This window comes from Arachis stenosperma, chromosome 3 (assembly GCF_014773155.1).
Source record: "Arachis stenosperma cultivar V10309 chromosome 3, arast.V10309.gnm1.PFL2, whole genome shotgun sequence".
NCBI lineage: Eukaryota > Viridiplantae > Streptophyta > Magnoliopsida > Fabales > Fabaceae > Arachis > Arachis stenosperma.
The window spans coordinates 136480146-136552234 of NC_080379.1; the positions used below are offsets into that span (position 1 = coordinate 136480146).

General features: G+C 35.9%; 2 protein-coding genes and 1 pseudogene across 2 annotated transcripts; 2 read left to right on the forward strand and 1 right to left on the reverse strand.

Moving 5' to 3' along the window:
* Positions 1-20804: 20804 nt before the first annotated feature.
* LOC130968492 (uncharacterized) lies at positions 20805-26711 on the reverse strand. The gene is made up of 9 exons (XM_057893789.1): positions 26229-26711; positions 25938-26138; positions 25713-25835; positions 25565-25602; positions 25352-25472; positions 22111-25080; positions 21830-21967; positions 21518-21615; positions 20805-21404 (listed from the first exon to the last, which is right to left on the reverse strand). Exons 1-9 carry the CDS (start codon positions 26304-26306, stop codon positions 21155-21157), a joined length of 4017 nt encoding a protein of 1338 aa, XP_057749772.1. The 5' UTR covers positions 26307-26711; the 3' UTR covers positions 20805-21154.
* Positions 26712-36588: 9877 nt separating this feature from the next.
* On the forward strand, positions 36589-39103 carry LOC130970439 (remorin-like). Its single transcript, XM_057896522.1, has 4 exons — positions 36589-36794; positions 38338-38467; positions 38578-38659; positions 38767-39103. Exons 1-4 carry the CDS (start codon positions 36692-36694, stop codon positions 38965-38967), a joined length of 516 nt encoding a protein of 171 aa, XP_057752505.1. The 5' UTR covers positions 36589-36691; the 3' UTR covers positions 38968-39103.
* Positions 39104-54367: 15264 nt separating this feature from the next.
* Positions 54368-72089, forward strand: part of LOC130966737 (phytochrome E-like) — a 19337-nt pseudogene continuing 1615 nt past the window's right edge.

Consider the following 72089-nt stretch of genomic DNA (forward strand, 5'->3'; position numbering starts at 1 on the left):
CTAGTCAACTCCTAAGGAAAGACTAGAGTTATAGGAATCTAAATCAATCAGCAAAGATAACAATTATCAATCACGATGAGTTTGACAACTCAAGAGTTACCAATTAATCAACCAAAGCCAAAAGGGAAATATCTAAATTATGTATATAAATAGGAGAAAGAAATCATGAGTCTGAAATACCTCAATTTATATCAAATAAAGAAAATCCTAACATGAATGGTTCATAGGCCAAATAGGCAACATAAGTAATACAAGTATTAAAGTATCTGAAAGTAAAAGAGAAATATAAAGTAAAAGGAATATTGAACCTGATGAAGAGTTGAAATCCTAAATCCTTTAAGAGGAATCCTTATCCTCGAACCTAAGAGAGAGGAGAGAACCTCCCTCTCTAAAAGCTACATCTAAAACCTAAAATTGTGAGTAATGAATGAATGATTGAATGAATGATCTGATTCTGTTCTACTCCAAGCCTCTAATTTGTGTTTCTGGGCCGAAAACTAGGTTGAAATGCGGCTCAGAATCTGCGCCAGTGACTTCTGAAATTCTGCAGATCGCGCACGTCACGCGGCCGCGTCGTCCACGCGTTCACGTCACTCAGCGTTTCTCGTACCACGCATGCGCGTTGTCCACGCATTCGCGTCGTTCGCGCAGCTTCCAATCCGTGCGGTCACGTCAGGCACGCGAGCGCGTCACTGTGATTTCTTCCATTTTGCGCGGTCGCGTGAGCCATGCGACCGCATGACTTCTCGCTGGTCATCTCCTCAATTCCTTGTATTCCTTCCACTTTTGCACACTTCCTCTTCATTCCTTACGCCATTCCTGCCTTATGAAGCCTGAAACACTTAACACACAGATCACGGCATCGAATGGTACAAAGGAAGATAAAAATATACAACTAAAAGGTCTTTAGGAAGCAAGTTATCAATCATAGAATATTTTTAGGAAGGAATTGTAAATACATGCAAATCATATGAATAAGTGGGTGAAGACTTGATAAAACCACACAATTAAATACAATATAAATCATAAAATAGCGATTTATCAACCTCCCCACACTTAAACATTAACATGTCCTCATGCTAAGTTCAAGAGAAGCTATAAAGGAATGAAGACAGAATGGTAGGATGTATGAAATGCAACCTATCAATATGAATGCAACTAAATGCAAAATGTTTCTACTTGCATGGTCAAGGTAAATAAATCTTTCAAGAATAGACATGAACTGGATTTCACTAATTCAAATCATAAAAATGAAGTACAAATTAATTGCAAGAAGAAGATAGCTCATGAAAGCAGGGAACATAGAATTAAGCACTGAACCCTTAATGGTAGTGTATATCATTCTAACTCTCAAGTGTCTAGGGTCAATTCTCTCAATTCTCTACTAATCTTGCTTTCCTTGGGATAGGTGTTTCCAGTGGTTCTGCAAGCTCTACTCCCTTGTGGTCTTCAGTGAATTCCTCCACTTCTTTGCAAATTTCTTCCATTTCAACCATGTCTTGATCAAAGTCATCGATATCTTCCTCATTACTTGAGTCATAATTGGGAGGTTGAGAAAAGTCTACCTCTACATCATCCTCGTATTCGCTTGGAGAAGATTCTTCTATCTCAAAGACTTCACTTGCGGATGCAAGTTCATTACTAAGAGGACTTGACTTGGGATTATCATCATCAAGGAGACATGCGTCTTGGGTTATTCCGTCAAATTCCTCATAAGATACATGCCTTGGGGGTTGTGCACTATCCTCCTTAGCATCAACAGTAACGTCTTCGACGAAATTCTCCACAACTTTGGATTCTGGCGGAGGTTCGGCATCTCCTAAATCTTCAACCAACTTTTCCTTTTCTATAGTGACAGCTTCCTCTACTTGTTCTAGTACGGGGTTATGCTCTATACTGTCCACTAGAGTTTCTAGTGTTTCCTTCATGCTACGTTCTTCATTAGATTCTCCATATAAAGCCATGGGATTTGTTGAGTGTCCGAACGTCTGGAAGATAATTCATCTATTGCTTGCTCCAGTTGATGAAGGGTTGCATTAAATTGGTCTACTGATTCTTCGAAGTGAACTTGTGATTCTTGGCTTGATGGGTATGGACATGGTGCATAGGGGAGTGGTGGTTCTTGGGAGTAATTGGATTGGCGTTGGGGTGAATAAGGATCATGCGGTGGCAAATGGTGAAAAGAAGCTTATGAGTATGGTGGTTCGAAGCTATGTTGAGAGGATAGTCTCTGAGCATAGGGTGGGGCTTGTTGGTAGCTACAAGGGGGTCCACCATATCTATCAGTTTGGCATGCATTATAGAATGGTCTCTATCTATGATATCTTGAAGGGTGTTGTTGCCTCAAGGGTTGATCATATCCTCATGGCTCCATCCATCTTTCATTACTTAGACCGTGATGCATATTCCTATTATAGCTTCCATTCCTTTCAACAAAATTTGAACCAAACTCAAAGCAAGAGGGGTGAGAATTCATAGTAGTTATCAGAAATAAGAAGGGAAAACAAAAACAAATAAACAAGTAAAAGAAAAATATTTACAATAACCAATAATAAGGCACACGTTTGCAATTCCCCAGCAACGGCGCCATTTTGAAGAACTGAAGATTGATGGTTTAGAAGTTATAATAAATTCTCGTTGCAAGTATAGTTTCTAAACCAAGCAATCAACCTTTCTTACAAACGTTTTGGTTGTCACAAGTAACAAACCCAATAAAATTTATAAACCGAAGTATTCAAACCTCGGGTCGTCTTCTCAAGGAATTGCAAGGAGGTGTATTTTATTATTGGTTATGGAAAACAGTGTTTTGGGTTTTGAAAAGGGTTTTGAGCAAGAGAAATGGTTTGCAGAAATTAATAAATTAATGATGAAGAAATCTCTTAGCAAGGTATGAAAACTGGAAGTCCTATCCTAGTTATCCTTATCAATGGTGATGAGAATTATATTTTTGCTACCACTCAGTCAACCTCTAACTATGAATGTAAGTTAAGTGGACAAATCAATTTAACACCTAAAGTCCTAGTCAACTCCTAAGGAAAGACTAGAGTTATAGGAATCTAAATCAATCAGCAAAGATAACAATTATCAATCACGATGAGTTTGACAATTCAAGAGTTATCAATTAATCAACCAAAGCCAAAAGGGAAATATCTAAATTATGTATATAAATAAGAGAAAACAATCATGAGTCTGAAATACCTCAATTTATATCAAATAAAGAAAATCCTAACATGAATGGTTCATAGGCCAAATAGGCAACATAAGTAATACAAGCATTAAAGTATCTGAAAGTAAAAGAGAAATATAAAGTAAAAGGAATATTGAACCTGATGAAGAGTTGAAATCCTAAATCATTTAAGAGGAATCCTAATCCTCGAACCTAAGAGAGAGGAGAGAACCTCTCTCTCTAAAAGCTACATCTAAAACCTAAAATTGTGAGTAATGAATGAATGATTGAATGAATGATCTGATTCTGCTCCACTTCCAGCCTCTAATCTATGTTTCTGGGCAAAAAACTGGGTTAAAATGCGGCCTAGAATCTGCGCCAGTGACTTCTGAAAATCTGCAAATCGCGCACGTCACGCGGCCGCGTCGTCCACGCATTCGCATCACTCAGCGTTTCTCGTACCACGCGTGCGCATCATCCACGCATTCGCGTCGTTCACGCAGCTTCCAATCCGCGCGGTCGCATCAGGCACGCGAGCGCGTCAGGCACGCGAGCGCGTCACTGTGATTTCTTTCATTTCGCGCGGTCGCGTGAGCCATGCGACCGCGTGACTTCTCGCTGGTCATCTCCTCAATTCCTTATATTCCTTCCACTTTTGCACGCTTTCTCTTCATTCCTTACGCCATTCCTGCCCTATGAAGCCTGAAACACTTAACACACAAATCACGGCATCGAATGGTACAAAGGAAGATAAAAATATACAACTAAAAGGTCTTTAGGAAGCAAGTTATCCATCATAGAATATTTTTAGGAAGAAATTGTAAATACATGCAAATCATATGAATAAGTGGGTGAAGACTTGATAAAACCACACAATTAAATACAATATGAATCATAAAATAGCGGTTTATCAGTCATCAGGTAAGCCAGTCTTTCAAATGCAATGGGAGCATCAGGACCAACAAGCATGGCAATAGCAGCAACTCCTCCAGTAGGCCTAGCAGATCCTTCGGCATAGACTTGAAAAACAGAAACATCCATTTCAGATGTCAGAGAATAACCCCCAACAATATAAAAGATGTTCATTTTTTTATGAAATAAGCATACAGAAAAAATGTTTATGCTGCTGTTAGGCTCTAATTCCACCTTCTATGGATTAATTCTAGTTCAGATTTTGGTTGGATTTTTATGATTTAGGAAAATTTGAAGTGGTTTATGAGTTGGAAAAAGAAAAGATTATGTCAACAAAAAAAAGAATAGGAAATTCATAGATCAGATCAAGCTATCACAGATCAGAAAACCTAACTAGGAATATATGTCACAGAAAACATGGATACTTGAATACATGGATACAATAGTTGTTGAAAAGATAACTTGTGTGGCGGAGAGAGCACTGCGATGACAGCGATGAAGGGAGCAGACGTGCGACCAGAGCGACGGAGAGGACTCTACGATGATGGTGACGAAGGGAGCAACGCGATGCGAGTGGTGCCGGTGGGGCTCGTGCGATGCGAGTGGCGACGACAGCGGTAGCGGCGGAGAAAAGAAGTAGCTCGTTGACGCCTTGACGGAGAGAGGAGAAGCTCGTTTGATAATGTGCGGTGTGAATGGAGCTCAATAAGGTGGGGACGTTTCACTCAATAATTTCGACGGAAAATTTTAAATTACAGATAAATTTTTTGTCTATAATAATTTAATAAAACACAACATTTTGTCCATTTAATTACAGACGAATTTTCCGTCGATAAACAATTTCCCTAAAAAAAAATTAATTTTTCCGACAGAATTATCGACGGATTCTCTTTTTCGTCTGTAATTTATGCTAATTCATTTTTTTGTTTTCGACAAAAAATTCCTCGCAAATTTCGTCTGTATTTTCATGGGATAAAATCCGTCGGAAATATCCGTCTATAATAACTAGTTTTCTAGTAGTGGATGGTTTGGTAAAATCCAAGTGGTTTTGTCTTGGTTAATTAAGTACTTTGGAATTCAAATGGGTATACAGTTTCTTGCTTGTTATTAAAAGGCGTCTAGAAAGAGAAAATGAGTATGAGAGGTATGTTTCCTGTTCTATCTCTGTTAGCTTTTTTAGTTTCTTCTTCTTCTGTGGATTTTCCTGGGTCATTGGTAATGGGTTTTGAGAAATAAGGAAAAAGGGAGATTGACTGGCGGACGGATGATTGGGTGAATGAGGATGTTCGAAAATGGGTTTCTTTGTTTGTTAATGAAGAAGCTATCAAAGAGATTGATGTGAATAGGATAATTAGAAAAGGCTCTAGTGTGCATGTAGAGTTACTGCCATGTTCTGCATGAGTGAGTGTTTCATAAGGGGGAGGGTTTTGAGTTTTTCTATATGTACAGTGTGTGTTGGAAGAGTTGAGGGTGAAGCTTCCGTTTATAAATTTTCAATGTCAGGTGTTTTTGAACTGCGCTCCCTCTCAACTTCACCCTAATGGTTGGGCTTTTCTGCGAGGTTTTGAGGTGTTGATGGAGTTTCTAGAGGAAAATATATCATTGGAGTTGTTCTTCTCATGTTTCAAGCCAAGGGTGTTTGGAAAGGTGGTTGGGTGAACTTGAATAGCTCCCCAGGTTTTGCAATTTTTAAGCTGTACAAGTCCTTTTTCAAGGATTTTAAAAAGATGTTTTTGAAGGTTAGATATGCTGATAGTGACTTTCCATTTTATTTGGATGAAAAGCTTGGGGAAAAGTTTCCCTTGTGGTGGTGCTTGGAGCCCTAAAATATTTTGGGTTTTGAGACCATTAGTCCGAGGAGTGAATGCATTATTGAGTTTTTTGTAGAGTTTGTTAACTGAAAAGAGTTGATCTCGGTTTTTGATATACTTTAGTGGGATGACAATAGGCAAGCCGTTGTAGATTATTTAGGTGAGGTGCTGAAATATAGCTTTGTAGGTATTGATTTAGTCTATTAATAACTGTGTGTTGTGTTTTTGTTCCAGGTGGGAAGTATCCTGGGGTTTCTGCTGCTACATTGAGAGCTCAAGTAAAGAGCAAAAATCTCAAAAAGGAAGGGTTGACCTCAAAACTAGATAAGGGCGTCGGTGTGGGTGAGGTTAATCAACCTCGCTCAAAGAGGAAGAAGGTGATACTGAAGAAAAGGAAATCGGATGTTGTTGACCTGTCTGAGTACTCTGGTGAAGATGGTGGGGAGGTTCCTATTGAGGAAATCCACTCATTTGTGGATAATTAGAAAAAGCTGCATGATGTTGTCCATCATAGTGACGGGTCATCTGTTTGGGGTAAGGACTTCCCTTACATGGTCGTTGCCGACGAGGTTTGTCAGTCATCGGCAGATGTGGCATTGGCCAATGAGGTCGGGGATGTTGCCATTGGCTAGTATATGCAGGTATGAATGTGTGTTTTTTTTTATAATGTGGTTGCCATTGACTGTGTTATTTTTTGTGTAAGGTTATTGGGTTGCAGTTGGCTAGCTTGGGTCGTAGTCAGGAGGTTAAGCATAAGAAGCTAGTTGGTCAAAAGGAAGATTCGAGTTTGTTAAAGGAAGAGTTGGCTTCAAAAGAGAATACTATCGCTAATCTGGAGGGTAAGTTGTCTAATAACGATAAAGAACTGCAGTTAATGAAGGAGAATTATGCAAAGGAGATTGAAGATTTGAAGTAGAAAGAAGCCGACCTTTCCAATTTGAGGAGTAAAGTGATCGAAGTTACTGCTAAATTGAAAGAGATGGAGAAGAATAAAGAAACTAAAATATTAGATTCAGTTGTGGAGGGCTTTGAGCATGCTTCGCTTCAGGCGAAGTTTCAGGTTCGTGATTTTGACTTCTCCGAAATGGAACTGGGCAAGATTATTCGTGATGGAGTAATGGTTGATGATGACGGAGCAGCCGAGGATGAAGATGAAAATACTTAAGAGGCTGTATAATAAACTTTATTTTGTGCATATTAGTTTTATTCTGGTTTAATTTGTTTGCTCGTACAAGGAGCTTTGTGTTTGACTATTGATACTTTTTGGTTATTTTGTGCTCATTATGGAGCATTTGAATTCGTCTGTATGTTTTGGTATGTGAATCAAATAAGTTGTTTTTGTATGCAATTTGCTGCATGGTATGTGTTAAAATGTTGCGTTGTTTGTCTGATAGGATTACACTTAAGGTATTTAGTAATGTTTGGCTTCTAGCCATTAGGTTGATTGATCGTTATATCTGATAGTATTAGAATTCGGTTTGGCAAGCATGGATCGTAATTGTTCGTTGTTAGTTGCTCGGAGATCCAATTTGTCACGTTTGTGAATCATAATTAGGCAATGTTAGGATGTTAGCTATGTAGAAAGACAGAACAAAAAGATAATATAAATTATATATTGATATGACCTTTGATTCCAAAGGCGCAAGTAGGCATGCCTCGTTAAAACCTCTCCAAGCAAAATCCGTTTTGGAAAAAATCTTGTGAGTAGGGAAAAGAGTACAAGCTTGGCCCTGTCTTTTAACTGTAATAATGCTTTAAAGAGGAAACATTCCAAGTATTGGGTAAATTTGTACCATCTAGAAATTATAGTCGATAAGATCTGTTTCCGAGTACTATAATAACTCGAAAAGGGCCTTCCCAGTTTGTAGCGAGCTTTCCATGTGAAGGTGGTTTCCTTGCTTGCTCGGTTTTCTGAAGAACCAAGTCGTGCTTTTGAAATGATCGCAGGTGAACCTTGGCATTGTAGTGCCGAGCTATTATCTGTTGTGCTGCTCGGTGCCAAAGAGTAGCGATATCCCTGATTTCTGCGATTGTTTCGAGGTCTATCTACCGAGCTTCGTGTTGGTCTTCTATCTGATTTCTGATTAAGGATTGAGATACTTCTAAGGGTATCATAGCTTCGGATCCGTATACCCACCAAAAGGGTATTTTTTGTTGTGGAGTGGATTGTGGTGTTGTATCCGCAGACCACTTTAGGGATTAATTCGGCCCACAGTCCTTTTGCATCATCAAGCTTCTTTCGTAGAGCATGTAAGATGACTTTGTTGGTGGCTTCTGCTAAGCCTTTTGTTTCTGGATGTTCTACCGATGAGAAGTGATGCTTGATTTTGAGATTCTACAAAAAAAAGGTGAACTTGTGAACGGCGAACTGGCAACCATTATTAGTGATAATGTGTCGAGGTATGCCAAATCTGCAGATAATATTCTTCCATACAAAGGATATTATTTGTTCCGATGTTATTTTGGCTAAGGTTGGACCTTTATCCATTTTGAAAAGTAGTCAATGGCAACTATTAAAAATTTTACTTGTCCCTTTGCTAAAGGGAATGGGCCGAGGATATCGAGCCCCCATTGATTGAAAGGCCAACTTTTCTCGGAGCTATGAAGGTCCTCGGCCGGAAGGTGTGTGATGGGGTTGTGCTTCTGGCAATTGTCGCAATGTTTGAATTTGTTGTTACAATCTTGTTGCAAAGTTATCCAAAAGAAGCCAGCGCGTAGTATTTTGGATGACAAGCTTCGTGCTCCAACATGAGTACGACATGTACCTTCACGTGCTTCGGCAAGCGCAAGCTCGGCCTCTGACTTAGACAGACACTTAAGAAGTGGACGAGAAAAACCTCGTCTATATAGAGAATTGTTATGTATGGTAAAGAAAGATGCCTGCCGGTGAAATTGCTGAGTGTTAGTAATTTTGTCTGGAATTACTCCAGTCTTGAGAAATTCTATGTAGGGTGTACGCCAATCTTCTTCCTGTGTAGCACTTAGAATTTGAGTTAGTTTTATGCTCGGTTCATGTAGCACGGATTGATATAAAGTAGAAGTTGGTGCTTGTATGCTGCCGAGCTTAGATAAGATATCTGCTCGGCTGTTGTATTCACAAGGTATATGAAGAATCTCAATTTTTGGGAAGTTAGAAATAATCTTTTTTGACAACATCCAAATATTTTGCCAATAGAGTGTCCTTCACTTGGAAGAAATCATTTACCTGTTGGACAACTAGCAAAGAGTCACAGTACACCTTTAAGTCTGAAATTTTTAATTCGTCTGTGAGCCTGAAGCCTGCAATTAGAGCTTCATATTCTGTTTGATTGTTGCTCGCCTTGAAGGAGAGGTGTAGAGATTGTTCTAAGACTATGTCATTTCCATTTTCAAGTAAGACTCCATCCCCACACAATAATTGATAACATGCTCTAAGGCGAGAGTAACTTATCTGTTATGAGCTTATGATCAAGCCATGACTATGCAGATTGGTGCAGATTTTGGAACGTCCATAATTGAACCGGTAAGTGCACTGGCTCGTACCAAGTAATACCTCAGGTGAATGAAGATCGATCCCACGAGAATTGATAGATTGAGCAATAATGGTCGAATGATAGGCTTAGTTTGGCAGGAAGAAAAGTTGGTTTGGTGATTTGAAATCGCATTAAACAGTAATTCAAGAGTAAAGAAAGCAAATAAGAGACTTGGTGAGAAATCAATAAGAGAAAGCAGTTAAGGCATCGGCGATGTTTACTTTTTCGGATTAAGTTTTTTTACCAACTATTTTAACCATGCAATATTCATTTCATGGTAAACTATAATTGACTAAACACTAATGTCTTAGTGATTTAGTCTCCTCTAACCTTCATCAAATGCCAATGTCTTGGTCACTTTATTTCGATTAGAGGGTTAAGTTCAAATCTAGCTTATCGCCACAAAAACCCTAATTACCCAAAGCTAAGAGGATTATATGTCACGTATCCCGATTAGTTCAAGTAATTAGCACTTTAGGAGGAATTTACTTTTAAGTTGTTGTTCAAGTGAGAGACCTCTTCCAAGGATCACAAGAATGCATATAGAATAAGGGTCATACTTTCGTTCCACCCAGATTCATAAAATGAAGAACGAAAGTAATCCTTGAAACTGAATCAATACATTAATTAAAATAAAAAAGCAACAGTCTTAATCTATAGAAATAAATAGAGCTCCTAACCTTAACCAAGAAGGTTTAGTGGCTCATGACTTACAGAGAAAACAAGGGTTCTGAAAAATGTGAAAGTGCGAAAGTCCGATGATTCCCTTGAAGGGTGAATCTTTTCCCCTTTATATCTAACCTAATTTGATTTGAAATTAAAATAAGATATTAAATCCTTAAATTAAAAGATATTGTTTGCAAATAAAAATTACAAAAATAAAATAAAAGATAACTAATAAAAGCTAAATCCACTTGAAGATGCTTCATTGATGTGGCTTTGGCTTGGATTGCCTGGTGCTAAACGCCAGTTGGGCGTTTAGCGCCCAAAGAGGCCAAAGCGTTTTGTTTTGTTGAGGCTTGCTGGCGCTAAATGCCAGCTAGGCGTTTAGCACCCAAAGAGGCAACTTCGAATCTTCTCCTTTTAGCACACAACTCTGTCAAATTCTCCGAATTTCATCTGAAATAATAAAAATACTAAAACAACTCAAAGTAGCATCCAAAGAGGGTTTTTGCACTAAAATATAATAAAACTTAATAAATTCTAACTAAAAATGACTAGAAAACAAGGGAGAAATGGGTACAAGATGCTCACACATTACAACACCAAACTTAAACTGTTGCTTGTCCTTAAGCAACTAAAAACACTTTAGGACCGAGAAGAGAAAATGCCTAGGACTTGAGAGTTCATTTTAGCACATGTCTAATTACTGAGTGGGGTTAAAGATACTCTAATTTTGAATATGTTTGGCATCTCATTATCCTTTGAAGCTCAGAAATATTGATATCCTTCAGCACTAGAACTCGGATAATATTATGGATTCTCTTCTTTAGGCTCTAATTGATCCTCGAACACAGCTTTTTCTTTTCTTTTCCTTTTGGTGGTTTGCACCTTGAGCCTAGCTGTGACTCTAAGTGTTTTGTCTTCAAGCTTAACTTGATACAACAACACCACAAGCACTTAACTAGGGAACACTTTGAGTTCTAATTTTTCTTTTTATTTTTTTTAGACAGTGGTGCTCAGAGCCTTTGGCATACTCTGTAATTGCACTTGGGCATGACTCTTAGTGCTCTGTCTCAAGGGTTATTTGACAAATTTACACCACAAGCATATGGTTAGAAAGACAACTCTTTTGAGCTTTTTGATCAATTTTGACCCTCCTAACCATTGATGCTCAGAGCCTTGGACCTTTTTTATTTTTTTTCTTTTTGTTGTTTGTTTTGCTTCAAGGATCAATGTCTTACTTACTTTAGAGAATCCATAATACTTCTCTAGGTTTCTGTACCTCAAGAACCAATATTCTTAACTTCAATATCAAATATGCACTGTTTATTCATACATGCAGAATAAAAGATAATGCCACCACATCAAAGTACTAGAAAAACTCATAATATATAACTCAAGCATCATGCATTTTACTACTTCTTTTGTTTTTCTTTTAATTTTTCAAGCTCAGTGAGCAATACATGAGACATCTTTCAAAATAAGCATAAAATATAAAAATAAATAACTATAAAGTAATAAAATACTACTAGTGATCATGCAAAAGCTTAAATAGAAAACAGAAAATAGGATAAAAATATTGAAAAACAGAAAATAAGATAAAGCAATAGATAATGAAACTCAACCACCTCAGTCATGGTGGCTGCTGCTCACTCCCAGGAATCTTCTCTGGCGCTTTAGCTCATCTAAGTCACACCTCTGCCTCAATTGCTCCTCCACTAGCTGATGGAGGAAGGCTGAGTGGTCCTAGTGCTCATTCCTCAGCTGATCCACAGAAGATGTCAGCTCCCCAATGGATGTGGTCAACTGGTCCCATTAGTCACGGAAAGAGAAATAAAATCCCTGAGGCATCTCTGGAAGGTCCTGCTAAGGATGTGAAACTAGTTCCTGTGGTGGTGCATGCCCAAGCTCTCTAGCATGCTCCATACCCCTCCTGGTGATGGGTCTATCAACCTCAATCGGGGTATCTCCATCAATATAAACTCTGGCTGCCTCACACAGGTGAAAGATGAGATGAAAGAAGGCTAGTCTGGCAGAGAATGAGGCATTCGCAGCTATGCGGTACAGCTCCTGAGGACTCACTCGGTGAACCTCCACTTTATTGCCAAGCATGATGCAATGGATCATCACTGCTCAGTCTACTGTAACCTTGGACTGTTTGCTTGTGAAAATGATGGAGCGCTGAATGAACTCCAACCATCCTCTAGCAACCGACCTCAGGTCATGCCTACCCAGCTGGTATGACTGACCTCTGGCGTCCCTCCTCCACTGAGCTCCGGAGAGACATATGTCTGTGAGGATTTGGTCTAACCTCTGGTCAGTATTGACCATATGAGTATAAGAATGAGAGTCCTCTTTAGAAGGTGGTAGCTGCAGTACTTCCCTCACACTCTCTAGACTGAACTCCATGATCGCCCCTCGGACCGCAATGCGCCAGTTCTTCGGGTCCAGGTTCGCGCCTTGTGCATGCTTGAAAGTCACCCAAACGTTAGCGTAGAACTCCCTGACCATAAGTACACCCACTTCGGTCACAGGGTTGGTCAAAATTTTCCAACACCGTCTCAGAATCTGCTCCCTGATTTTCGGGTACTCCTCTGGTTGAAGATCAAAACAGGCCTTAGGGATCACTTTCTTCTTGTTCACAACTTCATAAAAGTGATCCTCATGGGTCTTAAAGAGGAACCGGGTGAAATCGTATGGACCTGAAGCGGGCACCTTCTCTTTCCTCTTTCTTGAGGATGATTCACCAGTTTTGGGTGTCATATGAATAGTAAAAATGAAGAAAGAATGGAGCGCCCAATACTAAATTTAAAAGGTTTGCTCGTCTCTGAGTAAAGTAAAAGAGAAGGATGGCGATGAAAGAATGGAAGAAGAAAGGGTTGGTGAAGTGAAAATGATGAAAAAAAAGAAATGTGGAGGGAGAGGTGTGGTCACAGCTAAAAAAGAAAAGAAAGGAAGGGGAGGAATGGTGAAAGCTAGAGAGAGTGATATAGTGAAGTGGAATAGAGGTGTGGGGAAGGGAATGAAAAGTTGAGGTATATATAGGGAGTGGGGGAGGGTTCGGTTAGAGTGGGTAAGGGTGGGAGAGAAATGACATTTGAATGTGGTTAATGGGGAAGAGAGATTGGTGGGATTGATGAATGGTGATTGGGTGGAGTGGGGTGAGTTGAAAGATTTATGGGATTTGATAGGTTGATGGGAGGTGATGTTGGAAATTAAGGTGGATGAATGTGGGTGAGAATGTGGCTAGGGAGTGAGAAGGTGTGTTTGAATAGTCAAAGTGGAAAGGAGTTGGGGGTTGTTACCGTTGGTAAGGTTAAAAGTCTTTTTTAAAATCAAATCTGGCGTACCTGGCACTAACACCAGCCTCGGCGTTTAGTGCCAGAAATGGATTTTTTTAGGGACGAGTTGTGTGGCGCTAAATGCCCAGATGGCGTTTAGCGCCCTTGATGGGTTAAAAAGTGTATCCTTCATGGGTGTTAAATGCCCACCTTGCATTTAACGCCAGCTCCTGCTTCCTCTTTTGGGTGTTAAACGCCCTCCTAGCGTTTAATGCTGGCTTCCCTTGCCCAATTTTTTGCGCTAAATGCCAGGCTCGAATCAACCTTGCTCCAGGGTTTTCTGTTCTTCCTTCTGAGTCCTCTTGTCTCTGTGCTAAACACTTTGCATGATCACAAACATAATTAAATAAGAGAAAACTAGAAAAAACAATGAAAATTAAATGACAATCAAACTAAAATTAAAAACTAAAGGATACTCTTAGTTGGGTTGCCTCCCAACAAGTGCTTCTTTACTGTCACTAGCTTGACGGTCAGCTTCTCTAAGAAGGAGGGTGGTCATAGGGGCTTAGGTCATCAGCCCTCACTGTGAATCTCTTTTCTATACTCTCATGGATTAACTCAATATATGCTCAAGAGATAGGATCATGTTTACTGTATGAGGTAGGATTGGACTTCTAGTGAACACCACTTTCATCCCAGGTGAGAAATCTTCAGTGGAAATCTTTTTGTTCCTCCAGTCCTTGGGTACCTTATTCTTGGGACCTCCTCCCTCCTTGGTGGGTGACGAATACCCAATACCAAATTTAGGTTTGATTTTAGGAAAATTGTATTGACTCCCACCAAAAGAGGAGGCTTAAGCAATGAACTCTGCATGCAAGTATCGCCTTCTCCAGAGAGTGATGAAGGTTTAAAAAACTTGAATACCAGGTAGTCCTCACGCATCCTCAGAATCGATTCACCTCTCTCAACATCCATCAGAGCTCTCCCAGTGGCCAAGAATGGTCTTCCTAGGATGATGGAGTCATTTGCATCCTCTCCCATATCAAGTATCACAAAATCTACAAGGAGAAAAAGCTCTTCAACCTTGACTAAGACATTCTCTACTAGCCCATGTGCCTACCTCAGAGATTTATCAACCATCTGTAATGCTATCCTTGTAGGTTGTGTCTCTTGAATTTGCAGCTTCTTCATCACAGACAAGGGCATTAGATTGATACTTGAGCCAAGATCACAAAAAGCTTTGTCAAAAATGATATTTCCAATAGTATAAGAAATCTAAAAGCTCTCTGGATTTGGCATCTTCTTTGGCAGCTTGCTCTGAATGGGTGCACTACATTCCTTGGTCAGGACCACTGTTTTATCTCCCTTTAAAGTTGTCTTCTCAGAGAGTAAGCATTTCATGAATGCAGCATAGGGAGGCTTTTTCTCTAGAATCTCAGCAAAAGGAATGTTGATCTGTAACTTTTTAAAGACCTCCAAGAACTGAAAGAACTGCTTGTCCCTGGTCTCCTCTTAGAGCTCCTGAGGGTGTGATACTTCAGGCTCTAGTATAGGTTCCCTAGGTGGGGCGTATGACAGTGTAACTTCAGCCTTTTCTGGAGCATCTTTCTCCTCTGACGCCTTAGCAACTTGCACCTCCTTCTTCATCATGGATTCATTAGCCATCGTGAGAGCCTTACAGTCTTCTCTTGGGTTAGTCACTATGTCACTAGGGAGAGTGTTAAGAGGCCTCTCAGGTATCCTCTTACTCAATTGTCCTACTTGCATCTCCAAGTTTCTGAATGAAGCTCTAGTCTCTTACATAAAACTATGAGTACTCTTGGAGAGCTCAGCAACTATAGAGGCCAGGTCAGAGTTACTCTGAGACTGAGTGGACGTCTATTGTGGCTGAGAGGCTTGAAATTGGTGGTTATTGAAATTATTGAACTTGTTCTTATTGAAACTGCCTTGAGAGTTGTTGTTGAAATTTGGATGAGGTTTTTGGGGTTGCTCTTTCCACCCAAAGTTAGAGTGATTCCTCCGTCCCTGATTGAATGTATTCGAATAAGGATCATTATTGGGATTTCTAGAGGAGTTGTTCATATAATTAACTTGCTCAGGAGTGGTTTGAACATAACCATAATTCTCCTCTTGGTTGAAGCCACCACTTATGTCATAAGATACATCTTGACTATTAACAGCTAAGACTTACATCCCACTCAAGTGCTGAGTAATCATACTGATCTATTGTAACATGATCTTGTTCTGAGCTAGAATGGTATCCAGGGTGTCCACCTCCATAACCCTTTTCTTCATAGGATTCACAAGATTCCTCTCAGAAGAGTATAGATATTGGTCGTTAGCAACCATCTCAATAAGCTCATTAGCCTCTTCAAGCGTCTTCTTCATGTGTAAAGAACCTCCTGCGAAATTGTCCAGAGACATTTTTGCCATTTCAGAGAGACCATCATAAAAAAATTGCAGCTTGGTCCAGTCTAAAAATATATTTGGGGGACACTTCCTGACCATCTGCTTGGTCAGAAATCCATTGACCACTGATATGTGCCAAACGTCAATTCGGAATTTCTCCTCAATAAAAGAATCGCTTCATTGCAAGTATAGTTCCAAACCAACAATTGACCTGCATCAGAGTTTAATTTTGTTTGTCACAATGCAAACCAATAATAATCGAGAGTATTTAAATCTTGGGTCGTCTCTCAAAGGAATTGTAGCAAGGTATGCATATTATCGGTTATGAGATTCATGGGGGTGGTTTGTGGATTAGAAGACAATAATCTAAATGACAATAAAATAAAGAAAACAACTAAAGATAACAAATACTAAAGAGGCATTCATGGCAAGGATTGAGAATTAAGGTTTTCTATCCTAGTTATTAATCATAACACCATAATTACCAAGAGTTAAGCCTATTATGTTATCTCCATATCGGAAGAAGATCAATTAGGTCTAATTAACCCTAATCCATAAGTAGTATCAATAGAAACAAGATTAATTAACAACTCTAGATCACAAATCCAAGTTGGGTGTTAATACTCAAGATTATCCAATTTCTCTTTCCAAGTCAAGAATGCTCAAAATCTACTCTAAAATCCAACCAAACATTTTATCAAACACTTGAAAGGCATAAAAAATAAAAGCATACTAAATTGCAAGGATAATAAAATCTATAACTACCAAATGCAAGAAACTAATAATCACAACTCAATTAAACACCAATAAACATAAAAACATCAAATTACATTAAATGAAATTAAAAGTAACAAAGGTTCATGAAACTAAAAGTGACACAAATGAGAAATTAACAAGATAAACTAAGGAAATTAAGGTAATAGAACAAGGACAGGTAAAAGAAACTAGATGAAAACAAGAATTAAAACCTAAATCCAAGAGGAAATTAAACTAAAAATTCTAAATTCTAGAGAGGAAATGGAGCTTTTCTCTCTAGAAAATGCCTAAAACATGGTTCCTAAGCTACCTTAATTGCTCCTCCCTCGTTCTTTCTTGAATTTGGCCTCAAATACTTCAGAAATGAGTTGGATTTGGGCTTGAATGATCTCAGAAATCGCCACCCACGTTTTCTTTAAGTGGGTCACGTGCCGAGTGCCACGCGTACGCGCCATGTCATGCGTACGGGTGGCCTGACGAAATCTCCACTCACACATACGCGTGAGGCATACGTACACGTGACCATGAATTCCACCAAATTTTTATTTCTTCATGAATTCTCCACTTTGTATGCTTTTTCTTCACTTCTTCAATCCAATCTTTGCCTTCTAAGCCTAGATCACTTGACAAATACATCAAGGTATCGAATGAAATTAAAGTGAATTAAATTTAGTAAATTAAAAGTCTAAAAAGCATGTTTTCAATCTTAAGTGCAATTTAGGAGAAATTCACAAAACTATGATATTTCATTGAATAAATGTGAGATAAGTTGATAAAATTCACTAAATTTAACACAAGATAAACCCTAAAATTGGGGTTTATCAACCACCTTGTCCTAAGAATCCAAGCTCGCTTTGGACGGAGTATCCAACCACTGTTTTGCTCTATCCCTCACAACAAATGGGAAGAGCATGAGCTTATAGACTTCGGAATTCACTCCATTAGTCTTCACAGTGTCACAGATCTGTAGGAAATTAGAGATGAATAGATTTGGATCTTCCTATGGGAGCCCATGAGCAGTTTTGCTGCACTAGAGTGATCAACTGTGGCTTCATCTCAAAGTTGTTTGCACCTATAGGAGGTACAGCAATACTGCACCCATAAAAATTAGGAGTGGGAGCAGTGTAAAAGCTGAGCGTCCTCCTAGCTTGCTCATTACCATTTGGATTCCCACCATTAACATTAACAACATTATTGTGATTGTTGGGATCTATGGCTTCCTTCTCAAAAGTATCCTTGAGATTCTCACTTGCTCTGTAAGCTCTAGCTTGTTGCAAACGTCGCCTCAAGGTCCTCTCAGGTTCAGGACCAAAATCAAGAAGGAATTCTTTGTCCATGTTCCTGCTCATAAACGAATAGAAAACAAAGAAAAGTGGAAATCTCTACGTCAAAGTGTAGAGAGCTCCCAATGAGGTATCCAATGTAAAAAAAATAAAATAAAACAAAGAAAGCAATTAAAATGAAAAATTCGAAAGCCATTAAGAAAAAGTAGCTAGCCATTTTCAAAAATTAAACAATAGATAATAATAATAATAATGTTTTCGAAAATTGCAAAAAGAGAAATCACTAACGGACACCAAACTTAAAATAAAAAATTAAGGAAAATTTTTAAATAAAATAAAGTCTAAATTTCAAAAATTTAAAGAACAAAACAAATAAAAACAAAAATCTACAAACGCCTAATCTAAGCAATCATACAATTGGTAGTTGTCAGTCACAATCAATCCCTGGCAACGGTGCCAAAAACTTGGTGCAGATTTTGAAATGTCCATAACTGAACTGGCAAGTACACCAGGTTGTACCAAGTAATACCTTAGGTGAGTGAGAGTCGATCCTATGAGTATTGATGGACTGAACAACAATGGTCGAATGATAGGCTTAGTTAGGCAGGCAAAAAAGATGGTTTGGTAATTTGAAATCGCATTAAACAGTAATTCAAGAGTAAAGAAAGCAAATAAGAGACTTGGTGAGAAATCAATAAGAGAAAGCAGTTAAGGTACGGAGATATTTACTTTTTCGGATTAAGTTTTCTTACCAGCTATTTTAATCATGTAAGATTCATTTCATGGCAAACTGTAATTGACTAAACCCTAATGTCTTAGTGATTTAGTCTCCTCTAACCTTCATCAACCGCCAATGTCTTGGTCATTTGATTTCGATTAGACGGTTAAGTTCAAATCTAGTTTATGGCCACAAAAACCCTAATTACCCAAAGTTAAGAGGATTATTTGTCATGTATTCCGATTAGTTCAAGTAATTAGCAATTTAGGAGGAATCTACTTTTAAGTTGTTGTTCAAGTGAGAGACCTCTTCCAAGGATCACAAGAACGCATATATAATAAGGGTCATATTTTCGTTCCACCCAAATTCATAAAATGAAGAACGAAAATAATCCTTGAAACTAAATCAATACATTAATTAAAATAGAAAAGCAACAGTCTTAAACCATAGAAATAAACAGAGTTCCTAACCTTAACCAAGGAGGTTTAGTGGCTCATGACCTACAAAGAAAACAAGAGTTCTGAAAAGTGTAAAAACTAAGTGCGGAAGTTCGATAATTTCCTTGAAAGGTGAATCTTTTCCCTTTTATATCTAACGTAATTTGATTTGAAACTAAAATAAAATATTAGATCCTAAAACTAAAAGATATTGTTTATAAATAAAAATTACAAAAATAAAATAAAAGATAACTAATAAAAGCTAAATCCACTTAAAGATGCTTCATTGATGTATGCTTGGCTCGGATTGCTTGGCGCGTTTACCGTCTAAAGAGGTAAAAGCGTTCTGTTTTGTTGAGGCTTGCTGGCGCTAAATACCCCAGAGAGGCAGCAGCTTTAAATCTTCTCCTTTTAGCACAAAATTCTGTCAAATTATTTCAAAGTTCACCTAAAATAAAAAAAAAAAAACACTAAAATAACTCAAAGTAGCATCCTAAGGGAATTCCTACACTAAAATATAATAAAATTTAATAAATTCTAACTAAAAATGACTAAAAATCAAGAAAAAATAGGTACAAGATACATAAACCGCACAAAAAGTTCAATCATAAAAATCAATCAATTGCACAATTTAAAAAAGGCAAAATCAAATTTAACACCTCTTTTATGTTCACACAAAACTGAAGCAGGAGCACCGCCTCCAGTAGCAGTGCTGCCAGCAACCTCAGTGTCCTTATCATCGAGATACCATATAATGAAACTAAATATATACAAATGATTTTTTTTTCGAAATCAATTTACAATTCAAAAATTAATTTTTGAAAAATTAAATTTGCATAGTAAACAAATAATAATAGGAAAAGTATGAGGAGCAAATGAAATATTTATACAATGTGTACAATGGAGGTTTATGGAGTATTAGAGATATAATCATTAGTGTTACATTTTCCCATCAACTGAAGTTTTTGGGATGAGTGGTATCATGACATGGTATTAATGCGCTAGATCCGAAAGGTCAAGAGTTCGACCCGAGAGTACCCATTTGGGGAACGTCCGGTGCAAAAGTAATTAAATGGGTAAGTCGCCAATCCCTAAAACGGACTATGTAATGTACTTTATCGAGTTACGGGGAGAAAATGTTTATTTATCCCTTATACTCGGATGGTTATTGATCGCAGCTAAGTTCTTTCTACCGACCTACTCTTTTTTATTACTTCCTCCTCCGTATCTACTATGACCACATGGATAAACACCACAAACTCCACCGTTAGGTTCTTTGCTTGGTATGGAGCTTTTTTTTCTAAAAGACAATAATAATTACAAATTAGAGAGTAAATCGTAAAACACACCATGATAACAACAACAAAAATAGAAATAATCGTTATCTGGAGAGAAAAAAGAATAATAAGAGAGAAAGAAAGAACAAGTTTGCTTTGCTCACAACATTGGACATGAATTTTCCACTGACACCACCAGCATTTCCAACCTAACCAAATTTCAAGGAGACATTAGCCAATTTGAAATTATAGATCAAAAAAGAAAAATGATAACAGAAAATAAATAGCTCTCACGCTCTACTCTTGTTTGCTGTAGACTCATTTGCCTTGACTTGCTCTCTGTGGTCCACCACTCAATATCTTGTCCCCTTGCTTTTAAAACATTAACACCAACCTCTCCCTTTCTTTGATATCTCCGAATCGAAATATATATCGAGAGAATTATTGAATCAAGTGTGCAATTAAGTTGGAATTTCGGTTATATTACTAAGGTTTAATTGTGTAAAAATGTATCAGTAAATATAGATATAAGAAAATGAGTGCAAATTAAATATGCAATGAAAGAACTTCTCATTTATATTAAACAATGAAAGGATACAATAAAAGAATATGAATATAAACGCAAAGAAAAAGAAACAATCAAAGAACTGCTCAACATTCTATTTGTCAACTAACTCACACTCTTGGCATTACAAAGTACCTGATAACTTTAAAATGGTACCCTTATGTGGAACACATCAAGAGTTAAACCTCCCACCCCAAAAGAAAAGAAAAAAAAAAAACTATGAAAAGGGGAAAAGGGATACATATTATGTTGCCAATATACACATTAACTTATTTATTTGAACTGTTTTTTGTTTTCTCTTTTGCTGTGATATGTTGTAACTATACAGTGGAGGCCCCCAAGATAGCTGGATAGGAACAATAGGTCACTGACCACCCTTGCGTGAATTCTTGAGATACCGTACAGTCATAACAAGCTTCTGTCTTTCACCTTCTACCTCTGCAAACTTTAGACTCATTTCGGAGTATCTTTCTTGAATCTCTTTCAGCTCATTTTCCATCAATTTGTTTCTTTCCTTCAACAACAACAATTCGGTTAACATGTCGCTGCAAAGGTTGCCATCCCCATTATCCACTCTGGACATATCTGCTTCTTTCTCTGAGGAATTTGCATCGCTGCCATGACAAGAAAATGATCAACAATTACACAATTCAGTTGCAAGACTAGTACTAACAATTAACAAGGTAAAGGAAAGGGTATTGAAGGAAAAGTGGGAAATCAGTCAGACCTCTTGGATAATGACAACGCAGCAGCAGCACCGTTTTGTCCAGACACACATGCAGAATCATTAGGAGGCTCAACTGTAACACACTTATCCTCGACAACCTGGTTGAAGCGCGCGCCAATGTATACAATTCGTTACCGTTAGAAATCAGCAATTTGATTAAAGCTTAATCCAGATACCAGACAACAATGTGAAGAAACTTTCATCTACCAAGACAGATCATAAATAAGACTATAGTTGATAATTAAAGGCTGAAATTTTTCTTTAATATTGTCAAATTGCTCAATCGTTGCTCTGTGTTTGTAATCAATATACCGTTTGCAGTGCAATGCTCTGACTGAATTCCTCCACCTTGTCCTCCAGTTCCTCAATTTTGGACTGCAGTTCCCTTTCTTTCTCCAGAAAAGAGGAAGTTGACGTTTCCAATGCAGTTTCCTTTGACTTTATCAGGGCCTAGAAATACAAAATTCTCTGTTAATATGCCCCACTGCAAATAGTTTTATTCTAAGAAAATGCGAGGAATTGGAAAATGATGAGCAGTAGATAACAATATCCATGGAAAAAATAAAGGTATCAAGAATTTTTCTCAAAGTTACCTCGAGCATTTTTACTTTCTCTCTGAGGCTTGCCATTTCTTTTGAATTTTGAGAATTTGGAGCAGATTTTTTGTTCTTTGGACTGGTTTTAGCTCCATCAGAAAGTTGTGTGTGTCCATTCCTATCCTTGAGCTTCTTCTCATTGTTGGCTAATGCATCATCCTTTTTCTTTAGTTCACCCTTTAGCTGGAAAATTTGTTTTCTTAATTTTTCTATCTCAGCCTCATCCTCAGAAAGAGAACGTTTCAAGGCATCATATTGAGCCCTAAGTTCTTCTAACTCTGACTGCAAGTCTCTACTACCCACTGTTTCTTTTTCATTTTTGAGATCCCTCATTTTACTTAATTCATCAAGCAGCTGTTCTGCCTCCTCCTTCAATAAAACAATTGTAATCACCAGCTCATTTCTTTCCACGGTCTTTCTCTGCAACAGAGTCTCAGATTCTTCAACTGATTTCTTCATAGCTTCCAGTTCCGTTCTCAAAGTTTCTTGTTGTACTAAGTGCTCTGAGAAGCATGAAATCTCTGCTTTAAGCCTTTCATTCTCAGCTTTTAGATTCTGCATTTCCTCAGGGAAATCACTACTAACTTGTTCATCATGATTCTTCTGATTTTCAAGCTGCTTGGACTTGTCCTCAATTTCCAACGACATCTGTTGTATTTTGACTGTCATGACATCAATTTGATTGGAAAGCTCAATCAGTTTTACCTCATAATCACCTTTGACAGAGTGAAGCTCTTCTTTGACTTTATGCAGCATTTGTTCCACCAGTCTTTTTCTGGCACGAAGTTCGCTAGCTTCTTTCATTGCTCTCATGGTAGCCTTCTCATTTGCATCAAATGTAGAGGCCATTTGCACTGAGAGCCTTTTGAATTCTTCTTGAAGCCTCTCAGCAGTATTAGCATTTCTAAGCCTTGTCTTACGCAAAATTTCCTCAGCTCGGATGGCTCTTTGCTCCTGCTCAATCTTGTCACGTGTCACAGCATCTAGATCAGTTTCAAATCCATGAGCTTGTTTCTCCATTTCCTCCTCTAACCTGCTGATTTGGGTTTCAAGTACCTTGATAGTAGCCAGAGAATCTGACAATTCTTCTGATTGTTTCTTAAGTTGATTTTCCAGAACCTCAATACAACGTTCAGTGCTCCTGCTCTCTTGCAAGGCTTCCTCAGCATTGATGGCTCTTTGCTCCTGCTCAACTTTGTTACACATCACAGTATCAAGCTCAGCTTCAAACCCACGGGCCTGTTTCTCCATTTTCTCCTCTAACCGGCTAATTTGGGCTTCACGTACCTTGATAGTAGCCTGAGAATTCGACAATTCATCTGATTGTTTCACAAGTTGATTTTCCAAACTCTCGACAGTGCTCGTGACATTTTGCAAAGCTTCCTCAGCTTGGATGGCTCTTTGCTCCTGTTCGATTTTGTCACGTGTCACAGCATCTAGATCAACTTCAAACTCATCAGCTTGTTTCTCTAGTTGCTCCTCTAACCTGCTTATTTGGGCTTCAAGTATCTTGATAGTAGCCAGGGAATGTGACAATTCTTCTGACTCTTTCATAAGTTGACTTTCCAGACTTTTGATATGGCTTTCTGTGCTCCTGCTCTTACGCAAAGCCTCCTCAGCTTGGATGGCTCTTTGCTCCTGTTCAGCTTTGTCACGTCTCAGAGCATCTAGATCAGATTCAAACCCACGGGCCTGTTTCTCCAATTCCTCCTCTAACTTGCTGACTTGTGCCTCTAACTTGCAGACTTGGTCTTCAAGCTCCTTGATAGTAGCCATAGAATTTGACAATTCTTCTGACTGATTCTTGAGTTGATTCTCCAGACTCTCAGTGTGGCTTTCGATCCCCTCTATAGCAGGAGGAGGAGATGAGCATTCATATTGTATTTTCAACTGTTCTTGCAGTTGGTTCTGTTCCAGCTTGTATGCTATGTCATGGTTTTCCTGTTTCAATATCTCATAGTCTAGTGCAAGCTGCTCCATCTGCATCTCTAACTCATCTTTGTCTCTCTTATACAACTCTATTTCGCCATACAGATCTAAAATTTTTTGCTCAAGTAAGTAAGTCTCCTTGGCATCGCTGTGCTCCCTAGCCAGCTCTTCCAATTCTTTCTGATCTTCATCATCTTCTGTTTCATATTTTGAACTTTTCCTCCCCATCTCATGAGAGTTCTTATTCGGTTCATGGTTATTCGAAAGATTATATATTTCCTTATTTTTCTGCTCTAACATTTCATCCAGGTCCTGCACAGCGAGAACAAGTTCAGCATTTGATTCTTGCGTCTTGTTTAACTGTAATCGAAGATTTGCATTAAGGTCCTTCTCATAACTCAGTTCTTGTCTAATTTCCTCAACAAGAGTGCGAAGGTCTCCAGTATCCAGTAGTGACTTGGTGCTTGCTTTAGCCTCTTCCATTCTTTTGTGAAAAGACTTGAGATTCTCACATTCTGCTTTGAGTGCATCTCTTTCCTCCTTCAAGCTCATGATTTCCTTTGAGAGGTCCTGTCCCTTTTTGCTTTCCTTTATGATTTGTTTCTTGAGAGTCTGTAGTTCCAAGTCTGACATATCCTTCTGCCTGGCAATGGCAGTAAGTTCAGCTTTGAGCCTTTCAATTTCCATATCAGCTGCTGGTTGGGACCCTTCCTTTGGTAGGGCATCCTGAGAATCATTTGTTGAATCGTCTGTACTCAAACCATGTTCTGAAGCAGCTAACCAGCCCCATTCTGGTCTCTGTTGCACATCATACACTGTGGCATTTGCAGCACGATTTTGAGGGTCCTGAGGGTGCCCTGGAGGAGAAACAAAACCATTCGTGTTGGGTTGGATGCTAGCATTTCTTACTCCGTGTTCTCGAGGTGTATCAAGCCCACCGCTGCCCTCAGAACTTGACAATGTTAAGTCAGATCCACTAGAAGTCCTACAATCAGCACTCAATTCAGCTCCTCTGGTGTTTGATTTGGCAGAAACGTCCTGTGAAACATCAGAAGAGTAATTTTATTTATCACCATACAACTTTTTTAACTTTTCAGAATAAGCAAAGGAAAATTGTTAAGTTTGCATCGAATTTATATAGTTAGAAAAATTTGTAGTTTAGAAAGAAAAAATGTGTTAACTTGTACACAGACGAAAATCCCCCTCATAACCTTCAAGAAGAGATTGTTCAGAAAATGATCTTATGGATTGGGATATATAAAACAAACAAAAATGATTCCTAGTCCCAGCAAGTGAAATGAAACCTTACTTCAGATGTATCACTTCTGGTGCTTTCATCTGCATGTCCATTGGTTAAATAGGTTCTCAAGCTCTTATTATTATTATTAGCATCATGTTTTATTTTTCCATCTTCGCATTCTTCTTCCTCTCTGCAATTATTAATCAAAGTCAAAATAAGCAAACTCTATAACCTTAAGAGTATGAAATGATATAACCATGTTAAATTGATAAACCCTTATACCTTTTATCATTGTTTTCTTGTAGTCTCTGAATTGATACCTGTCCATGAAGCAAGAAATCAGAACTAGTGGCAAAAATCTTGCATTAAATTGTATCTCTGTAAAAGCAAAAAATTGAAAACAGTAGAGAGTAAAGGACCAAAGACTAACATGCAAAACAGCGTCACAACGAGAATTCTTGAAGGGAAGAGAGACAGAGGAAGGCTTTGTAGCCTCAGCATAATCTGCAAAGTCTATAGAAACTTCACCAATGGTGCTAGCTTTGGATAACCCCTACATCAAAAAGATAGAAACACAGAATCGTAGATCACAATCACATTCTGACATTACGAACCACAACAATAAAAAGCGAGTGATCAAGAGAGGAATTCATACAGTGGAGAGCACAAAGTAATAGATTCTCTCAGTGAATTTTCCAGTCTTGGAGTCCTGAACAAACTTGACAGTTTCATAGACAGGATTGTCCCATCTACAAATTCCACCATTAACGGAAGCTTTGTCTAATCTTGTTGTTGCTTTTCCAATGTCTACAGGGACTATAGAGAGCACCAATGCATCCACTCCAGATTGCAGCATCTGAACGAACAAACACAGAGTGATTTAATTCTACATTGAGAGGGAGAAAGATGAGTCAAGTGAAGTGAAGGGGAAAGAAATTTAATGTACCTGAGTCACATGGAATTGGAGCTTGAAAACAGCTTTGACCTTGTTCTTGTCGGTTCTCCATCTTGCAGGTCTGAACATCTTCCTAGCCTCAGTATGAGTCCAAAACCCAGGTTTGCTAGTCGTAGCTCCCCGTGGATTTTGGCCTTCGGAAAACTACGTCATCAAGCGATGCTCCGGTGTCCCGCCCCGAGTAAAATGACCGTTACGGACGACGGAGAAGTGAATGGAGACAAAAATGCTGAGTGGTTCCAACTTCCAAATCGAAACAGAGAGAGAGAGTTTAGAAGTAGTAGTTGAGGAGTGAGGACAATAGCTTGAACGTTGAGATGTGAAGAGAGAGAGAATGAAACGGTAGATCTGATGTAAGTGTTTTTGATCGCAGTAGGCTACTGAATATTGGGATGAATAGTGTGTTTGTCTGTTAATGTCAATTCTTTTTTCCTTTCTCTCTCGACACTCCAGCACGCAAAAGCGAAGCTACCCTCCTGCATCTGTCAGATCATTTTTTTAGAGCTCATTTAGAAGGCTAGAAATTAAAATTTACTACAGAATTAAATTCTTTTCTTTTTTAAAACAACTAAAAATAAATAGTTTAAATTCTTTTAAAAATTTTAATTTTAATTTTTTTTATTTGTAAATCAGATTAAAAGAAGTTTGATTTTTAATAAAATTGAATTATATTCTATTAATATATTATAGTCATTTTAAATTATAGAATTGAGTTTTAAATAAAAATAAATTTTAATTCTCTATAAACTTTTAATTTTTTTCACTGGCGTCAAAAAAATAATGTACACATTATGGTACATTTATCATAGGCACAAACTATATTTATGAGAGATGAGTGGGGTGACGTTGATACAAACTATTTATGCAGCGAATATAATTAATTACTAAAATTTGTATTTAAACAAATCTTTGGGAGAATATAGTCAATTAGTCAGTAACGCGAATGTAGTGCGTTGAGATTGATTTTATGGCGAGACAATTGGAGTGTCTGATTCCGAGCATGGTGTATTAGTAGAAAGTTAAAAAAAACATGCGTCGGCGTCTAAGCTCAAGTGGAAAATGGCACGTGCCACGTGGCCGTACAAATATTGGCACCACAAAATTAAAACAATAAATCTTTATATTTAAGTCATCTAATCAACCAAATTATTATCGATCTCATTTTTTGATATGGTTATAAAAAATTTGTGTATTTTTAATTAATATAGAGTTGATTTTTTTTTTATTTCTAAAACACAAATCGGAGATATCGAATTGGAGAAAGAAAAAAACTGATAATTCGATTTGAAAAATGCTGAATTTAAATTTTAAAATTTTATAAATTAAAGGGTCAGTTTTGTATTTTAAAAATTTTAAAAAATTAAAGTTCATAAATCAGATGATCAATTTTGTATTTTAAAAAAGAAGTAGAAAAAGAAACACAAAAAAAATATATATATTTGCATTAGTGAAACGCGCGTGTATAATAGACTCACCAAATCCGAAATACAATTTTATAATAAATGAATATGAACTATAGTACAATTGAATAATATAATTAAAATAGAAACTTAAATATAATTAATTTTATATAAAATTAATAATTAAAAATTATTAAATAAATTAATAAATTTAATTAAATTATCACGACCCTTAATTATTAATTTCACATAAATTGACTGTATCTGAATTTTAGCTACCATTAATATATGTTAAATCATCTAATTCCATCCTTAACAAATTGTCTTTAATTTATCTCAACGATCAACATTATTATTATATTGCAAGCCTCTATGAAGGAGCTTTTATGAAAAAGTGTATACTTTAATTCAATGTGAATCCTTATTCATACACACACAATTATATAATATGATGCATATTACATTATTTTTCACTCACTATTATTGGATTCCATTTAGAGTCTCATTATCATCATATCGGATACTTGAATTAAGAGGACCCCACTAATGAATGTAGTTTTCTGTATTTTTCTTCGCTTCTTCCTTTTCAATTTCTTGCTCAATTAGACAACCACTGGCCCCTTCCCCAAGAATTTATCATAATAAGCAATCTACCTTTCACCGCTCTCACCTTTCTAACGTTTTCTATATCGTATTAATTAAAATTCTTATAACAACTACAGTATCTTTTGTATTTTTAATTTCGCATCATATTTTTCAATAATCTTTTTATTCAATAGGAGTATTTGGAATACAAAATCAAATAGCTTGGCTAAAACGGCTGAAAAAATATAATCCGAGTGGTGAGAGGCTATCGATGGGAAGCTTAGGATAAGATCGGGTATGTGAATTGTGAACATATAATTATTTATCAGTTTAGGGGAAAAATAAAAATTGAAAAGCTCAAACGGTCCATAATTCCGTGCTCCTTTCCCAATATTACGAAAATGACATCTTAACAACAGCACATTCCAATTCTAATATAGGATCCTAAATACACGTAATCAACTCTAAATTAAAATATGTGATTTTTACTGCATAATGACAATTCGTAACTAGCTGTGTAAAAAGTCAAACTATATCTTGTCTATTTATGAAATATAATCGCTTAGCTTAAGTTAACAAGTATCGAGTATATTTATTGAAAACTATTCAAATAAAAATATTTTGTATAAAAATATAATTTATTTATTTAATTGTATTTTAAATAAAAATAATATTTTTATAAATATTAAAATTTAATTTTACAATTTATTATCTAAAAAAATTATAAAATTTTTATTGAAGTACCCATCACATGCATTTATTTCATCAATTTAAGGGATCGAGGTATTTAAAAAATGCTCAAGTGAGTAAAGACTGGAGTATACAAGTAATTAAAATTGGCTTCTGCCTGTGCAGTCGATAGTCAATGGTATTTCTTGGGCACCAAACATAAGCATTAAATTGAAACTAAGGGCATTGTAAGAAGATAGACGACTATATTAAATTAATTAGTAGTAGTTGAGGGGTGTGATACTCCTATACTATAATATGTTAAGGTGGTTGGACAATGTAAATTTCTTCATATAAGCAAGGACGGAGTTGCTCACTTCTTCTAGGGCCCGCAAATTAAATCATAAAAAATAATAATGTATGAATATAATCATATATACCTCAATGTGTACGAAGGGACACATTCTCCAAGTATATACTACTAGTAGTAGTTGTACATGGTTGTAGATATATGCTATACATGAATGAGACCAACCAGTCATAATATATAAAACACACCAACGGTGCCAAGGGAAAATGATCGTGAAGATTCCATGCTTTTAAAAGACAGTAATAAGAGAAAGTTGTACATGGCATGGAGGGCCAAATTAAAGAGATCAGAGCACAATACAACACTCAACAATCGTAGAGTGATTAATATGACAGAAGTCGCTTTACCCTTCATTCAATGCCAATGCCTTTTAATTTATTACTTGGCTTTTAAAGCTGGCCATGTGCGTGTTAATTAAGTTGGGCTTAGTAATTCACTCCTTGCCTCCTACATCACTTAGATTAAAAAAATAACAAGTTTCGTGAGAGTCAAAATTTATTATTATTTCACTAACGATAATTTATCTCTATTTACATATGTTCACATATAAAACATATATAATTAATATTTATATTTATTCGATAACTAATAATAATTATCATATGTTCACTAACAATAATTATCATCTTTAGATAAAATTATTTTTATGTGACTGACCATCGTGTGTACTATTATTATTATTATTATTATTATTATTATTATTATTATTATTATAACTAAGAGTCTTAACTTATTTTTTAATACTTAAATAAGTAAAAAATTAAATGTATATTATTTTTGAAAACATCAAAAAATAAAAATAAAAAAATTTATTTAAAAATTAAAAAATAATTAAAAAACTAAATTGATTTCAATCATTTCTCTTTATGTTATATATTAGTCATATTTTCTTTTCTTTTATATTTTAAGAGATATATACTGTCACTACTGTGCACATTCATGTGTGTAGTAGTCCCAATAATGCAGGGGGCAATGTGGCGGGAGTGGATCCTCTCCAGTGAATAAAAAACTGGATGGTGTGCAGTGTTTAATCTAACCATTTACCACATTCTCTCTCTTATTTATTTCTGGTCCCACTATTAAAATCAAAGGCGAGAAATTGCACTGTATTTTGTCAAGTGTTGAAAAAACTGGAGAGGATCCATTTCCGCAATGTGGCCTAATACAGCCACAAATGAGCCTGTTGTGGTGAACAAAGTCTGAAAGTCCACCCTTCAAAATATTATTATAACTATATTATTTCAACTACCAAACCTAACCATTCAGATACTTTTTACTTGGGTCCATCCATCTATGGCACAGTGTGTCTATCAAAGTCCCCAATTTAACCTTTACATGTGTGTATAGCATAGCATAGCATCACATTGATGATGAAATGGAAGCCATCAAATCACACAAGCCACTGGGTGCTCTAGTGCTTACCCTCTTCTGGTAATCAAATTCATGTATATTCATTCTTTAGGGCCACATACCAAATTACCAATTAATTATGGCATCCCCATTTTTAATTTAACTATCACTTACTTATACTGATTTATGTTAATATATGTTCTATTATATTAGCAAATGCCATCTACCTATTATTAAAACACAAAATACTCTGTTTCAATACATTATTCTTTTTCACCTGCTGCATTAATCCAAAAGGTTGGTTGCTCGGTTGATGGTATATTAATGTCAAATTAACCAAAATATTCCCAAGGTATTAAAGCTAAGGAGCATATTAATAAATAATAATCTTCTACATGTAAGATAAATATTTAAAAAATGTTAGAAAACTATTAGAATTTATTATTTTTAATAATCACTTTTAATTATCAACTCAATTTTTTCAGTTTAGTAATTTAATAATATATTTTAGTTTATACTTTTAAAATTGATGACTAACTACTAACCTAAAAAAGTAAATTTTAATAATCTTTAGTATTTTTCGAATTATCAAGACTCATTGGATTAATCGAACACAATGGAAGAAAAAAATTAATTATAGTTTCCTTTTTGAAATAATTACTGTATATTATAAATGTGCACGTCTCGATCAAATAAAATTAAACTCTAAACTCTAAAACACCTCCATTAAACAAGAGCTTACAATTCCTTTAATAACAAAATAATTAACCATTGGCTTGGTGTTACATCAACAATTAAATTAGGTCTCCAACTTCCTTTAAGTGAGTTTCAAAGGTCTAATCCGACAACTTCTTAAGAAGTAACGTCATGGTAAATCTTTGAGCTTGTCTACAGATTAAGCCTAAAGCACTAACCAACCGTGACAGGGATTGTTAATTTACGATTAAGATTAGTTTAATTCAAAGTACATAGTAAAGTGTGGGAACCATAGAAGACATAGAAGATGCGTGCTAGTTTATGATTATGTTTTTTTTAGCAGAGCATCATCACTTGGTCCCGTTCGACATTTTCAACGAGTGGGGGGACCCTTTTATCCACGTTGCTCATTATTATGATTTCCACTTTTGGCTTTTTCTCATACAAATTATTACTAAGATTGGATCATGGTATTAAAATTCGTCGGTTCGCGTCTTAGTATTCTAATTTCCACCGAATTAAATTATAAATTGAAACCTTTTAAGATTTATTATTAGGCAATGATCTTCTGAAATCAATCAGCAAATAAATGGTTTTCCTCCATCTAACTCATCAATTCAACTATTAATACTTAGGAACTAACTGAACATACATGCGAACTAATTTGGAGAAGGAAAAGGTTAGGACTTCATGTTATCATTATTATATATAATTGATGATGTTCTTAGTTTACATAATACACCAATATCAACTAGGGAACTCATCATGTATGTCACAGATCTTTGTCAATATGGCCAAGTTAGAGAAGGCATATTCACTGTCACGCTAGAAATTAATTAGTATTAAAAATGGAATGAAATATATGCAGAAGAAGAACACACTTAATGTATCATAATAATATAGCTAGAGCTAGCCAGTTCTAAAGCTAAGTGTTTGCAGAGAATATGAGGAATACAGTTCTGTTCCATGTGAAACTGTTTCTCTCTTTTTTAAAATAAATAAATAAATGTGCCTATACTCATATTCTAAGATACGGTCATGGAGAATCATTGACTGTAGTAGCATATACATGTCTTGATTGCATCCTTTGCTTTCGCAACAAGCATTCTATTCTGCCTTCTTAGTTCTCAGGAATTGAGCCTAGATCTTAATTGAGGGAGACAATTATAGAAGTTTAATTTCACATATAAAAATGAAAAATAATTGACTTGCTCCTTTCTTTTATAGTACCTACTCTCTTGCATGTATCATGTATGCATATTTACTCTGATCTGTCCAAATTAAGTAATCATCAACCACAAATTTGATCCCCTTCTTCCTCCATTCCTATAATTCTCAATTATTAAAGGCCCACTTGATTAATTACGGGAACAAGCAAAAATATATAGTAAGTAATACCTGGCAGTGGTACTTTAGAAGAAAGGAGGAAAAATATCTGTGTGCCTTAGATGTGGTCCGAGAATTAAGTAACTGGCTAGCTTTAGTTTATTGAGATTATATTATTATTGATGGATCACGTGAATTTGGGTTAGTTAATCTTATATCTTTTACTTTATCTCTATAACTATAAGCAGACGTGACAACAATGGGGATGTGAAATCTTCTAGTGTCTTTACTAAATAAGTTACTGATCATAAGAAGTTGAGTGAAACAATATTCAAAGCAAACCTCTTTAAACATGATGATAGCTCCGGCTTTAATTTTCAGTTGGACAAAGACAAAAGACTGAACGAGAGAGCTATAATAAAGGGAAGGGTGCACTTGGAAGAATGACGTGCTCCCTCACACACATGATAGACATGAAAGTGAAACCCATCAGATGAAGGTGCTCACGTGAAATTTGTCTACTAATCATCTCTCATTTATCATCTAAGATCAAACAATACTATTTCTGAATAAAGAATAAGAATTTAAATGCTGAATTTGGAGAATAAAAACGACATAAAGTAGAAATTAAATTTAAAAGTGATAAAATGAATTTCAGTACAAATTTATTAAATTTTTTGTATGATTCAACACATCCAGCACACCAAAATAGCTCACAAGACATGTCAACTTGCTATTAAGAGGGGCAATGTTGGTTCTTTATAAATGGGGTCCCTTAATAAGACTGATCCATGTGGCGCATCACGCTCACACACCCTGTGATATGTTTGTTGTTGGTACACCTTGCTTTTTTACAAATTGGAAACCAAACAGTAAGTAACACTACACCTTATGGCGCTGAAATTTGAAAAGGGGGCGAATGAGAGAGAGCATGGGAGAATATATGCTAAAATAAAAGAGCAATAATGAAGGGGGAAAAAAAATTAAAAGGTCATGTGCTATACAGCCAAAGGTTTAGAGGCCTCACGTGATGAAAGAAACCCTACGTCCCTACGCCTTTGTTGCTCCATCTTTATCAGTTATATATCACACTACAAAATTAAGTGACAACTATGAGAAATTGCAAAGGTGATGATGGGGTCGGGAACATTGTAAAACACTAAAACACTTGGATCGTTCAATTCTTACATATTATGATATGACTTCACATTCAAGCCATACATTGGGAGCCACTGAGCTAGTCACAATGCCAGTCACACATCAAAATATATATAATACCATATCTTCAATTTTATTATTATTATTATTATTATTATTATTATTATTATTATTGATAAAAATTTGTATGGTTATATTATTAAAAAGGTAAATTATACTTTTCATTCTTAATATTTATAATTTTTTTTAAAAATAACTAATATTTAATTTCATCTAATTTTGTCTTTAATATTTTCAATTCATTCAATTTGTCAATAATATTTTTTATTTTCGTCAAAATTATTCCTTAATGTTTTAAATTTTGTTCTTAATATTTTAAATAAAATTAATGTCAAAATATAATTTTGACACAAATAAAAATATCAAAAATAAAATTAAATGTTAAAAATATTTTTTAAAAAATTACAAAAATTAAAAAAATATATACTTTACCTTTATTAAAAATAAATAACTTTTGAATATATTAACTAAAAAATGATCGTAGAGTGAATTTAATTAAATGACTATGTAACTCTTGTTATAAAAAAAACTATATAATAATAACTCATGAATGCCTTCCTAGCCTTTCATTTTCTTACTAGTTTCCTTCTATTTATTTAATTTAATTTCTGGTATCGTAGAGTGAATATTTCATTAGTTTGGGCCCAGTGAGTAGCAATAAACAACTAGTTTTTTTAAAACGAACATTGATAGTGGGCTATTACTGGGCCAAAGTATACACTGTTTTTGGGTCAAGAAATCCACTTGAAGACCAAAAACATCCACTTTGTCTGAACAATGTTTTACAAGCGAGTGCAAAACGGGGTTTAGCCTTGCTCTGTTTGCCCTAATTTTCTAGTTCTCGTTTCTCTAAACAAATACTGGGAATCTGCGATCTTACAAAAAGGGAAAAATAAATAAATAAAGAGCAGAGGAATGGTGTAGGATTAGCATGATGAAGTAAGTAATGTGGTTAAGCATCATTCATCATTGCTTTCTGAAATGATACAGCAAATAGTTAGTATGAGGGGAATGTAGGTTGGTTAAGCAGAGAAGCAAGTGAAAACAAGATGATGATTGTCTGCGCCAATAGAATTAGAATTAGAGAGGAAGAAAGCGTTGCTGATGTTGTTGTTGTTGTTATCGTTGGAAGAAGCTTCCTTGATGTTCCTATTATGTGAATTGGAGACTCCTTTCGCCGCCTTCTTCTCCATTCTTCGCTTTGCCACGTACTCTTCTGAAATAAATACATCCATTCCTTTTAAATGTTTTTGTTTGTTGTGGAAATGAAGAAGATGGATTTGGAATGGTAAATGTAAAAATGTAGCGGTGGTGGTGGAACCGTGGAAGAGAAGAGCAAGAGCTAAATACGAGGTTGGTTGTTAAGTGATGAGAAGAAATAATGAGGTGGAGATACCATGGGCCTTGGTACCATGTTTTTATTTAAACTGCTTACTCTCAAGTCAAGTCTCGGGTACATAGTACCTTCCTGCCTAGGAAGGGGGAGATATTTTTTTTGTTGACCAATGCAAAAAGAAACCTTTTCTTTATTTCTGCTTCATGTTTTATTTCTGTACTGACAACAATTTCGTCAGCCCTTGTCTTTTGCGAGCCTGCTTCTCACGCGGAAATGCGTGCAACAATACACAGGGTTTAGGCTTTGGCTAAAGAGAAAATTCCATTTGCAGCACCTAGGTTCTTACATTTATATAATCTCGTCAAATTAATAAAAATATTTTAAGCAAGGAATACTTAATGCTTTCATTTGTTAAATGACTTAAATCCAATGGGCTCAAAACATTACCATCATTTAATTTTGGTCATAACCTAAACCTTTTATACATCTACAGAAATGCAGTGGCAACCCAGAAAAATGACAATTGGTCGATTAGAGGATATTTTCTACAATGTTACGGGGACAGCACATCCAACATTTTCTGCAAACTGATCTCGTTGCAAGCTTTTTTTTGTTCCAATTATTATTATAACCCATTTGATTATGTAACAATTATATCCAATAAGTGTGAATAATTCAATTATTAGTTGTCATCGGGTTCATATTTTTTAATTTTGAAATTCATCTACCAAAATAGCCACTTTTTGTCCATCTTTTACAACGTTACCAGTTGACAGAACATGTCTTCAAACCAACCACTTATCATCTTTGTACGTTACTGTCATACCTTTTATAAGTGTAGAAGGTTTTGGTTCTTCTACATCAGTTTAATTTTTGTTGCAACTATCTCATACTAGCATAGGAAGAGAAGGCTATAACTTAAGCACCAGAAAAATTCTCTTCACGGTGGATTAAATGAGCAACAATATTTTCTACTTTCCTAACCTCTATGGCGATACTACATATTAAAGATGGTATGAAATATGAATTTAATCTCTCAGACTACTTATTATGCGTCAAAACTCAACATCATTGTGACATTCGTGTGATTAAATTGTAAGCATCATCTGCATTTGGAAACAACAAATTACAATGTAGCCACGTTGGTATAACGAATTAACAAAAGGCTAAATCATGACTCTTGTTGTCAATTCAATCAGTGAATCGAGGGCTCTTTCAAAGAGGCAAGATAGAACATCATCTAATTAATTACTGATTAAGGACAATTTAAAAATAATAAAAAGGTATCGCAACGTAACATTATTCGGTTACGCTTTGGTTCAAGAGCTGTTGCGTTGAGCAAAGAGGCATATATTATATATATATACTTGAGAAAATGTTATTGGGAGTGGGAGCGCCTCTTAAAGAAGAGTGGGAGTTAGGAGTTATTGTTAGAATCCAAAAGAATTAAAGGTGAAACTTCACATATAGTGGTCTTCATCGGACTCTGCTAATATAGCTTAGGATGTTCATGGGAGAGACCTCTGACAATAACTCAAACTCATCGGACTCCGAGGATGTTCCTCACTACTCTTATACCGAAAACAATAAACTCCTCAAATATCAAGGTTCACACTCTCCTCTTGCATTATTGTTGGTGCTTGTGATTGCCACTTTTCTGCATATAAATAAATAATAAGAGTAAAGTATCGTTTTTGTCCCCAACGTTTGGGGTAAGTCTCAAAGTTGTCCCTAACGTTTCAATCGTCCTATTTAAGTCCCCAACGTTTTAAAATTGACTCAATGTTGTCCTACCGTTAGGGATCCGTTAATAAAATTGACGGCGGGACAAAATTGAAACGATTTTGAAACGTTAGGGACTTAAATAGGACGAAAACGTTGGAGACAAAAATGATACATAGAAATAAATTTTAATTTTATTCTTCAATAATAATAATTTTTTACTATACATAGTATTCAATTATTTTTAATCACATTTACACTTAATCACATCACTTTTATTCTAAATAATTTTTTTTATTTTATACTTAAAGTAATGTAATTTTTTTATAAATAAATAAATTTTACACTTTTATTCTAAATAAATAATGTAATATGAATAGAATGAAAGTGTAAAATTATAAAAAAAAAAATATAAGTAATGTGATTGAGTAATGAAAGTAAAATTAATGAAAGAGTAAAAGTATAAAAAAATTAATTTATTTTGAATGAAAGTGTAAAATTATAAAAAAAATTATAAGTAATGTGATTAAGTAATGAAAGTAAAATTACATTATTTAGAATGAAAGTATAAAATTTATTTATTTATAAAAGAATTACAATACTTAAGCATAAAATTATAAAAAATTTATTTATTTAGAATGAAAGTGTAAAATTAAAAAAAATATAAGTAATGTGATTAAGTAATGAAAGTAAAATTATATTATTTAGAATGAAAGTGTAAAAGTTATTTATTTATAAAAAAATTACATTACTTTAAATGTAAAATTATAAAAAATTAATTTATTTAGAATGAAAGTGTAAAATTAAAAAAATATAAGTAATGTGATTAAGTAATGAAAGTAAAATTATATTATTTAGAATGAAAGTGTAAAAGTTATTTATTTATAAAAAATTACATTACTTTAAATGTAAATTATAAAAAAATTAATTTATTTAGAATGAAAGTGTAAAATTATTAAAAAAATTATAAGTAATGTGATTAAATAATGAAAGTAAATTACATTATTTAGAATGAAAGTGTAAAATTTATTTATTTATAAAAAAATTACATTACTTTAAGAATAAAATTATAACAAAATTAATTTATTTAAAATAAAAGTAATGTGATTAACTGTAATTTAAAAAACGATTGAATATTATGTACAGTAAAAATTAATATTATTGAAGGATAAAATTAAAATTTATTTCTATGTATCGTTTTTGTCCCCAACGTTTTAAAATTGTCTCAATTTTGTCCCGCCGTTAATTCTATTAACGGATCCCTAACAGGACAACATTGAGTCAATTTTGAAACGTTAGGGACTTAAATAGGACGATTGAAACGTTAGGGAGAACTTTGGGACTTACCCCAAACGTTAGGGACAAAAACGATACTTTACTCTAAATAATAATGTTACCTTAATTGCTGTGTCAAACGTTTTCGTATAGAGGCGGCAACTTCTTCTGCCAGAAAGGATACAGGGGATTTAGATGGTCCGCTTGCAAGACTTGAAGCAGAGAAGAAACGGGCTTTGATTAAAGCATGGGAAGAAAGTGAGAAGACTAAAATAGACAACAGGTATAATCATAAAGTTCCATCTGAGAAAGACTCTTATGAATATGTCAAAAATATCACGTAAAATTATTCTGTAGTATATGTTGGTATATGAATTCGGTTAATATTAACAGGGCTTATAAGATGCAATTTGCTGTTGGATTATGGGAGGATAGCAAGAAAGCATCGGTTGAGGCAAAGCTTAAGAAAAATGCGGTAATATATACCTGCTTTATTTGCTCCATTAATTATTCCATGTTAATTACATCCCTTCGTTTGATAAAAATGTGATCTAAATGCATGGCTTTAATTTGTTATAACAGGAAAAAATGGAGAGAAAGAAGGCTGAGTATTTCGAAAAGATGCAAAATAAAATTGCCGAAATTCATCGGATGGCAGAGGAAAAAAGAGCAGGAATTGAAGCTCAAAGAGGGAAAGGATTGCTCAAGATAGAGGACACTGCTGAGAATTTTCGCACACGTGGCTATTCCCCAAAGAAAATCCTTTCATGCTTTAGTGCTTAGGCTTTTTTAATTTGTTTTTTAAAGAAAGGATCAGACTCTCACAGTCATCGCCTTCTGTGATTGTTTTCCGGTATAATGGTATGTGCTGTTGACATAATCGTTACTAGGCTTGAAAACAAAAACCCAAAACATAAAGATAAAGATAAATTAATTTTTTATATTATATTTGGTATAAAATATGATGAATTAAGATATATTTTAGTATTATATTTAATTTAAAATAAATATAAAAATTAATAGATAAATTTAAAATGTAAAAAGTTAAATGTATATATTTTTTTAAAATATTTATTATTAAAATTTTATTCTTTATTTTTAAAATTTTAGTCTTTTATATATGTGTTTTTTGAAAATAACTAAAAAAAATTAAAATTTTGTATTTTAAAATTAAAATTTTAGTTTTAGTGTCCGATACTATCTTATAGTTATTCTTATTATTCATTTAAACCCTGCTTCTTATTTTAGTGTTGCTTTAGTGCTTCTCATTTTCGGTTAGGGAAGGCATTGCCATTTACAATGGTTGCTGATCTTTTCCTTTATTTCATCGCGTAATATGACTACTACCCTCCTAATTCATAATCCCAACTGAAGATTCATCTAAAGAAAGTTTTAAATAATTTTTTACAGCATATATGATATGGAGTATACTCTCATGGATATTCATATCATATATAATATTCATGTCTTGTCCCAAAAAGCATAGTCGGGTTTAGAAAGAATAAAAGTTTATTCAATAAAGGTGGTCTATTTATGAAGTTGAACGCGACAACATTAGTTTAATCTTTTTTATTTGAATAAATAACTAACTCTAAAGATATTTTTTATTTATTTAGAGGAGAGATCTAAACAACTTCCTTAAAAAAAGAGAACGACTATCCATCATTTAATGTGGAACTATTCTAAAAGGTGGCTATCTTTTCTACTATAAATACACTGACATACTCGTATATTTAGAATCCAATCTACAAAAAATCTGCTTTAAACCTTTGTTAACTTAAGTATCGGAGTCCCTTACAGGTACCACCCACCACCTCCTCACGAAGAACTCGGATGGCGGTACTTCAGCATCAACAAAGTCAGACGCTGCCCTAAAAGGAGTTTGTATCTCACGTTCAGGCGCAAATCCATCTATTTCAGGTAACCTTTAGAATATTGGTGCCGTTGCCGAGGACTTGGAAATCTACACTTAATTGTCGTGGACAATCAATTTGAGGACGGTCACACAGCATCTGAATCAGAACCAAAACCTCATAACTACGACTGAGCACTCGTGATACCTCCGTGACATGAAAGGGCGGGTGGCCCCACAGAGAGGGTACATAGAAAAATCCATCACCACGACGAATCCATTCGGAACTTCATCCACCCGAGGATGAGGAGCCCCTCATCCTACAGAGATCATAGGGTTTGTACATGGGCACTACGATTGATTAGAGCAACTCGAGCAACAGATTGAGCGACAAAGAGAAGCAGAAAGAGATTTGCAAAAAGAGGTACGACGATGAAGAGAATTGGAAGAAAAGCTTTCAAAATTGGAGGCCGACCTCAGAAGTCGGGGTACTCAGGCTAAATGGGAGGAAAGTCCTCTTGGAGGAGAGGATTCGTTCATTGAAGAGATCATGCGAGCTAGGTTTTCTAGGAACTTTAAAAGTCCCGACATGAATCTCTATAACGGAACGACCAACCCAAGGCACCATCTTAGCAATTTTAAAAGTCGGATGTATCTAGCTGATGTGTCCGATGCAACTCGCTGCATAACTTTTCCAACCATGTTAACCAAAGCAACAATGAAGTGGTTTGATAGCTTACCACCCAGGTAGATGACATATTTTGACGACCTAGCAAGGAAGTTTCTTACCCGATTTTCAATTCAAAAGGATAAAGTCAAGCATGCTCTAAGTCTCCTAGCGGTTAAACAAGAAGTAGAAAAAGTTCTCTAAGATTATATGGAAAGATTCAATAAAGTTTGCTTGAAAATACAAAACTTACCTCTAGAAGCAGTTGATAATTGGGTTGGTTAACGGCATTAGAGAAGGGTCATTTTCTCAATCTATATCCTAGCAACATCCGATCTATTTGTATGAAATACAAGAAAGACCAAAGAAGTACATTAACATGGAGGAGAATCTCGACTTAAAGAGCCAGTTCCAAGGCAAAACCCTCCCTACCAAGTTCGGGACAAAGATAAGGAAGCAAAGAAAAAAGAGGAATACAACTCGAAAAAGCTGTAAACATAACATAACTACTCCCTACTCCGAATTTCTCTTGTTGACATCGATAGAAAAATTTGCCACACTGAAAAACTTCTACTTCCTTGTCTTATTAAGTATAAGAAAGCTGGAAATTGGATGGAATATTGCGAGTACCATAAACTATATGAGCATTCCACTAATGATTGCTATGATATGAAAAATGTGATAGAGAAACTGGCCAGAGAAGGTCGGTTAGATAGATACCTTGCAGATAGGCCCGACGATCTAGGGAAAAGGAAGAGAGGTGATGAAGACGAAAATCAACAAGATTGGCCACCACAAACCCCTAACAGACACATTCACATGATTGATGGAGGGTTTGCAGGAGGAGGCATAACGAAGTCTTCTCAGAAAAGGCATCTAAAAGAAGTCTACCAGGTTGGCGAGGAAAAAGAAGTTCCCAATTTACCTACAATCTCATTCACTAAGGAAGACGCCTAAGGAGTGACTCCTGCTCATGACGATCCAGTTGTGATCACTATGATACCTGCCAATGCAAACCTCCATAGAACTCTGGTAAATCAAGGAAGTTCGGCTGATATTGTAACACCTTTATTATAAGAATGTAACGCTTCCGGCTGTGCCACTCTGATAGCGAGAAGTATTACGACGACTTCATATATTTAATACTGAAATAGGGGTCTTTAACTCAAAACTGTATTGCTGTTCTCATTTAAAAGAAAAACGGAAATACTTTTTAATTGAAAACAAATAAGCATATACATATATACAAAACTTCTTACTAAAAAACCTTACAAATATTATATACATACATGTTATTACAGTCACGACTCCAATCCCTCTTATAAGAATATAATAATAAAGGTGAGAGAAATCTATAACATATGTATACAAATAAAAACAGCATATCTAAGAACTTAACAAAAACTCCGTAAGCTTCATTGTCCGTCCTAAAAAGATAAAGCTGTAGGGAGTGAGAACATCGTCCTCGAAATGGTTCTCAGTAGAGGGTTTAAGAATTATCACAAGAAGATACATATAAAGAGAAGAATTGATTTCAAGGCAGTAATTATCGTTCGTCCTATGAATCTTTTAAAAACCAACGGCTAATCATCCAAAACATTTTCAAAAAACTAATATTTAATTATCTAGAAATCCGAAAACCTTTCTTTTCTTATAAGAAAATCTTAATCAGATTTGTAGACTGTATGAATGAACAACCTATTCCAAGCATAGGTTCATTAAGTCTATGTTGAACCAGCTAGATCTTTCATACTTTACTAAAACCTCAATCAGAAAAAAAATCACAACCTCTGACCCAAGCAATTCAATCAAATCAACAATCAAACCATCATATCAAGAAAACAACCCTCAGTTTCACCATCACCAGCATGAGAAATTTTTCAGTTGCACACATATATATTACAAACAAGGAAAACACAGATAGGATACAAATACAGCAAGTATTGAAAACAGAAGATAAGTATAGTTAAACAAATAGCCAAACCAAAATAATGCACACTCAAGAAAAACATACAAATGCATATGATGTATGCCTGTGTTATGGCTGATGATATCATCTGTCGGTTACACAGCCAGCCCACATGTCCTGGTAGCCAATCGTAGACAATCCCTCTGTACGCGCATCCGTAAGCTCAATAATTTGTCTCAGTATGCATGCCCATGAGGGAACCGGGGAGTTAAAGTGGCCGGTTACATCTTACGTACAAAGGGTCAACAATTTGTCTCAGTTTTGCAAGTTACATATACTTTTAATTCATTATTTTTCAATTTCATTATCATCATCATTCCTCATTATCACACCTCCCACTCCATTCATCAATAATCTAAACTCAACATAATTCATTTTTTTCTAAATAAATCAAACTCAAAACGTATAATGTAACACCCCAATTACCCTAAGTTTTACCTCTAGCTATATGGCAAAGGTTAATCAGAGGTTACGACAATTCTAATGCTTATATATATATATATATATATATATATATATATATATATATATATATATATATATATATATATATATATTCTAGAAGCCTGATGAAGGATTAATAATCAAATTACAGAATTACAAAAGCGTGAGACGTTCACACGAAACTAACGCATAAGATACAAGGTATAGGTGTAAGAGAATAGAACATATATAAATATAAGAATATAATAATCATAGAGAACTAGCCGCAGCTTGCGGAGTTTAAGCCGACTAGTTACAAATAGAGATATACAAAGTTTTAGAATTAAAACAGCTTATACAACCTATCTCTCAAGTGAGCCTCTAAGGCCATAAAGTTAAAACACAAAAAGATGTGAGAGTAACTATAACAAAGTAATATAAATTAAATTAAGGAGGAACCATACTCCGCTCTGTCACCATATCCGTAATCTCACCAAAGTAGATTATGACCTGCATCTGAAAAACAACAACAAAGTATGGAATGAGAATCAGAGGTTCTCAGTATGGTAACAGTGCCCAATGATGTAAGATGTAACGCCCCGGAACGCCGAAGGCAATCCTAGAACTCCACATCACATACTGATATTCAAGCTTAAAACAAAATAAATAAATGTAATAAGAACTTAAACCATAAACCAGGGTTGTCTAAACCTAGGGAAATTCTAACTAATACTAATCACACCGCTGTATCCCACAGCCTTCACCAACCTTACCTCCGTGCGATCCTATCGCCACCTCCTACCTAACCTCCTCAGCACCAGACAATCACAATAAATGCAAACAAATAAAACACAAGTAGAAATATATAAAGCAAGTAATTCAAGTAAGCAAATAGACATATTATACAATTAGGCAAACTCACGTAATCAAAGCAAACAAGCACATAAAGATGCATATGATGAATGCCTATCCTATTGGCTTGTGATATCACTTGTCGGTCCATAAATGCCAACCCGACACATCCTTTCGGATGTCGCTTTTCTGCTGCACCCACGGATATAGTGCCGGACACACGCTATTCACCCACGGATATAGTGTCGGGCACACTTACATGCATAACCCAAGGATATAGTGCCTGGCACACTCTTGCAGTAGAAAAGATTATCAATCATAATTCAATCCCAGAGACATAATACCCTGCACACTATCATACGTAACCCAAGGATATAGTGCCTAGCACACTCTCATTATTCAGCAAGATCATCATTCCTCTTTGAGTCTTCAACTCATCATAACCATCATCAATTCATCACTTCAATTCCGAGCTCATTAGTTCATCGATTTCCCAATGCATTGTCAACAATCACCATATGCACCACTCTTCCTTCTCTCTCAACTAACTCATCCACAATACACCAGAAACCTAAACCTCCGTTTGCTAACTTTTCAAAAGAAAACCCAACTTAAGTCCCTAGGACCTTTCCCATATTTCAATGCTCTAAAAATAAGCTCAAGAGTCTTAAAATGGTGTTATAGAAGCTTACAACCTTGTCGGGAAGGTGAAATAGTTGAAACAAAATTTAAAATTATGAAACAGGGCGTGTGCGTCCGCACAGGGGTGTGTGTGCGCACACCTAGAAAGATTTTAAAAGTGTGCGTACGCACATGTACTAAAATTTATAAAGTATGTTCACTCGCACAAGCTGTGCGAACGCCCCTAACAAGTCGTAATTTTTCATTGATGTGCGCGTGTACAAGCTATGCTAGCGCTGCTACCAAAGCCCTTTCCCCTGCCTGTGCGTACGCAGAGGTCTGTGCATCTGCACATAATAATATTTTCGTAGGGTTGTGCGTGCGCACAAAGCTATGCGTGCGCACATATCAGAAATCCTGAAATTCTGCAGATTCTCAACACCAACTTTGAATGATTATGACGTCTTCTATAAAATTCTAAATTTTGCAAACTTTATATCAAATTGAAGGGTTTTCAATAATCTTCAAATATAAACCAAATTCAACAAATTTTGAAAACTGAGGCAAAATTTATAATCAGACAAAGTTCACTAAAAATCATTTTTCACCCAAAACCTCAAATCCTCAAATTTAACTATCTCTCAATTCAAAACCAAGCCCAACCATGTCCAACCATCATAAATCACTACTACATACAACATCTTACCATTTCAGATCATCCTTCTCAATTTCATACCTAAATTACTAAGCCATTACATCATATCTCACTACCAATCCAAAATTTCCAATTCAATCATAAATCCACACTCATAATCATCATCAACCAACAACAACCTCAACAATTAATATAAATCTCAACATTCATCATCAACCTTCATAATCACTAAAATACCAACAATCATCATCAATTCATATAATCATTATCATTATTATTCCAATTCCTTCTACACAACACCACTACCACATTAATATCCATCATTATTCGTCCACAATAACAACAACACTCCTCAAAAACAATAATTCACACATTCATCAATAATCAATATTTTTAACAACATCAACAATAATTCTCATTCATATACATCACACATCATGCTCCAACACATACATTTCTCTCAATCTCATCCTCAAACATATATCACAAACATCAACATATTCAATCCTTTCTTAGGGTCAACTAGCCTAAGTGTCCATGAACATTACATATTACATAAAGAAAATCAAAACCATACCTTGGCCGATTTCCAAACGTACCAAATACCAAAACGAAGCCACCAAGCTTGGTCCAAAGCCTCAACCAACTCCAACAAACACCAAGGTTCAAACTAACAACACTTATATCACCAAAAATCAAAACCTAGAAACCACAAAATAACCAACCAAGAGGGTTTAGTGAAACCTTACCTTATCCAACGTGAGTGGGGATAAAATCCAACAATTATCCACTACTAGAGATCACCTAAATAACCAAAACCACAAAATTTACTCATAAACTATACATGAAAATGCACAGAATCTAGGCCGGAAACTGGGACGGGAAGACAAAGATCTTTCCAGATTTCTTTAGATAGAAACGTAGAGCTTGACAAGAGCTTCCCGTGGCCGCAAACGGCTCGTCAATCGTAGCTCCGGATCAAAGTTATGGCTTCCGAAAGGTGGAGGTGAAAAGTGTCATCTCTCTTCTCTTCTCCTCTCTAAAAACCGCGGCCCTCTCTCTCTTAGGGATGGAAAAATGAGCTCAAAGCTCATTAAATGAGCTTATATATGTTGTACCTTGGGCTCGGTTTAGGTTCGGTCCAATCCGTTAGCATTTTTGGTCCGTTTGGCCTACTTTGGGCCAAAACCTTTAAGATTAGTATCCGGTTTTCGATTCTAAAATTATTTTTGTTCTTTCAAAACAACAAATCAATTTTCTAAATATTATTTTCTAAAATACGCAGTACTAGGCAGTCTAGAGCTGGTACTGCCAGCTTAAGCGCCAGTACGCATTTTTACAAAAATCTTTTCGAAAAGGTACATTTTCCAACTCAGAAAAATTCACTGAAATCAAATTTCACATTTTTATTTTCAAATTAAGACTTCTAAATTTTGAATTTATTCTGGGCACTAAAATTATTTTATTAAAACGATTTTATGTGAAAACGCGGGTTCTTATATCCTCCCATCCTTAAAAAGATTTTTGCCCTCGAAAATTCGGATCACGCGATGGATTATATATATACATATATTCCCCATGAAGCATCCTACTTTCAACGTTACTAATCCAACAAGTTGCCAAGGCACCTCATTCACCATCATCCTATCGTGTCGACGTTCTCTCTCGCCAACTCCTCCATAGAATAGTTCGCTCGGATAGGCAGAGAATGAGCAGATTTGGTTAAGCGAATCACGATCACCCAAACCGCATCATAGCCCACTTCAACTGAGGAATCTCAAGAGGCTGTATCATTCCTGACTTCTTCTGATGCGCTATCTTTGCCTTCTGACACGTCAAACACTTGGATGCCATTGTAGCTACATCACCTTTCATCTCAAGCCACCAGAATATCTTCTTTAAGTCACAGTACATCTTCGTGCTTCCGGAATGAACAGAAAATCCACTTTAGTAAGTCCCCGACAACAAGTCTTGTCTCAAACTTTCGACATCCTATTTGCAAACTCTCCCATTATCTCTCCACAATCTTTCACCATCCTTAGTGAATTCTTCACGCCTCTTATCACCAACTGGTTGCAACAATTTCTAAAGCTTCAGCTCATCTTACTGAGCCCTCTGAATTTCCGTTTTAAACGTGCTTGGAATTTACAATTGGCTCAAACAAGCTCTTCCAGCCACTTCACCCATGTCCAGCTTAAGATCCACATACTTATCCATTAACTCCTCTTCCTTGATTCTCACCCAAGCAATTGTTAAGGATTTCCGACCCAATGCATCTGCGATCACCTTTGCCTTTCCAGGGTGATAACTCAGTTCAAAATCATAATCCTTTAGCAACTCCATCCGTCTTCCCCAACGCATTTTAAGCTTTTTCTGATCAAAGACATACTTGAGACTCTTATGATCAGAAAAGGCGCTAAACTTCCCTCCGCACAGGTGGTGCCTCCAAATTTCCGATGCAAACACAATCGCCGATAATTCCAGATCATGAGTTGAATAGTTCATCTCATGCAGTCCCAGCTGACGCGATGCGTAAGCTACTACACTCCGGTGTTGCATCAACACGCAACTTAAACCCTTCAGAAAAGCGTTATAGTATACTTCGAACGATTCATGCGGTCCCAACAAGATTAAAACAGGTGCTGAAGTTAACTTCTGCTTTAAAGTCTGAAAACTCTCTACACACTCCGACATCCAAACAAAGGCGCTTCCTTTCTTGTCAACCTAGCCATCGGTAATGTAATTCGGGAAAATCCTTTAATGAGTCTCCAGTACTATCCGGCTAGACCCAAGAAGCTCCTGACATCCTTCACCATTGTCGATCTTTCCCATCCCATCACCGTTTCTACCTTATAAGGATCTATGGTCATTCCTCCCTTGCTCACCACATGACCTAAGAGCTTCACTTCTCCCTTCCAGAACTCACACTTCGACAACTTGGCGTACAACTTCCGCTGCGTCACTCTGATTATCGTCACTAGAAATCCGAAAATCCTTTCTTTTAAACCAAAATACCGAATTTGTAATAATTTTCAAAACCTTTAAAACAAGTCCAATCTAAATGAGTCCATTGTTAAAGCTCTTTTAAAGGAGTCAAAAATCATTTACTAGTAAGTCAAACACTTGAAGTCACAATTTTCTTAAAGAAAAAACTTTTAAGTTTGAATTCCTTTCGATAAGATAATTTGGAAACCAAATTCACAATTGAACATAATCGGAGAGCTCACTTTTCTTTTTAAACAATATCTTCCAAATCAAGAATTTCCGACGTAGTTTCAAAACCAAAGACTACCTTTGTAACATTTCGCAAAGCTGTTAAAACAAGCTCAATCTAAGCCAGTTTATTATAAAAGATTTTTCAAAAGGCTCAAAAATTCATTTATTCTTAAATCGAAACCTTTCAATTTGAATCCATTTTTGATAAGATAAATTTGCAAACCAAGACCACAAGTTATTAAAATCACACAACCCACCTTTTTGTTTAAATCGTATCATTTGATCAAAAGTTCAAATCGTAGTTTCAAAACTAAATCAGTTAAACCAAAACTTTAAACCAGATTTGAAAATCACTCTAAATATTAAAATGGTAAAAATCATAGTTAAAAACCGCAAGGACGTTAGTTGGTAGTTCCGTTGCCACTAGTGCTGAACCGTACCCATCACCCACATAGGGAACCGCAAAGACTTCTAGTCATACCTGGTAACCATTTCGGTACGCTAACTCGGATCGTTCGTCATCACAAGTCCGAAATCCTCGGCTACCGTCGCTAAAATCCTCATTTCCCCATGGTTTACTACCAACAAAACTCTAAGCTCTTGAAATTCTAACGACGACTTTACAAAAGATAGAACCAAACTAACCTCAGGTCCAGGCAATATAAGACTCAAAGCATATGCTTACCTCTCATCGGAGGATCCGACCTCGTCGCCTCGCATGCCTCCAAAGCAAACACACGGCCTGGTTGCTGACTCTTACCCACACCTCGGTTCCTCCCTCTACGGCAATCCTTAGCAAGATGCCCTGGTAATTCGCAAGTGTAGCATCGACCATCTCCCTTTGCCATGTGGAACTGAGCGTTGTTGTTCTTTCTGAAATCCCCTTGACCTCGCAGATGGTGAGGAGTGTGTTCATTTCTTTTAAAATTCTGTCCCCTTGATCCAAGATGATCGCCACGCTCTCTACTAGTATTTCCTCTAGAAATCTCCTTTGACGAGGCTACCATTTTCACGTATTCTTTAACCACTCTTGCCTTGTTCACCAAATCAAAGAAAATACGAATCTCCATAGGAGCCACAGCAATCATGATGTCGTACTTCAAACCCCTTTGGTACGTGATACACTTTCAACTTTCATAGATTTTCGGGGCACCCTGACACGCCCTAGAGAACCTACAAAGTTCCTCAAATTTGTTGGTATAATCTGCCACAGACAAAGAACCTTGCTTCAGCTGCATCAGTTCTATCTCCTTCGCTTCCCTTGCAGACTCAGGAAAATACTTCTTATAGAAGGCCGTTTGAAATACATCCCAAGGAACATCTGCATTCTGGAGCTGTAGCAAGCGGCATTCTGCCTGCCACCAATGCTGGGCCTCTTCCCGAAGTTGGTAAGTAGCAAACTCTACGTATTGGTTATGTGGGACATGCTATGCTTGCAGTGCGTGCTCCATAGCTTGGAACCAGTTATCCGCTTCCGTGGGATTAGTTGAACCTCGAAAACTCGGAGGATGAACCTTGAGAAAGGTCGCCAAGGTCATCGGAGCATCTCCCGTGTTATCTCCGTTTCTTCCTGCATTCTCATTCACATTTCCTTCACCATTTCCGTTTCCATTTCCAGTCGGTTGGCCTAACTTCTGCACAGCTTGCAGAGTCGCAGTAGCGGTAGCCCCCACAATGTTTGCAAGATTCGCCATTGCCGCCATGAACTCGGTATGGTTATCGGCCGGTCGCTTATTCCTACTCTCTCCTTGTGAACGCGTACGACCTCGTCCGCGAGTGGCCATTAGGGTTCCTTTCTACATCAAACAATCGATATCAAGGTGATCAGTCTCAATATCAAAAGTTTAGTGCTTCATTTTCCCCAAACAAGCACTCACAAACAAGCATGCTATGAAATATCAAGTAGATAACCTAATAGTATCAAAGAAAAGACACACAGAGTATGCAATGAAGCAAAATCGATCCATCCCTCAGGCTTACGAGGACGAACCGCTCTGATACCACTAAATGTAACATCCCAATTACCCTGACCTTTACCTCTAGCCGTAAGGCAAAGGTTAATTAGAGGTTACGATAGTTCTAAGGCTTATACACACACACACACATATAATCAAATATATATATATATATAAGGGAATAATATATTCTAGATGCCTGATGAAGGATTAATAATCAAATTACAGAATTACAAAAGCGTGAGACGTTCACATGAAACTAACGCATAAGATACAAGGTATAGGTGTAAAAGAATAGAACATATATAAATATAAGAATATAATAATCATAGAGAACTAGCCGCAGCTTGCGGAGTTTAAGCCGACTAGTTACAAATAGAGATATACAGAGTTTTAGAATTAAAACAGCTTATACAACCTTTCTCTCAAGTGAGCTTCTAAGGCCATAAATTTAAAACACAAAAAGATGTGAGAGTAACTATAAAAAAGTAATATAAATTAAACCAAAGAGGAACCATACTCCGCTCTGTCACCATATCCGTAATCTCACCAAAGTAGATTACGACCTGCATCTAAAAAACAACAACAAAGTATGGAATGAGAACCGGATGTTCTCAGTATGGTAACAATGCCCAATGATGTAAGATGTAACGCCCCGGAATGCCAAAGGCAATCCTAGAACTCCACATCATATACTGATATTCAAGCTTAAAATAAAATAAATAAATATAATAAGAACTTAAACCATAAACCAGGGTTGTCTAAACCTAGGGGAATTCTAACTAATACTAATCGCACCGCTGTATCCCACAGCCTTCGCCAACCTTACCTCCGTGCGATCCCATCGCCACCTCCTACCTAACCTCCTCAGCACCAGACAATCACAATTAATACAAACAAATAAAACACAAGTAGAAGCATATAAAGCAAGTAATTCAAGTAAGCAAATAGGCATATTATACAATCAGGAAAATTCACGTAATCAAAGCAAACAAGCACATAAAAGATGCATATGATGAATGCCTATCCTATTGGCTTGTGATATCACTTGTCGGTCTATAAATACCAACCCGACACATCCTTTCATATGTCACTTTTCTGCCGTACCCACAGATATAGTGCCGGACACACGCTATTCACCCACGGATATAGTGCCAGGCACACTTGCATGCATAACCCAAGGATATAGTGCCTGACACACTCTTGCAGCAGAAAAGATTTTGAAAGTGTGCATACGCATAGGGGTGTGCGTACGCACAGGTACTAAAATTTATAAAGTCTGTTCACTCGCACAAGCAGTGCGAACGCCCCTAATAGGTCGTAATTTTTCATTGATGTGCGCGCGCACAACCTATGCTAGCGCTGCTACCAGAGCCCTTTCCCCTGCCTGTGCGTACGCACAAGTCTGTGCATCCGCACATAATAACATTTTTGCAGGTTTGTGCATGCGCACAAGGCTGTATGTGCACACATATCAGAAATCCTAAAATTTTGCAACTTTGTAGAATTTCAGATTCTCAACACCAACTTTGAATGATCATAACTTCCTCTACAAAATTCCAAATTTTGCAAACTTTATATTAAATTGAAGGGTTTTCAATAATCTTCAAATATAAACCAAATTCAACAAATTTTGAAAATCGAGGCAAAAGTTATGATCAGACAAAGTTCACCAAAAATAAATTTTCACCCAAAGCCTCAAATCCTCAAATTTAACTATCTCTCAATTCAAAACCAAGCCCAACCATGTCCAACCATTATAAACCACTACTACATACAACATCTTATCATTTCATATCATCCTTCTCAATTTCACACCTAAATTACTATGCCATTACATTATATCTCACTACCAATTCAAATTTTCCAATTCAATCATAAATTCACACTCATTATCATCATCAACCAACAACAACCTCAATAATTAAAATAAATCTCAACATTCATCATCAACCTTCATATTCACTAAAATACCAACAATCATCATCAATTCATATAATCATTATCATTATTATTCCAATTCCTTATACACAACACCACTACCACATTAATATCCATCATTATTCGTCCACAATAACAACAACACTCCTCAAAAACAATAATTCACACATTCATCAATAATCAATATTTTTAACAACATCAACAATAGTTCTCATCCGTATACATCACACATCATGCTCCAACACATACATTTTTCTCAATCTCATCCTCAAACATATATCACAAACATCTACATATTCAATCCTATCTTAGGGTCAACTAGTCTAAGTGTCCATGAACATTACATATTACATAAAGGACACCGAAATCATACCTTGGCCGATTCCCAAACGTACCAAATACCAAAACGAAGCCACCAAGCTTGGTCCAAAGCCTCAACCAACTCCAACAAACACCAAGGTTCAAACTAACAACACATATATCACCAAAAATCAAAACCTAGAAACCACAAAACAACCAACCAAGAGGATTTAGTGAAACCTTACTTTATCCAACGTGAGTGGGGATAAAATCCAACAATTATCCGCTATTAGAGATCACTTAAACAACCAAAACTATAAAATCTACTCATAAACTATACATCAAAATGCGTAGAATCTAGGGCTGGAAACTAGGACAGAAAAAAAGAGCTTCGCGTGGCCACAAACGGCTCGTCAATCAGAGCTCCGGATCAAAAGTAATGGCTTCCGGAAGGTGGATGTGATAAATGTCATCTCGCTTCTCCTCTCCTCTCTAAAAACTGCGGCCCTCTCTCTCTCTTAGGGCTGGAAAAATGAACTCAAAGCTCATTAAATGAGATTATATATGTTGGATCTTGGGCCCGGTTTAGGTCCGGTCCAACCTGTTAGCGTTTTTGGTCCGTTTGACCCACTTTGGGCCAAAACCTTTATGATTAGTGTCCGGTTTTCGATTCTAAAATTATTCTTGTCCTTTCAAAACAACAAATCAATTTTCTAAATATTATTTTCCAAAATACGCAGTACTGGATAGTCTTGAGCTGGTACTGCCATCTTAAGTGCCAGTACGCATTTTTACAAAAAATCTTTTCGAAAAGGTACATTTTCCAACTCAGAAAAATTCACTGAAATCGAATTTCACATTTTTATTTTCAAATTAAAACTTCTAAATTTTGAATCTATTCCAGGAACTAAAATTATTTTATTAAAACAGTTTTACGTGAAAATGCGGGTTCTTACATATAATCCTTAAAATCAAATCTTTCTAAATAATCACTTCAAACGAAGCCTCCAATTTTTATAAAAATTTTGGTAGCATCTCCTTTAAAACATGGACTATACCACCCTCCTCGTGTCCCATCCAAACATTCCTCAAACCCTTCTCAATTATTTTCAAATAGCAAATCATTTTCAATAATCAAACCGTTTCCAAATATCAAATCCCTTTCAAATTTATTTTAAACGAAATTTCAATATTAAAGGTCTTCTAAAATCAAATCATTTTCGAAATTAAACTAAATTCCAATATTAAATCTTTTCAAAAGCCAACTCATTTTCAATAATAAAACATTTCCAAACCTCAAGAAAACCAATTCGGCAACCGCTAATTTAACAAAATCAACAACTCAAAATATTCAACCTTCTCAAACAGTTAATAATTCCACCAGAGCAATTACAATCATCCATAGCAACTCAATTCAGTCCATAAGACTTACGAAATCACATTTTTCTCGGCTCGCAACAGCGGCAGCCACAACCACAGCTCCAGACCATTTCTGCGGCAACAACAGCAACTTCAAACACGACATGCAAGAGCCACAACTCAAACTTATCGCAAAAATGCCGCATATTCCTCAGCAACATAACGGAACAACGATTAAAAGAGTTTTTGGAGCAAAATAATTCATTGTACAAAGAAAGGAACCAAGAAAAAAGAGCAGTTTCGACAGTAATTCCAGCGACACTCGCGCCATATCCCGTGATCAGAACGATGGCAAAGTAGATCCAACAGCCGCATGCAGCTTGGTGGCAACCTCCAATCCACAACAACGGAAACCACACTGACAACAGCCCCTCTCCACCATCACCTTCTCTCTTCTGGGCGTCCAGTTTCCAGTTGCAAACTCACACATCGGAGGCGAGGCAGAATGGAGGCAATCCTCTCGCGCGTGCTTCGTTCGCGATTCTACGACGGCGACATAGACGAGTTTGGCACCGGAGGTTTGACGAAGTTGGCAGAGACGAGCTCCCTCTCATGCATTGTCTCTCTTCTCGGCGATAGAACGGCTGATGTTAGAATTTTTGCTAGTAAAGAATTTTATAAAAATAGTCGCGTTGTAGATATAGATTCTAAACGAACAGAAATCCCTTCGTGCAAACGTTTTGGTTGTCACAAGTAACAAACCCCTAAATAAATTGATAACCGAAGTATTTAAACCTCGGGTCATCTTCTCAAGAAATTGCAGGGAGGTATGTTCTTATTATTGGTTATGAGTTTTGTAAATCGGAGGTTTTGAGAATGAGGAGCAGATATGATAAATGACAAGTAAACTAAATAAATGACTGTAAAATAAACTCTTAGCAAGGTATGAGAGCTGGAAGTCATATCCTAGTTATCCTTATCAATTGTGATGAGAATTGGATTTTTCTCCCACTTTGTTAACCTCTAACTATGAAGGTAAGTCAAGTGAATGAATTAATTCGAATCCTCAAGTCCCAGTCTTTCCTTGGGAAAAGTTAGAGTTATTGGATCTCGAATTAATTCTTGAAGAATTCCAATTTTTGGTCAACAATGAGTTTGAAAACTCAAGAGTCACCAATTAATCAACCAGAGCCAAAAGGTGGAAAAATCTAAATTATTTATATCATAAATAAGAGAAACAAATCATAGATTTGAAAATACCTCAAATAATATTTATTAAGAAAATCATAACATGAATGTCATTAAGCCAAATTGGCAACATATATAATTAAAAATAAGAGAAGTCAAAATAAAGGAATATTAAACCTGGAGCTCAGAAGAATTATAAGTTGAAATAATAATAAATCCTAAATCCTAAGAGAGAGGAGAGAACCTCTCTCTCTAAAAAAACTACATCTAATCCTAAAATTATGAATTATGAGAGCATGTTGAGTCTCTGCAAGTTTCCTGACTTTAATCTGTGTTTCTGGGCCGAAAACTGGGTTGAAATGCGGTCCAGAATCTCTACCAGCGACTTTTGTAATTTTGCAGATCGCGCACGTCACGCGTCTGCGTCGTCCACGCATTCGCGTCGTTTGTGCAGCTTCCAATCCGTGCGGTCGCGTCAGGCACGCGATCGCGTCACTCTGATTTCTTCCATTTCACGCGGTCGCGTGAGCCATGCGACCGCGTGACTTCTCGCTGGTCATCTCCTCAATTCCTTGTGTTCCTTCCATTTTTGCACGCTTCCTCTTTATTCTCTAAGCCATTCCTGCCCTATGATGCCTGAGACACTTAACACACAGATCAAGGCATCGAATGGTAATAGGAGAGGATTAAGATTAGCTAAATTAAGACCAAAGAAGCATGTTTTTAATCATAGAACTAAACTAGGAAGGAATTGTAAAATCATGCAAATCATATGAATAAGTGGGTGAAAAGCTTGATAAAACTACTCAATTAAATACAATATAAACCATAAAATAGTGGTTTATCAACCGCTCCTCGCACTTGCTTTCTCTCCCTCCTCAACGGCGGTTTCTGGACAGATCGGTGGTGAACTGGACGCGACGAGACTGTGATGCGATGGGACACGAATGACGAGCTCCAGGCCGGCGGTAGCATCCCCTCCCCTCGGCTCACCCTTCTTCCTCGTCTCCCTCTCCGCTTCTCTTTCTCTCTTTTTAGTATATGCTACTACTATGTATAGTGTTTTGTGTGCTACTTTAGGAAGAAAGGGAAAGGGGGGTGGCGGCTAGGTTTAGGGTTATAGAGTGTGGGTGTGTGTGTTAAACTAAAATTAGGATTAGAGTTTTAATTTGGAGATTTTTTGGTGGTTTGGTAATTTTAATAAAAATTAGGAATAATATAATAATTGAAAACCAATTTTAATCCAATAAAATTATATTTAAAAGAAAGCAAAATTTATTCATAAACTTACAAATTATTTTTAAATAATTACTCTAATTCAAGAATTAGAGATAATAAAATCAATTTCCTTTAAAATCATAAAATAAAGTTTAAAATCTTATTATTTAAATTAAAGCATATAAAATACTTATTATTATTCAATTACTAAACCTTTAAATCATAAGTAAAAAATTGCCTAATTTATATATATAAATATCTTAAATTATAATCTTAAATAAATATAATAAATGATAAATAATTTATTATTTAATTTTCAAAAAATTCGCGGTCTTACAGATATATTGTTTAAACCTGCCTTCGACAAGCTCGAGTTAGATGAAAAGGAGCTGAGGGCTTATCCATCCGATTAGGAGATATGCTCTTCCAAACTCTTAGTTTCATCTCATTACATACTACTTTTGGTAAGGGTAAGAAATCAAGAACCTTAAACGTTAACTACATTGTGATCAATGTGACATCACCCTACAATGACTTAATAGGTCGGACAACTTTAAATCAGCTAGCTGCAGTTGTTTCTACGCCTTACCTATGCATGAAATTTTTTACCTCAGAGGAAATTGCCACTGTTAAAGAAGATCAGAAGTTAGTAAGAAAGTGTTATAATAAAAGCCTAAACCTAAGAGGCAGTATAAAGGTAAGCAAGTCAACACTATTGAACTCGGCAGTGTTCGAGCACGAAAAGAGCTACAACCACAACCCGACGGAAAAATAGAAGAGGTTCAAATCGGAGATCAGGCAGAGAAGACAACAAACATCGGGGCTAACCTTGATGAAGGATTAAAGGCAAAACTTGTTGAATTCTTACAATAAAACACTGACCTCTTTGCTTAGAAAGCCTTCAATATGGTACTTGCAAAAAAACAAAACTGGAAGTGACGGATGTGCGTAGATTATAGCTATGTCAATAAAGCTTGTCCTAATATCAAGGATCTCAATAAACTTTGCTGTGTGACATGCTCCTTCGTGACACACCATTTGGGATTGTTACTTAGTCTCATAATATCAAGGATCTCGTCAAGTGTGATGGGGCTGCCCTGTATTAAGATGGGAACTATTGGTTGTTAGGTACAACGCTGTCCGAATAGCAGGTAAAAGACATTGTTGAATGGTTGCTTAGTACTCATGGCAACTCGACTGGTTTGAGTACAGACAGTTTGGCTGATGTTGGTTATCCTGGTGTTGCTTTACTTGGGGATGCATGTGTGGCATGGCGATAGCGCGAATCAGTTCGAGGCATTTCTTGTTCTGGTTTCGGTCTCACACTGCTAAGGAAGTTAAGTGGGGAGGGGCCAAACACCATCTTGAGGATAAGGATGATGGAGGGAAAATGAATCCAAGATCATTATTCAAAGCATTTCTTGAAGTTGTTAAGAGCAAAAGTTCACCTTGGGAGGCTTCTGAAATCAATTATATTCACTCATTGCAACTTATAATTAGAGAATCATTTCACAATTCAGAGAATAGTGGTATTAAGGCTATGAACTACATATATAGAGAAGTGATGCTGGGATTGATGAGCTAAGTTCAGTAGCATTTGAAATGGTGAGGTTAATTGAGACAACAACTGTGCCGATTTTCGGGGTTGACACAGGTGGCCTAATTAATGGTTGGAATGTGAAAATTGCAGAATTAATAGTTTTGCTGGCAAATGAAGCTATTGGAAAATCACTAGTGAGTGGAGTAGCGCATGTAGACTCGCGCAACAAACTTAAAAATATTCAAAGCAAAGCCTTGTAAGGTAACTAATTTCTTGTGGGAAAGTTCAATTGCTATTGTATTTTTAGGTATTGCTAACTTAATCAAATGTCAGATATGATTCAGCTTGAATAAATTTTTCTCAACTATCTTGGTAGCGAATTATTTGAGCAATCTTTTAGAATTTGATTCAATTTTTATCATCTGAAATTTTCAAAATCTTTGTTATTGATTCTGATCTACACATATTTTAGTCCTTGTTAGACTTTAGTTTTTAAATATTCTAAGTTTGTAAACAACACAAGATTTTGTGGTGTAAACTTTGCATTGCTATGTGTGAACGAATGTATCTGGTTTTCCTCGGTTGTAACTGTTGAATTTCATAAGCTTTAATCCAAAATCAAAATACCAGCATTATGTATAATTCAATATGCTTTTGAAATGATGTGAAAATTGGAGTTTATTTGCAAATGAATTTTATTTCTTCTCTTTCTAAATTCTCTTGTTTTCATAGTTTCTTTCATTCAAGATCATTCCATATGCAGAATATCTTAAAGGAACCAAGTTAAATTATTGAAATAAAATTATGCTAAGATCTATAGCAAAGCATATCATATTATTAATAATCATATTTCTATATGAATTAACTGGTGATGTGTTCTTCATGTTTGGAAGACAAGAAATTTGAGTTGAAATTAAAACACTTTAGAAACAACAAAATGGAGTTGTATATCTCATAGTGAATGCTTGCACAAGGAGAGATTACACAAATGCTATTGTTGGGGTATGTTTTGTAAGCCAAGATATCACTTGTGAGAAAGTTGTTCTAGACAAATGAAGGTTGTGGAAGGTTTAGAGAAGGGGGTTGAATCTATGGCCTTCTTTTTCTTTAATGAATCAAGCCTTTAATATATACGTTACGGTTAAAAACTGTTTGAACTGTGCAGCAAAATTTTTATGAGACAATTTGATTTTGCTTATAAATATCAAAAAATAGAAGTTAGAGAAAGAGAAGAAAGATGACACAAGCATGTATCCTGGTTCAGTTGCCTTATGCAATGTAACCTACATCCAGTTTCCACCACAATAGTGGTAGAATTTTCACTATAATTAAAGTATTACATACACCAATTTCTTAGTATTTACTCAAATTCTTTCTCTCTCAAGTTCTTACCTAACTTGACTTGGTTATACTAATACCTAACTCTGCACTCTAAGTGCTAACCCAACTTAGAAAGGGGCACCTCTTAGGTACAAGATACAATAGATTTGAAACAACCTAAAAAAATCTGAAATAACTCTAGGCTTTTCTCTCAAGTGTTTCACTCAGCCTTTTGTCACTCATTGGCTCTTTCTTGAATTCTCTCTTTCAGCTTTTTGCCTCTCAAAAAATTACAGAAAGATATATATTGAAAATGAAATACAAACTATAAAACATGAAGGAGATTAATGCATTAACAGCCTCTGTTGCTATAAGTTGAACCGGATTCAGCTGACTCTAATTAAGTTCTTCATTTTGATGGAATGCTTCTTTAATTTAGAAAACACTATCCAAAATTGATGAAATCTTCACAGAGAATCTCTTCAAGGCAAACTCAATATCTAGTTCTCTCTCCTTGTCTTCAGAAAGATGAAGATTTTTCCTTTTGTACCTCTTTGCAAGTTGCTTTATTGATCTCTTCTGAGTCAACTCTTCGAGTTGTGTGCTTCCCAGGCTTGTCATTTCACTTTCTTCAATTAACTTCCAAATTAGGGATTTTAAAGCTGGTCTTTTTGCTTAACCGGAGACCTTAGATCAGCAAAGAGAAATGTTTCAATGGCAAACCCAAATCTGAACCATTGAGCAAGTGCTTTGTCCCCAAGAAATAATTTTAGCCTTTGACTCACAACAGTGATTATCAGAGAACACTTTTTCCATTTATCCTAAATTGAAGTTGCAGAAATTTGGAGAAGGAGTAAAGAAAGTAAATTGCATGCAAATGGAAATAAATTACCTTTATCCTCTGACTTAGCTTAGCATGCTTTGATTTGGGTGATTAGACACTTCCTTTTGAGTTTTACCTTTCTTTTTCTTTCTTCTCTGGTGAAACGAACAATAAAAATGAAGCTCTCTCTCTCTTTTTCTCTGAGTCTGACCGAAGCAAGTAAGGTGAACGATTGCTTCAACTTGCATGGGGAACGTGGGCTTGGACTGGTTTCTTTCTATTCAGCCCAAATGACTTTTTTGTCACAATTTATTTTTGGGCTTCGCTTGTAACTTCTGCACACTATAGCAGCTTCTGTTTCTTTGTTCCATTTGTTTGGGCTGCTGCTATTTTATTTCTTTGGCCTGCAATACTAATCAAACACAATCAACATTAATTGGGTGTCTAACCCAATAAAATCATGTTTGTTATCATCAATTTAAAATTAGTTATACACTTAACTTAATAATCTCTCCCTTGATGACAAACATAATTGTGACATTAATCAAAGGGATTGAATTTTTAATTAAGGTTGAGGTACTTCCCTTTAGGTGATGTTACTTGCATTTGAATTTCTCCCCTTTTCCTTTCCAAGAGTTGCTTGGTGCGCAAAATTAAACTCCACACAACTGAACCAAAAAGTGCACCGGGTCGTCCAAATAATACCTCAGATGAGTGAGGCGATTAGAAAAGATGGTTGTTTATTAAGAAGCATAAGCGAAAAGTAAAGAACGAAATACCAGATTATTGTAAAAGCAGTGATAGATATTAGTTAAGGTTTCGGAGATGCGTATTCTTTCCGGATTAACTTTTCTTACTGTCTACTTCAACAATGAATGACTCATTCAATGGCAGCGTAATTGACTAACTCATGTATCATCCTCATCAAGTTAGTCTCTTCTAAACCATAGCAGTCCACTATATCTGAGCAACTCATGTAGCATCGTCATCAAGTTAACTCATGGCTTCCTACTATAGTCCAAGGTGAAGACTTACGCAATTCACTCCCCTTTGCGAACCTACTCAAAACACCACAAACAAGGTTAGATCTTTTGGATCAGGGAACATTACTTCTCATACTCTAGCCTTGATGCCACAGAAACCTCAGTAACCCATGGTCAACGGGATTATATGTCACATATTCAAAGTCGCCCAAGCACCTCTTGGAATCCGTAGTGCATTATCTAGCTGTGGTTCAATGCTATCCGGGTCAGGAGTCGCATGGAACCCATGTAGAACAAGGACGATTTTCATGGGTCATCCTCAATTCATGAGATGAAGAACGGAAATGCACAAGAGAATGGAATCAAACGTGTATTGAAATAGAATAGTAATATTATTAATCCATGAGAATCAGCAGAGCTCCTAACCCTAACTTAGGAAGTTTAGTTTCTCATGCTTACAGTAGTGTAAATGTGAAAAGGTAAAGATGAGGCAGAAGATCCTAAACATGGGTGATATTCTCCTTTAAATACTAATCTAATAACTAAGAAGTACAAAAAGTATGACAGACTACATTAGAGGTGCGAAAATCCATCCTTGGGCCCACTTTGGTTGAGTACTTGGGCTGAGTTTGGCGTCTAACTTGAAGAATGGGTGTTGAACGCCCCAAAGGGGGTGGTTTTAGGTGTTCAACACTGGCTTGTCTCCTTGGGACGTTGAATGCCAACCAGGGGGTAGCTCCTTGGCGTTCAACGCCCAGTATGGGCAGGCTCCTTCAAATAAAAGTATAAACCATTATATATTACTGAAAATCTCTGGAAGTTAGCTTTTTAACGCCATTGAGAACGCATCATTTAGACTTTTGTAGCTTTAGAAATACTCGTTCGAATGCACGAAGGTCAGATTCTGACAGCATCTGCTACGCTTTCCTTGCCTCTGAATTAGACTTTGCCAAAGCTCTTCAATTTCAGCCAGAAATTACCTGAAATCACCATAAAACACAACAACTCAAAGTAGAATCCAAAAATGTGAATTTTTCACTAAAACAATATGAAAATGATGCCAAAAAGTGTATAAAATATCCACTCATCATTGCTCCTCCTGAATTTGTGCTCTTCTCATCTTTCTTGTTTACATATTCACATAGGGAATACAACAATATACTATATAGAATTTGTTGTCCATGGATGAAGCATTCAGTAAGATTTTCAAACAATTTCAACAACTCATGAAACATAGCCAATCAATGTACCAAAAATAGCAAGACCAGTAAGCCCAAATAATGCAAGAGCAACAAAAGATGAGCAAAGAAACAAATGTGATGCCAACTAACTTTAATACTACTCCCCCTTTTGTGATCAAGGGAGAAAATACAACCAACTTTCAGACCTACAGCAAATAGTTAAGACATATTCCAGATAAGTAGAAAAATAAAAGCAAAATTAATAGTTGTTAATCGGATTACAATCATTCGAGACAAATAAGAAGTCAAAACACAAAATATAAGAGTTCTATGAGACAATTATCATAATAAAACAACATAGAAAATAGCAATAGAGAAGGCATCCTTAGGCATCCAAACCATTCTCTTCATCAGAATCAGCATGATCTTCAGGATCAGTGGCCATTGTTTCATCCTCTTGGAGATTGTCAATGAACTTCATGAAAATTGCCACTCTATCTCTGGACTTTCTGAGGAAGTTTTCATGCTTGGCAGCAAGTTTCCTCTTCTTTGCTCATTGCAATTAGATGGTTGGATTGAAAGACAAATTCCTGGACTACACTTTTCACCACTCCATATAAAAGTGATTTGTGTCCATTAGAAGCTAAAGTCCTAGAGGCAGATAGAGGAGAGGATTCTTCCGTTCATAATCATCATCATCATCATCATCATCATCATCAATAACCACCCTTTCAGTTCGAGTTGGTCCCTTTTTTTGCTGTTTCACTGAACCACCTCTTTTTATATATGAGTGTCTATTTTCTTATGTCTCATTTGACAAGTCAACACCAAAATATTCAAAAATACAGGTTAAGAACATGCCATAAGGAAGAGCTTTATCTTTCTCACTTCTAACACAATCAAACATATCTCTTACTATTAGGTATGTAAAAGAAATTTCAGTTTTTTATGAGAATAGCATACAAAACCAAAGTGTCATAGAAAGACACCCTTTGATATGAGCCAATTTGAGGAAGGATGGTATGGTTCACTATGCGATGTAACTAAGCACGAGTGTAACCAAGAGTTTTGTGAGTTGGAGCAATGCCATTAATCAAAGATATGCGTTCACATACATAGGCCAGAGCATCATTGTAAGAAAGACCCACTCCTTTATCCCACTTATCCGAGGTGTATGCACAAGCACCAACATCAGTGTATTTCAAAGAATCACTGATGGTTTCATTGTTTAGAATAATATCTCGGCCTTTGACATAGGAGTGAATGCTGCCCTCATGATAGGTCATGTTTGCATAAAACTCTTTGACTAAAACTGGATAAATTGGTTTTTTTATTTTAGAAATATGGTTCCAGCCCAGAAATTCAAAATTTTTAGCATAAACAAAACCTTTCTTTTTTAGATTTGGTAAATCAACCAAAAAGATGGGACATATGGTATGATGAGCAATAACACCATCATAGAAATCATTGTTCATGGCAGATCAAAATCGGAGAGGATTGTAATTTGAGTGGGAGGTCATAAAGTGTGATTTGTGTACAAAAGGATCAATAGAGAGCTCTCTAACTAATTTGAGAGGAATGCGAGGATTACCTCTTTGAGGACAAAAAGGAGCAGACCTAGGTTTAGGTCTTGTAGGTTCAGGCGCAGGTTCCTCTGCAGCAGGGTGCTTCCCTTTCGAAGTACTTGGCTTGGAAGGAGCGTTGGGAAGTGCCGTTGGCTTGGAGGAAGAAGGAAACCTTGAAGGGTTTTTCGTTCGTGCCATGGGGTCTGTACGAGGAAGAGAGGTAGGAGGAGATATAGAGGGTGTGAATGTCCGATCTTAGGAGCGATTAGAGGATCTAGGATTCTCTGGGAGTTTGAAGATTTTAGTCCTTAGACTCTTTTGAATCACAGTTTTTCTTCCTCATTGGAGTGAACTCAGGTTTTGAATGAAACAAAGCACTAAAGGTAGTGGGGAAGAACCGAGGAGACATTGGAAGGAGTTATGAAGAGACAAATTTGGTAACTGCACCAAGAAAGAAGGTTTCTTGAAACATGCAACTGCATCACCTATGACTATACCTTAAGAAGACTTGACATCATAGAAAAGGTGATTTGATTTTATTAACAAATAAAACAAAACAATTTTAAAAGAAACTTTTTCACTAAAAGACAAAACACAAAAGATCACATGGATAATGTAACACTCATTGGGCCCATACATGGTGGTGTTTAAGAAAACATATTGGACCAACATAGCTCTAAACTGAAGGGTTGGCCCAGAAAATTCAGATCGTGCAAATGAGCCCCGAAAGTGATATTCAGAGAGATGGTTCTTCACTTGCCCAAAATTGTCTCATCCACACCTGAGAGACAAAAACTTCAACAAAAATATCAGCAATGCACAAATAATGAATCATGACTTAAAATTCCTAGATTAGTCCTAAGCTTGCAAAATCTGTCTTCAGCTAGAGGTTTGGTGAAAATATCTGCTAATTGATCTTCCGATTTTACAAATTGAATGCTAATATTTCCTTTTTGAACATGTTTTCTTATTGAGTAAAATCTCACCTCAATATGTTTAGTTCTAGAGTGCAAAATTGAATTTTTCAAAATATTTATGGCACTCATATTGTCACATAACAAGGAAATATTTTCAGCATTTAATTTATAATTAGCAAGTTAGGTTTTCAACCAAATAAGCTGAGAGCAACATGAAAAAGTAGCTATATACTCATCCTCTGCAGTGGATAATGCCACTGTTGACTGCTTCTTACTTGACCAGACGTTTAGAGACTTCCCAAGAAAACAGCATATGCCTGATGTACTCCTTCTATCCACTCTATCTCCAGCAAAGTCTGCATCACAATAAATAACTATAGAAAAATCATCAATCTTAGAATATCACAAACCAAAATTGAATGTGCCATGAACATATCTAATAATTCTCTTAACTGCTAAAAGATGTGACTCTTTTAGTTGTGATTGGAATCTTGAATACATTCCAACACTTTGCACAAAGTCAGGTCTAGAGGAAGTTAGGTACATAAAAGATCCAATCATTCTTCTATACCTAGTCTCGTCAACAACTTTCTCAGTTTCACCCTTTTCTAACTTTGAGTTAGGGTGCGTGGGAGTTCCCACGGGTTTGGTATTTTTCATACCAAATTTCTTAACTAGTTTCTTGGCATACTTCTCTTGATGAATAAAAATTCCATTTTCAGTTTTCTTAATTTGAAGCCCAAGGAAAAAATTAGGTTCACCCATCATACTCATGTCAAATTCACCTGTTATAAGTTTTCCAAATTCAGTACAAAAGATCTCATTTGCTGATTCAAAAATAATATCACCAATATAAATTTGGATTAAAATGAAAGAATCATTAGAATTTTTAATAAATAGAGTAGTGTCAGTGGTGCCTCTTTGAAATCCATTTTTTGAAAAAAAAAAAGAGCTAAGTCTTTCATACCAAGCCCTAGGAGCTTGTCTTAACCCATAAAGGGCTTTTGAGAGTTTGAAAATATAATTAAAAATTTCTTATTTTCAAAATCAGGTGGTTGTGCCATATACACTTTTCTATCTGTTACACCATTTAGAAATGCACATTTCACATCCATTTGATACAATTTGAAACCACAATGAGCAGCATAGGCGAGAAGAAGTCTTATGACTTCCATTCGGGCAACAGGTGCAAAGGATTCATCAAAGTCTATCACTTCCTCTTGATCATATCCTTGTGCCACTAGTCTTACTTTGTTTCTAGCAATGCTACCATCTTTTCCTAATTTGTTCTTAAATATCCACTTAGTGCCGGTCACCTTCTTTCCATTGGCTTTGGAATCAGTGTCCAAACTTGGTTCTTTTCAAATTCACCAAGCTCTTCTTCCATAGCCTTTACCCATGAAGGGTCATTGAGAGCTTCATGTATGTTTTGAGGCTCAATTTGAGAGAGAAAAGCCAAATTTGTTTCTTCATTTGCTTTTCTTGTGGAGGAACGTGTCTTGACACCTTGAGAAATATCTCTAATGACAAATTCCTGTAGATAATTCTTTAAGAATCTTCACTCATGGGGTCTTGTAGACTTAGGAGCAGTTTCGGTCACTGTAGGATCCAAAGAAATTGTATTGTCAGAAATTTCGCCAGATTCATGAGACAAAACAGAATTGTCTCCTGTAAAATCTCCTGCAGCAGCTTTATCAGATTCAGATGGCCCAGAAATTTCTTTCTCTTGATTTTTGGATTCTCCTTCTTTGCCCTGAACTTGATTTCCTACATCACAATCTTCCAAGATACTTTGAACCAAGTTAGTGTCACATAAGGTAACATGTATGGACTCCTCTATAATTCTTGCATCTTGATGATAAACTCTATAGGCTTTGCTAGTTGTGGAATATCTTATAAATAAACATTCATATGCTTTTGGATCAAATTTTTCTAGATTTTCTTTGTTATTTAAGACAAAACATTTGCATCCAAAGATATGTAAGTAATTCAAGTTTGGTGAGTGACCTTTCCAAAGTTCATAAGGAGTTTTCTTCAAGAATTTTCTTATGATTGTTTTATTCAAAATGTGGCATGCCGTGTTAACAGCTTCAGTCCAAAGAAATTTTGGAATATTGATTTCACAAAATATAGCTTTTGTCATTTCTTGAATGCTTCTTTTTCTTCTTTCAACAACACCGTTTTGTTGCGGTGTTCTTGGACAAGAAAAATTGTGTGATATTCCAAATTTCTCATAAAAGGATTCAAATAAATTATTTTTAAATTCAGTTCCATGATCACTTTTTATTGAGGCAATTTTTAAATCCTTTTCATTTTGAATTTCCTTGCTAAAAATCTCAAAAGCCGAAAAGGCTTCATTTTTGTGTGCAAGAAATAAAACCCAACCAAACCTAGTGTGATCCACAATTACCAAACCATAATATTTACCACCTAAGTTTTTAGTTCTTGTTGGATCAAATAAATCAATATGTAGCAATTTAAGTAATTTTTTAGTAGAGATGTCTTCCTTTTATTTAAATGAACTCTTTGTTTTTCGATTTGACAAGCATCACAAGTGATGTCTTTGTCAAATTTTATCAAAAGAAGACCTCTTACTAATACTTTCTTGACAAACTTGTTAATTTAAAATATGCTAGCGTGGCCTAATCTTTTGTGCTATAGCCACTTTTCAGATTCTTTGGAATGAAAACAAGCTACATTTTGATCCTTTAGTTCATCAAGTGTAAGTCAATACACATTATCACAACGCTTAGCAATAAACAATACATCATTAGTCTTTTCACTCACAACACAGTATTTCAATCTTTTGAATATCACCAAATAACCAAATCACACAATTGACTTATGCTCAAAAGATTATGCCTCAAGCCATTTACTAAAAAGGCATCATCAATGAAAGTAGAATGATTGTTACCTACTTTTTCAATTGCAAATATTTTACCTTTTCCATCATCTCCAAAGGTCACAAAACCTCCATCATACTTGTTGAGTTTGATGAAGAAAGTTGACCTTCTAATCATGTGCCTAGAGTACCCACTATCTAAGTACCACATATCTCTCTTCTTCTTGGATGCTAGGCAAATCTGCATAAAATTTTAAGTAACCTTAGGTATCCAAATTAATTTGGATCCTTTGAAGTTAATCCACCTTGGTTGTCCAAGTGCATTAAAGTCACAAACAACATTGTAAGTTTGGTTTCTTACTTATCTTTTTTTAATGAAGCATTGCAAGTAAGAGTGACCAGTTTTCTTACAATTAAGGTAATGATTTTTTTATGCATGTTGCTGAAGTTGATTTAAATTTTGATGTTGGAAATGATTAAAAGGTTGAGGTTTTCTAATTTTTGAAGAATGATCATTTCTCTTAACAAATTTATTTTTGTTTCTTTTTTCAAGACCATTCAAATCAGAATTTTTTAAAGCATATAGGCTTCTTGAATAAGAGGTTCTTTTGCGAAATTGTGGAATTTTGAAAGCAATCTCATTATTTGAGATATAGCCCAGACTCGACTTGTTTGATATAGGTTTAGTTCTTGAAGATGATGCAATTTCATCAGGATAGGGTTTTTTAAATTCCTCTTCATAGGTGGAAACATGTCCGAAACCAGATTTATTGATGATAGGTTTTGTTTTTGAAGAAGAAGCAGTAAATTTTGTAGAAGAACTATAAAAAACTGCATTATCTTTTGTCACATATCCTAAACCAGATTTTTCAAACAATGGTCTTTGATTTACGAGTAATTATTCCAAGTTGCTAGAACTTTGAGCAAAATTTGCTAGATTGCTATTCAATCTTTTAATCATTTCATTTGGTCTTTCATTTTCAGGAATAAGCTCTGGAGAAGGATCCACAATGTGCTTTCCTTTTAGTTTCTCAAGTTCAGATTTCAGAAATCTATTTTCTTCAATAATATCTAAAGCACATTCAGTTTCCTTCACCTTTTCTTTCAAAAAATTATTTTCAGCTTTCAACATTTCTTTTTCAGATTTGCATTTATTGTATTTTTTCAGCATTTTTTTCAGAATTGAGGGTGAGATCATTTATGATAACATGTAAATCATCTATGGACAGGTCATAGTAATTTACCTCATCAAGTTGATCCTCACCAGTCATAAAGCAGATTTGAGCTTCGCATTCGAAGTCTTCTTCCTCATCTGAATCGTTCTCAAGATCTTCCCAAGATGCCATGAGTACTCTCTTCTTTTCTTTCTTTCCTTTGTCCTCCTTCTTGAGTTTCGGACAGCTGTACTTGAGATGTCCATCCTCCTTGCAATTGTGAAAAATCACTTTGCTCATGTCCTTTTTGTACTCTTTTGAACTCGAGCCTTTGTATTTGCCTTTGTTCCTCATTAGCCTTCTAAGTCTCCTAGCAAAAAATACAAGTTCATCATCTAAAAAGCTATCACTAGATTCACTCCCTTTTGGTTCAACTTTTGACTTAAGGGATATTCCCTTTTTCTTTTGAGTCTTAGCTTGTGTGTGCTTTTATAAGCAAGAAGTTTCCCTCTCAGCTTATCATAGGTTATGGGATTTAGGTTATTACTCTCGGCTAGGACATTAGTTTTTGTTTCTTATTCTTTTGTGAGGCTTCTAAGGACTTTTCTCATTAGTGTTTGATCTGTGTGTGTTAAACCCATAGCATCAAGGCTGTTTATTATGATTAAGAATCTCTCAAATATTTCATCAATACTTTTTTCATCCTTCATGTTGAACATCTCATACTCCTTTCGCAACATATCAATCCTTGTTTTTTTAACTTGTTTGGTGCCTTCATGTGTAACCTGGAGTTTCTCCCAGATTTCTTTGGCTGTCTTGCATCTTAACACCTTTCGATACTCCTCAAAGCTGATAGCACAGTGTAGAAGATTGATGGCTTTAGCATTCAGCTCCACTTTTTTTTCATCATCGTTCCATTCAGTTTCTTCTTTTGGAGTCACTACTCCATCAGCACTTGTCTTTGTTGAAATCTTGGAGCCGCTCACAACAATCTTCCATATGTTGTAGTCGATGGATTGGATGAAGATTCGCATCCTTTCTTTCCAGTAAGCATAGTTCTTCCCATTGAAGAAGAGAGGCCTATTGTTTGACCAACCTTCTATTAGAGTGTAGGCAATTGTGGTTGTGCCTAAGTTGTTCGCCATTGAACCTTTGCTCCAAACGGTGAAGCTTGATTCTTGAGACCTTGACTCTTGATACCAATTGAAGGTTGTGGAAGGATTAGAGAAGCGGGGTTGAATCTATGGCCTTCTTTTTCTTTAATGAATCAAGCCTTTAATATCTAAGTTACAGTTAAAAACTGTTTGAAATGTGCAGCAAAAATTTTACGAGACAATTTCATTTTATCTCATAAATATCAGAAAATAGAACTTAGAGAAATAGAAGAAAGATGATACATACATGTATCCTGGTTCAGTTGCCTTGTACAATGCAACCTACATCCAGTCTCTTCCACAACAGTGGTGGAATTTCCACTATAGTTAAAGTATTACACACACCAATTTCTTAGAATTTACTCAATCCTTTCTCTCTCAAGTTCTTACCTAACTTGACTTGGTTATACTAATACCTAATTCTTCACTCTAAGTGCTAACCCAACTTAGAAAGGGGCACTTCACAGGTACAAGATACAAGACATATGAAACAACCTAAAGAAATATGAAATAACTCTAGGCTTTTCTCTCAAGTGTTTCACTCAGCCTTTTGTCACTCATTGGCTTTTTCTTGAATTCTCTCTTTCAGCCTTTTGCCTCTCAAAAAATTACAGAAAGATATACATTGAAAATGAAATACAAAATGTAAAACATGAAGGAGATTAATGCATCAACAGTCTCTGTTGCTATAAGTTGAACCGGATTCAGCTGACTCTGATTAAGTTCTTCATTTTAGCGGAATGCTTCTTTAACTTAGAAAACACAGTCCAAAATTGATGAACTCTTAACAGATAAGCTCTTTAAGGCAAACTCAATATCTGGTTCTCTCTCCTTTTCTTCAGAAAGATGAAGATTTTTTTTGTACCTCTTTGCAAGTTGCTATTTTGATCTCTTCTGAGTCAACTCTTCGAGTTGTGTGTTTCCCAAGCTTGTCATTTCACTTTCTTCAATTAATTCCCAAATTAGGAATTTTAAAGCTGGTCTTTTTACTTGAACGAAGACCTCAGATCAGTAAAGAGAAATGTTTCAATGGTAAACCCAAATCTAAACCCTTGAGCAAGTGCTTTGTCCCCAAGAAACAATTTTTGTCTTTGATTCATAGCAGTGATTATCAGAGAACACTTTCTCCATTTATCCCAAATTGGAGTTGCAGAAATTTAAAAAAGGAGTAAAGAAAGTAAATTGCATGCAAAATAGAAATAAATTACCTTTATCCTCTGACTTAGGTTAGCTTGCTTTGATTTAGGTTATTAGACACTACTTTTTGAGTTTTACCTTTCTCTTTCTTTCTTCTTTGGTGAAATGAACAAGAAGAATGAAGCTCTCTCTCTCCCTTTTTCTCTTAGTCTGACCGAAGCAAGTAAGGTGAACGATTGCTTCAACTTGAATGAGGAACATGGGCTTGGATTGATTTCTTTCTATTCACCCCAAATGATTTTCTTGTCACAATTTATTTTTGGGCTTCGCTTATAACTTCTGCACACTGAGCTGTTTCTTTGTTCCATTTGTTTGGGCTGCTACTATTTTATTTCTTTGACCTGAAACACTAATCAAACACAATCAAAACTAATTGGCTGTTTAACCCAATAAAATAATGTTTGTCATCATCAATTTAAAATTAGTTATACACTTAACTCAACAACAAATTTGTCAAGTTGGAAGGTGATTACAAAGCTATCATACAGAGTCTCAATCCGAATGGAATGCAGGCATGGAAAGGATAACTAAGTGGCTGGAAGAGAGATGAAGTCATAGGAAAACTTCTTCCCGGGGAAATCTTTGGAAGCTTTGTTAGACTGAAAGGTCAAGATACACTGACTAACTTCATGATCTTGCTTTACCGGGTAATTAGCGGACATGAATTCGAGAAGTTTCCCTTGGGATTTTTTGATAGAGGCTTACATCACCGCTAACAAGAGGATCGATACGAGTGGGAACATGATTGGCTGTTTCTGCTTCTTGCAGATTGTATCTCGCGATCCGAATGGACAAAATCTTCCTGAGAGGAGGAAGAGAATATCTGAGTCTAAGGAGTATGCTTATATATTACAAGAGATGATGAATCCTTTAAACGCATAAGCTTCTGGAGAAAACAGCTGTCTCAGAAAGCCAGAAACAGTTTCTTGACACTAGTGCTGCTTGTGAAAGACAGATATAGGAAGTATCAATGAAGGGTAAGTGATCGTGATCCATTTTCATAGGCACGTTGA

Excerpts from the sequence above, each read along its gene's own strand:
- LOC130968492 (XM_057893789.1), bottom strand. The coding sequence starts at position 26,306 with ATGTTCAGACCTGCAAGATGGAGAACCGACAAGAACAAGGTCAAAGCT. Across the intron at positions 25,836-25,937 it reads ATTACTTTGTGCTCTCCACT|GGGTTATCCAAAGCTAGCAC; the intron begins GTATGAATTCCT and ends TTTTTGATGTAG. Across the intron at positions 21,968-22,110 it reads AGAAAGTAAAAATGCTCGAG|GCCCTGATAAAGTCAAAGGA; the intron begins GTAACTTTGAGA and ends TTGTATTTCTAG.
- LOC130970439 (XM_057896522.1), top strand. The coding sequence starts at position 36,692 with ATGTTCATGGGAGAGACCTCTGACAATAACTCAAACTCATCGGACTCC. Across the intron at positions 36,795-38,337 it reads TAAACTCCTCAAATATCAAG|AGGCGGCAACTTCTTCTGCC; the intron begins GTTCACACTCTC and ends GTTTTCGTATAG. Across the intron at positions 38,660-38,766 it reads CAAAGCTTAAGAAAAATGCG|GAAAAAATGGAGAGAAAGAA; the intron begins GTAATATATACC and ends TTGTTATAACAG.